At 36.9% G+C, this 60,434-nt stretch overlaps 1 protein-coding gene and 2 long non-coding RNA genes across 3 annotated transcripts; all 3 read right to left on the bottom strand.

Moving 5' to 3' along the window:
• Window positions 1–641: 641 nt before the first annotated feature.
• On the bottom strand, window positions 642–10,658 carry LOC113076121 (uncharacterized). The gene is made up of 3 exons (XR_003281114.1): window positions 10,519–10,658; window positions 1,487–1,522; window positions 642–710 (listed from the first exon to the last, which is right to left on the bottom strand). It is a non-coding gene; the product is annotated as an uncharacterized LOC113076121 (long non-coding RNA).
• A 2,229-nt stretch (window positions 10,659–12,887) lies between these two features.
• LOC113076118 (uncharacterized) lies at window positions 12,888–14,191 on the bottom strand. Its single transcript, XR_003281111.1, has 4 exons — window positions 14,132–14,191; window positions 13,788–13,847; window positions 13,562–13,618; window positions 12,888–13,337 (listed from the first exon to the last, which is right to left on the bottom strand). It is a non-coding gene; the product is annotated as an uncharacterized LOC113076118 (long non-coding RNA).
• A 32,690-nt stretch (window positions 14,192–46,881) lies between these two features.
• LOC113076115 (basement membrane-specific heparan sulfate proteoglycan core protein-like) lies at window positions 46,882–59,736 on the bottom strand. Its single transcript, XM_026248793.1, has 8 exons — window positions 59,454–59,736; window positions 51,323–51,595; window positions 50,943–51,215; window positions 50,590–50,868; window positions 50,178–50,441; window positions 49,509–49,754; window positions 49,305–49,415; window positions 46,882–47,225 (listed from the first exon to the last, which is right to left on the bottom strand). Exons 1-8 carry the CDS (start codon window positions 59,602–59,604, stop codon window positions 47,218–47,220), a joined length of 1,605 nt encoding a protein of 534 aa, XP_026104578.1. The 5' UTR covers window positions 59,605–59,736; the 3' UTR covers window positions 46,882–47,217.
• Between the last annotated feature and the right edge of the window lie 698 nt (window positions 59,737–60,434).

Genomic DNA, 60,434 nt, shown 5'->3' on the forward strand with positions numbered 1-60,434 from the left:
AAGACTTGCTGGACGTTTCTAATCTAACTGACCTGCCTGACTTTGCTCTCACTGATTTCTGTCATGGAATCAACAGCCGTTACAATCCACACTGATCTGTGATGATCAATCATTTAAATTATGACAATATTAAATAGGTTACATTTATTTAGTCAGAATATTTCCTATTACTTTTAGTTAACCCCTAAACGTTGATGCATTAACTACCAAACATGTACTAACATGTAGTTAAGACTGCGTTCTTCATGAATCCATATGACTTCAGTCAAAGATGCTCTTGATTGATTAATAATTTGCTCGTCTGCATTAATCATGAGTTCAAGTTGAAGTAAGTATAAATTCAAGTGTTAGTACATTAATATTCATGTACCTTTACTGTAGTGTTACCTAGAGAGAGTTCAGGAGGACAATGATATTCAACTCACCCTTCACAGAGAGATGAACAGGGTTTGATCGTGATGAGACTGATCCTCCATCTCTCCGTCCTCCACATGAGTAATAATCCTGATCAGACTCAGTAGCTCCTCTGATAGTGAGAGTGTCTCCGTTTACAGTGTAACGATCAGACATTTTTAATTTTACACTGTCTTTATACCACTCATATCTCCGACTCATGTCTCTGTCAGTCTCAATCTCACACTTCAGATTGACTGTCTCTCCAGTGAATACTGTTTCGTCTGGAGTCACAGTCAGTGCAGATCTGGGGGAATCTGGGAACAGAAGAAAACAGACTCTGAACTGAAAATCTGACTTAATGTAGCTGATAGTGATGTCATTGTGATTAAAAATAGATATGTTATAATAAAAGTTGAAATAAATGTAAAATGTTTTATTCATTTCTTTGTTTTGTCAGTTGTATTTTGATATGAGAAAGTTATTAAAACATCATTGATCAGTTCTTGTTCTGGCTGTAGATGAGACTGTTTTCAGTCAGAGGTTTCAATAAAGCATCTGCATTTACATTTAATTATTTAACAGATGTTTTTGTCCAAAGCCAAGTACAAATTATATACAGTTGCATCTCAATAAATTAGAATGTCGTGGAAAAGTTTAATTCAGTAATTGTGAAACTCATTTATTAAATAAATTCAGTTCACACAGACTGAAGTAGTTTAAGTCTTTGATGATTTTGACTCACATTTAACAAAAATGCATCAATTCATTATCTCAACAAATGAGAATATGATGACATGCCAATCAGCTAATCAACTCAAAACAAAGAAAAAAAAAAGTTTTTGAGTTATTGACTAAACTTTCCTGAGTCTCCAAACACCAACCCTGGTCACTACCTTCCTTCCTTCCTTTTTTCTTTTTAGCAGCAGCAGCATGAGGAACATTGGAGAAGGTGAGTGACAAAATATAGACAGAAATCATCAGCAAAGAGACAAATGTAGGATCCTCATATGATCCATGTAGACAAATAAAGTACTACAACACAATTCACATTAGTTTAATAAATCAGATGTAGTGCAGTAAAGCACAGTACCTTGAGTGAGTCCAGCGTGGATGAAGGACATCAGCACTAAAAACAGAAGAAACACAGATATGAAGCATTTCCATTCATTCAACACAATGCAGATCACTGAAACATGTCTAGAGTTTGAACTGAAAGAGTTTTTCTGTGTTTTGAAGCTCATCATGAGAACTGATGCTGGAGATTCTCCATCATTTAACATCAACACACACAATGACATCACAGGACTCATGAACCGATACGAGAGTCGATTCACTGATGATTCACTGCTGCCCAGAGAAGCACTTTCAACCTCTGAGATTCACAACATACAACACATGAGCGTATTCTCATCCACCAGCGTGACGTCACACAGTAAAGCTCTAGAGAAACGGCTGACCAGTAACAATGACTGTAAAGCAGTTTACAGACGTGCTCTTGCCAAGTGTGCAGCTCTCTGGACAAAAACTAGTCGCTCTAAAGTGGCTTCAGACCAGGTTGAGGATGTGTAGGGGATGTGTTAATTTTTTCCAAATTATTTTTTTTTTCCGTTAAAATTTTTCTGGATTCCGTTTTTTTTTTCTGTTTCAATTTTTCTCAACTCCTTTTTAATTGTTACATTTAATTGTATTAATCAAAAAGCATGTCTAATTAATTAAAATCATAACACATGCATTTTAACAACAATCTATTACAAGTTTGACAAAAATGGCATGTTTAGGGCCCTAAGAAATGTTTTATTTTTTTCTTCACCATGTTTTATTGTTACCAAGTTCTTTTTCAGCATGTCTAATTATTAAAATTCATAAAAACAACTTAATTTATTCTTAAAACATTTTAGTAGTAATAGTAGTAGGCTATGTAAATTCTGCTGAACAATATTAATACATTTCTGGCAAATTCTTATCTTTGAATTAAAGACTTTTATTTTGACGGCTTACCGTGAATACCTTTACAGTTCCATGTATTTGATGTGACGCTAGTTTTACTCGAATCAAAATAGTTCTGGAGATGTTGTTCATGTGTTTATGTCCTCATTTAGTGAGACAGCAGACGCTGAAATCGCAGCGAGTGTCACGCGCGCTTCAGTGTGTGTAATAAACGACGACGTGCTTCTGTTTCATTCATTAACAGAGACAGAACATGCAGGATTCATATTTAAATAGACTTTTCCGACTTAATATTTACAAATATTAGTCCATATCGTAATTAGATTTAAGTGCAATGACCCACTTTTGATTAATTCATTAAAACTTGGACAAATTCTGATACATTCTGTGTTAAACTGTAAATTATTTTAAAGAAAGCTCATCATACCCACTTGCTACTCGCTGGAACTCAACTCATGACGCCTTGTCTCTCATCACAGAAATCCCAATCAGAGATTTAAACACTATTTTTCTAGATGGAGTGTAAAGAGCATCACAGAGCGACAGTATCAGTTCCTGAAGGAATATTGTGCAGTGTTAAGTCCTCTTGCTGCTGCATTAGATACAGTATACTACAAGGAGAAGATGATTGCTACTACGGCACCCTCCTGCAATCTTAGAGATTCTCATGTCAAAGTAGCTTGTGTTGAAGGATGCTTGCCTTTCCCAGATGACAGCTGACATGCCTGGTGCTAATGTACAGGTAAACACAGGCCCACATGAAGAAAACATGAAGGAAAAAAAAATAAACTTTACTTAACTAAGTTAAATGAAAGTAACAAAGAAAATAAGTAACTTTATCGTGCTAAGGAAAAGGCTTAATATCTATTTAGTTGAAGTTTTCTTTTCAAACGATTTCACTCAAACAAAATAACATTGAATGAAGAATTTACTACATTTTTTTTTTTTTTTTTTGTATTCTCGCCTGATGAACTTTTTCATGTAAATTACTTTTTTTTTTTTCTGTAGTATTTACTTCCCCACAGAATCATTTTTATCAGTGCCGCCTTAAATAATAGCTTGCAGTGTAGGCTATAAGCCTGGAGTTTAATATATCTGATGTACTGTAACCCAAATTTATGAGGCTGTAAAAGCTGTTAAATGAACTATATATGTTTGCCTAATGTAGCATACTATTTCAAATCACAGGCAATCAAAGACAGTCTTGGACACTAAGGATGCTCTGATGGCTGCTGCCACAATGCCCAAATTAAAGGTCCGGTGGCTCAAAGATGAGAAGAGAAGAGATGCTGTTAAAACCGTCCTTATTTCTGAGTGTCATGCCCTGATTCCTGAAGAGCCACTGATGAGACCAGCAGTTCAGATCCTGCAGAGACTGAAGTCATGGAGGACTTAAAAATGCCTGGATCTGACGGACTAGGATTATGGAAATTGCTAAGCAGTAAAAAACATTCCAACACCATCAAGTGCACCGGTCGAAAGGCTTTTCAGCCTGGACAGTATTGTTCTGATCCCAAGGAGGAATGGGCTGTCAGATAAAAGATTTGAAAGACTTTTGCTTATGTGATACAATCGTTATTGCAAAGAATATAGAGAAAAATGAGTTGAAAATGATAAAGTTTATGAGATATACTTTTTGTTGCACTTTCTGTTTTCTCTGTAGCACTTTTGTTGCACTTTCATTTTGTGCATTGTGATAATTGCAACAAACAATAATTCTGTAATAAGTTGAAGAGTTTGTGACTTGGTATGTTACCGCCTCTGGAAGCCACATCTCCAGGAGGCAGAGGAGAGTGAGCTAAGGGGAAAACAGGGTCAGGGTTTTTGGGATGACGTGAATTTTATGTTTAATTAATTAATTTCATTTTCTATTTCCTTTATATGGGCTTCTTTTTTTGTTGTTGCCATGAATCTAATAAAAAGCTGGTTTGGTTCTCAGGAGAAGAGTTTTGTTCTCATGTTTCCCAAAGCCTGTGTTTTGAGACGTGTGTTGACACCATTTTAAAATGAGCCCACCATAGCCTTCTTTATCCTGTTGTTTCTGGATTTTACAGTGAGGCATATTTCTTTGTGCAGATGAGGATATCGTTCTTTCATATGGTTCAATATTTATACAATAAACTCTATGCAGAAAGGTTAAGTGATGATAGGGCTATGATGTTTGTCCATGTATCTACACAGTAAATCAAGAAAAAGGAAAGTAAAGTAATAAGTAGTGAAGTTACTTTTCAAATTCAGTAACTAGTAAAGTAATCTCATTACAATTAACAGAAGTAACTAGTAACTAATTACATATTTTGAGTAACTACCCCAACACTGCTATTAGTACAGGCCTGTTATTTTTACAGGAAATGCAAGTCAGTCATATGATTGCACTGTGCATAAAAAAAGCACTTTATGAATTACACAGACAGGAGCACGGCACAATAAAAATAACTCATGATGCCATACAAACTCTGTAAGCTCCACTTATGATTATGAGCTCGAATAATACCAACTTTCATATGCAGTTTTAACTCCCACATTACTATTAACGATCATTCTAGGAGCACGTGAAGGCAGCATCATTAAAACAGACAAACAATGGTAGCTTTAGCAACATTAGCCTTACAGAGTCTCAAGAAGCTCTTTCAGAAAGGCAATGGAGAAACTTTTGTGCAAATCCTGCTTCATACTGACCCTCATTGACAAAAGCAGTCTGGTGTAAAATGATTGGCGCAGACATAATCTTATTTTTGTAGAATTGAGGGAGCATTTCCTCTGAAAACAAAACTAATGCACCTTGTCCTCAGCGGCTCAGTTTTTGGAAGTAAGGAGAGAGCTATGAGGATTCATACATCCAGCTACAGAACAACTAAAACTCTTGGGAGACATTCTCGTCAGCGCAGCAATGGCGGACATCTCACTGTATCTCACTGTAAATTTGCTCAGGGCAGCTCTGAGTTAAAACGGCAGTGTCTGTTAAAATCCATGAGCGGAGTCTGTGGCTAATGTGACATCACCCCATGAGTGGGTGGATTTTTAGCAATAAGTCTTCAGTTCTCCTTCAGTTTTGTTGGTTCTTTCTATATGTATGTGTGTTCCTGCCCACCTCTATGTTCCATAAACTTTTGTGAAGATTTTTGTAATTTTTGTAATCTTGTGTTTAGATCTTTTGTAAAATGACAGTTTACCCTTCATCTTCCTGTGTGAACTCTCACCACCGACCTATGACAATATGTATGTATATATGTATATTTATCTATGTATGTATACAGTCATGGTCAAAAGGTTTGGCAGTGACATACATTCTGTTTTTTGCAAAGTTTTCTGCTTAAGATGTTTTGGTGTTCATTCACACTGTTCCTAGATTATTGTGTAGATTGTTCAGATGCAGTTTAAATAATCACTAAAAGTTTCATTGGCCAAAAAAATAACATTTAAAAAAAAAAAAAAAAAAAAAAAAAAAAAGAAAAAAAAAAAAAGAAACCATCACTGAAAATGACTGGGAGCAAGTTCCAGCTCAAACCGCACAACGTTCTGCTAGGTTTTCAGAGTTGAACAACATGTTTCCAGTGTACAATGGGATTTGAGATAGTTTTCTCTTGTTTGGTGGGTGTGTGTTAGAAATCTCAGTCCAATCAGCAGCAACATATAAACAACACGGTATTAAAGAGACCGCTCACACAATGTAATTAACATCAAAATAAATTCACAAAGAGCAGGTATATTGTTTGCACATGATTATTAACATTAAAGGAAAAATAACTGAAATAATAAGAGCACAAGTATAGATCTGGAACTTCTTTTCATCTGTCTAAATATCATTTAGTAATTGCAGTGTCTTCTGGTCCATATCCTTTCCTTAGGAATGTGTGCTAAATACTGATTAATGTAACAAAAATGCTATAAATATTTATATATTTTGCTGTTGTATTGTGGAGTAACACTTTCATAAATGTCCCTATACTCCTCTGATTATATTATGGTGAATAGTACAATATCATGGCACAACAATATTGTTTAGCAGTAATGATAAGCCAATACTCACAATAAAATAATAAGGTCATATAGATCCTAATACAGTCTCGAAGGAAATAAGTGGATTATCCTTCACCAAAAATGTTGGATTACAAAAATGTCCACAATCCGTCTGTGACGAGTGGTGCGGGGCCGAGGGCCGTGGGAACGAGGAGCGAGGCCGGTGTAGTGATTGGAGATGAGCGACACCTGCTCGACCCACCGGTCTCGAGTCCCACGGAGGAGATGGAGGGATATACAACAGGAGCGACGACCGTGAAGGACGAGAGAGGACCAGGCCTGGGCTTTTAGTTGTGTTTGCTTTTTATTTGTACGATCAGTCGTCTGTGAGGGGCTGATGCGCTGTTTTGTGTTTATTTTGAATTATTAAAGTTTAATTTTGATTGTCTGCCGGTTCCTGCCTCCTTTTTCCCAATGATAATGGAGTTTTTATTATTACAACGTAACTTGATTGTTCTCTTTTATTCTGGAGGGCAAGGGCAGTGACCGTAAATTTGAGTGTATTTTGCAGTGTTAAACACGTATTTATTCTGATTTCATCAGGCTCTGAAATTCTTGAGAAAGAACATAAAGAACGGCCTTAGCCTCAGCTGCTCTTGTGTCATTAGAACAGGGTGTTCAACAAACCACTGTTTCCATTTAAAAAACCTTTTGCACCGTTCTGCAGTTTATTACATCTAAGCTATAATATATATATATATATATATATATATATATATATATATATATATAAGTTTAATATATATATAAGAAAAGTTTTTCCCTTTTCGCACCATTCTTTGTAAACCCTAGAAATGGTTGTGTGTGAAAATCCCAGTAACTGAGCAGATTGTGAAATACTCAGACCGGCCCGTCTGGCACCAACAACCATGCCACGCTCAAAATTGCTTAAATCATCTTTCTTTCCCATTCTGACATTCAGATTGGAGTTCAGGAGATTGTCTTGACCAGGACCACATCCTTAAATGCATTGAAGCAACTGCCATGTGATAGGTTGATTAGATAATTGCATTAATGAGAAATTGAACAGGTGTTCCTAATAATCCTTTAGGTGCGTGTGTATATATATATATATATATATATATATATATAAATAATTGAAAATAGTCTTTTATCTCCAACCTTTGGAATCGACTCTCGATTCCCAACACCTTGGACTTGAAGCTCGGCTACAGACGTCGATCAACGAAAGTAGCCGCTTGCAGTTGGGGGCAGAGTTGAAAATGGAGCAGTCAAGTCAGACACTTTCTGCTCCCGTGACACTGCACACGGTGTTTGCATACTTTTATCACAGATGAAGTGAATTAAATGCAATATTTGTCATATGCACAGACATTTCAGAAGTGTTTTCATGAGCAACAGAAACTGCTTAATGCAGCGCCATCTTTTCAAGAATAAAGTTCAACATAATCATATATACTATTTAAATACTAATACAGTGGGGCATACATGCTTTTCTCAGAGTTGTATGATAAACGGGACTCGATACAAAAGTGTGACTACAGTAAAAAGAGCTTTTACCGTTCTAAAAACACAGATTTGTGGCCATTATTGGAACTGAAAAGGTTCGACTAACCCGAAACACACGTGATCGTTGTCATACGGTGAATCTGGCCAATTGTGAAACAGCTGTGATGTTATCAAGCAAACTTTTGCAAGATTAGCCTTAACAGAGGGCGTTCAAAGCAACAGTGCGCAGGTAACAATCCAGCGTCCCGATACCGAAACCAATATAAAAGCCACAGCAAAGCAGCAGCTGGCAACTTCTGTAAAACAACAAATACACATTTTTTTCTTCTCACTTCTCGCTTTTCTCATTTAAATGACAAGACACTTTCATACTCATAAACAATGCCTGGACGCATCCAACTAATCTACAATTTCATAAAACAACAATCACATTAATCCAAATATGAGTTCATCCAAATTAAGTTAATTTCCCCAAAACTCCCACATTCTTAGTTTATAATTTAATTTTAAACTTTAAAAATGACAAATACTTTACTAGAGGAGTGAAGAAGATACATGACCCACACAAACAGGTCAAATCATTGTAATGCTATGAAGAAACTAATCTCTCAATTGTGTCTATAATTACGTGATTAGCTGAAGAAACAAACCACCACAAACTCAGCGCATTGCAAAGATGACATGAAGGACAACAGGATATGATGACAGTAAAGACTTCTTCTGCAACATGAACACAAGCACGTAGTCCGTCATCCGGTGCGTTCGACTTGAAGCATGGCTACATATGACGGTCAATGAGAATGGCTTTGTTCTACATGTTTATAGCTAATTTTACCCTTCATGACAACTGTGAGGGGGGTGATTTTTTTTTTACTCATCCATTTAAATTATATTAAGCCTTAAAGTTCTGCATAATTAAGGGCGTGGTCACTAGAGTGACAGGTGGATTGCCGCTGCTGACACTGTCGTCGCGCTAGGTGGGTGTGGCTTCAGCAACTAGCTGAACTTTTGAAAATAAACAGTGTAACTTTTATGTTTGGTGGACTGCATTTCAGTTTGATGATGGATTGCTGAAATGTCAGGTTACACTTGAACGAATGTTGTTTGTGTGTACATGAGGCGTCTGTGCGATCAGATGGGTTAAATCAAATAAATATAAAGTAAAGAATTAAAATGCATTAAGAGTGTCACAAAAACAAGCGTAGTCTATAATTGTTGCAAAGTGTGTGTTTTTTTTGTGATGTGAGGATTGAATCTTGATGATCTGTGGTTTAAGCTGCTATTCGCCTCCAGTTAAAGCCCTGTCACAACATGAGGGTTAAGTCGATGTTGTGAGCGCCAGACAGGAAGTGAGGCTGTGTGTTTCTCAAACATATATTGTTATTCATAATGTATAGTCTGTTCTCTGTTTGTTTTTATTACCTTAAATTTTATATGTATGTCTGCACTTTCTGTAGTGGAAGCTCCTGACACCAAGACAGATTCCTTGTGTGTGTTAAATACTTGGAAATAAAACTCTTTCTGATTCTCATATTAACATTTGTGATGATTTTTTTTTTCACACCACAGATTCTTCACTTTAACAGAAGTAAAAACCACATTAGGTCAAAGTGTTGAGAAACACACAGCCTCACTTCCTGTCTGACACTGACGACATCCACTTAACCCTCATGTTGTGTTCAGGTCATTTTGAACTGGAAAGAATTGTATTTTTTTCCTAAACATGCAAATTAATGTTATGCAATTGAACTAAAACTTACTGATTTTGCTCAGACAGGGTTTAACAAAAGCAATTCCCTTCACGTCTGCATTTTGATTTCGACAAATCAATTTGAGCGACTGCAAACCACATGATTATTGATCAGGAGCATCCTAGGCAAGAAAATATATGCAGTCTACTTGAGGGAAGAAGTCTTTCACTATTGTAAGTTAATGTTAAATAGAGACAGAAAAAAAAAAAAAAAAAAAAAAAATTATATATATATATATATATATATATATATATATATATATATATATATATATATATATATATATATATATATTTTTTTTTTTTTTTTTTTTTAAATAGTAACTTCTAGCATTTATTGAAGCACAAATTCGTTAGTGCAGGCCATGAACAGAATTTGAACACAAAGAGTATTTTTTACATGAAATATATTTGAAATGAAACAACCCCAGTTCAGTTAAAGTGAGCCAGAAAGTGAATTTAGTGGCAAGTATGTATATTAAATATATTAACAAATAATAAATAGGTTGTTCAAAATGAAAACAGAAAACAGAAGTTTCGGACAATTTATTTTCAAGAATAGGACCAGAAAGAATTTCAAGTTATATAGTAACTTGTGTTTGGTCACTGTTCTCAAACTCTGATGGAAAATCTATTACAAGATACAATATCATACAATATCAAACTCATAATAACACAAATACATCTGACTGAACTGAACCAAACAAAACCAAGAAAAAGCACAATCCACACAGCCTCCATCTTTCACAAGCAGCTCAGATAAATACATGTTCTCTGAAACTCTGTATCTGATCCACACGCAATACATCATCACATTAATCTGAACGATAAAGAATTCATAGAGCCTCCTACACACAATCATTGATTTATCTTCAGCTGAACACTGTTAATAACAGAAAAACTGAAGATAGAGTAGAATATAGTGAAATACTCACAGATCATGAGAGGCAGTGCACTGGAGCCCATACTGACACATTAACAGACTGTTTTAACAGAGATGCGTCTCTAAATCAGACACTTCCTGCATTTCACAGTTCAAGAAGAGATGAGGGAGGAGACACAACTCTACACAGAGACACAAAACAGGAAGAAAAAGTGATCCATTCTAAGATATTTAGCTGCTCTTTCAGTGCAAGCAAGTTGTTAAATCTGTTTTTTACTTGAAAAGACTGTTTCACAGAGAATGTCTCCAGTAATTGTTCTCAAACTTCTTTATTTTGTTGTTCGCACAGTAAGAGCTGCACAAACTACCACACAACCATCAGCTCAACCTTTATTAGGCCTCTATAAACTACTACAAGCAGCTTCCAAAGTTAGCAATGCACAAATAGCATCTTTATTTTACTAACTACGGCCTCGGTAACTATGGTTAACTTTGACTGTCAACACTGAGGAATGTTTCCAGTTTTATTAGAGATGGGATGTTTAATACTGAGGCTCTGAAGCCTGTTTTTCTCTATTACAACAGACAGGTTCGAAAGACAGTATCAAGGATTGTATAAATTTCTGTGATCACGTGACCAATGAGGTTTGAGTCTTCATGCGTCACAATGAAAGTGAAAGCGAAAGTGACATACAGCCAGCTATAGTGACCCATACTCAGAATTCGTGCTCTGCATTTAACCCATCTAAAGTGCACACACACACACACACACACACACACACTGTGAACACACGCACGGCCGGAGCAGTAGGCATCATTTATGCTGCGGTGCCCGGGGAGCAGTAGTAATAATGATCTAGCTGAGTGTACATTGGAGACCATGTCATGACTATACCAAACTATTATCATAGACAGTAATGTTAATTGTTATTGTACGTGCCAGGTTTGGATTGATGTCTTAAACTTCTATAAACAGTGATCAGACAAGATTTCGTACATTCGTTGCCAACCGACTTTCTGTTAACAGAGATTTAACAAATAAAGATCAATGACAGTACGTAAGTTCAGAGAACAATCCGGCTGATAAACCATCGAGAGGCATGCAGGTAGATGCATTCTTGAGATCAAAATTGTGGTTTAATGGTCCAGATTTCCTTTATACAGATAAAAGCCAGTGGCCACACGTTACCAAAGGGTTTCTCTCCAAAAATCTGAATGGCCTGGAAGTCAAAAAGGTTACACAGGCAAATGTTGTAACAATAATGGAGAGTCCCATAAGTAAATTTATTGAACAATTCTCACAGTGGAATTACTTGGAAAAAGAGTAGTGGCATGACTATTAAAACTTAAAGATGTCCTAAAAACAAAGCTGAAGAGAAAAGAGGTCAAAATGGTAGCTAAAAGCATGTGCAAACTAACCATCTTTCTGTAAAAGATTTAGCTAGAGCAGAAAAAGCACTTGTACATTAATACTCAGAATGTAGGTCATTTCAGTTACAGCATCAGAGAAGAACCAGAAAAACACTTTTGACATGCACTGAACTGTCCAAAATATGCTTGTTTATTTATTATTTTTTCATAACAAAAACAACAATCTTAACATTCAAAGCAAAAAGCCTGATGTGTTTAGTTCTGCTACTCTGATCTATGGTTAAAATGACTCTTAAAGTTAAGAAATGTGAAAAAGTCCAGCAAACAAAACATAAAAGTTGGTTTTCATGTGTATATTTATCAAATCTAAATCTCACACTTCATTAACTGCAGCAAAAAAAAAAAAAAAAAAAAAAAAAAAACGCATTATGAAATGTCTTAACAAAATGAATAAATGTAAAAAGCAGTATATAAAATATGAAAGCAAGAAAATTCTCATTGTCTTGACAAAATCACAGGCACAATTTTATAACACACTGTATTTACATCTACTGTATTATTAATCAAACACTTTATTATTCTGTTGGTTCTGTTGGCAGCACAGGGATTATATAATAATGTAATAATAACTTCAGATCAGTTTCTCCCAGAGTTGTGTTGAACATAAGAGCTCATCTGTGAAGAATCTGAGGATCATCAAACTGTGTGTGTTTAGATTCGAGAAAACAATTATACATTTGTGTTGTGTTTTACTTTCTTTCTTTTATAGACATTTATAGTCATTTATCATTTAATCATTCAAATTAATCATCTACTCATTTATAATAATCTTTCTAGTCATTAAATACCCATTCCACTGATATATTAATTGATTAGTCATGTATATTATACTGTTATTTTTATAATATTGTTCTTGTGGTGTTTATTCTCAGAGATCCGAGGGAAAGGAAACTCAAGGTTTGTGGGATGTTGTTGTGGATCAGTTTGGTGTAACAGAACTTGTTGAATTTGCTCTGGTCAGATGAAGTTTGAGAATTAAATAATATTCTCCAATAAACTCTGCTCTTTTATCATCACTTCGTCTGCTGTTCTGCTCTTCTCTGAGTTTTTCCTCAGTCAGCTTCTTCTCTGATAGAAGACTGTTAATACAGTTTTGGGTATTTTGGGCACCAGACAAGACTTCTGTGAACCGGTTTTGTTTTTTAGATTTTGCAAAACCAACTTTACTGAAGAGTTGTTCTGTTACGAGACAAACTGATATTTTCTGATGAGATCTAGCATCTGGGGCTGGATCTTAATAATCTGGGGATCTAACTAATGAATATACTAGAGAGACACTTGTTTTGCTTGTGTAATATGTGTAGAGATAACGAAAGTAACTGAATCAAGCACGTGTGTAAGCAGTTCACTCAGATTCATTTCTGAAGCAATGCAAGCGTCACTGTGTCTGCTGCTGTGAATCTCTTTTAGCCGTCTGTTGTCTTCACTGCACTCAGAGACCTTTAACAGATAAAACAGATACAAGATGATGCATTATGATCTGAATCATGAGCCCATTCTGTTGAAGATTTACAGTTTTAAGATCACAATGAACCTCTGATCATCACAAATAACTGAATCACTTAAAGCAGATTTATAATGTTAAGGAATCAATGCATGCCCTGATCTGACCTCATTTTTCAGTTATTGTAAAAATTATTGTATGATTGTAACAGAATTCTTACGTGTTTTATTCTTCTTCCTCAAAGGTTGAGCACAAGTTTCATCACCAGCATCAGCTCCTGAAGAACACAAATGATCAATAACAATAAAATGATGATAAAACACATGATTGTCCTCCATGAGTCACGTGACTTCAGGAATCAGAGTGATGCGTGACAGAAACGGTTCATATTTCAGGTGTGTGGTTTGACTGTAATAGTGCTGAAGCTTGTCTTGTGTTTCTCTCACCTCTGTCTGTGTTGTGCTTCAGTTCAGAGTACAAAGTGTCTCCAGACTCACTGCTCTTCCCTGAAACACATCAACAGACGTCTGAACAACACTAATGACTGATCAGATGAGCACGCTGATCTAAATTCAAAAGCAGCAAAAAAAAAAAAAAAAAAAAAAAAGGAAAAGCAGAACCAGTAAAAAGAGACAGATGTGAATGTTGTGTGCTTCTGTGTTTCTAAAACAAGTGAATTGTTTCTCTCAGTCTTTATGATTGTAAAGGGTTTATTTTTCTGATAAAATGGTTCTATAAGATTTAAATGTGATCAATCATTGTGTTCAGATGCAGATTGTTGTGTGTCTACCTTTGCCCTTGGTCTTCATTTTGTCCTGTAAATCAATCTGAGCATAAACCAGATCACTGGGTCCGGCAGTATTAATATCTGTATTAATATTAATAATAATGTATTAATCAGTATTAATATTAATGCAGAACAGAGGATCAGTCAAAGTGTTCAGAACATGCTGGAAATATTGTACACTGTAAAAAACTAAAGGTGCCTCAGGTATCCTTTTGAGTACTCCATTAATTATAATAATAATAATAATAATAATAATAATAATAATAATTACTATTAGGAATGTGATGGAACAATGACTTTGACAAATAAAAACAAATAAAAAAACAAATGCGATATGGATAAACAAATGATAAAGCTTGGCTTATTGAATATCAGATCCCTTTCCATGAAAACACTTTTTGTAAATAATATGATCACTGATCATAATATAGATGTGCTCTGTTTGACAGAAACCTGGCTAAAACCTGATTATTACATTATTTTAAATGAGTCCACCCCCAAATAGTACTGTTATAAACATGAGCCGCGTCTAAAAGGCAAAGGGGGAGGTGTTGCTTCAATTTATAACAACGTTTTCAGGATTTCAAAGAGGGTAAGATTCAAGTATAACTCATTTAAAGTAATGGTGCTTCATATAACATTATCCAGAGAAACAAATGTTAATGGAGGTACCCCTGTTATGTTTGTACTGGCTTCTGTATACAGGCCACCAGGCAACCATACAGACTTTATTAAAGAGTTTGGTGATTTTACATCTGAGTTAGTTCTGGCTGCAGATAAAGTTTTAATATTTAGTTATTTTAATATCCATGTTGATAATGAAAAAGATGCATTGGGATCAGCATTTATAGACATTCTGAACTCTATTGGGGTTAGACAACACGTTTCAGGACCTACTCATTGTCGAAATCATACTCTAGATTTAATACTGTCACATGGAATTGATGTTGATGGTGTTGAAATTATTCAGCCAAGTGATGATATCTCAGATAATTATTTTGTTTTGTGCAAACTTCATATAGCCAAAATTGTAAATTCTACTTCTTGTTACAAGTATCGAAGAACCATCACTTCTACCACAAAAGACTGCTTTTTAAGTTATCTTCCTGATGTATCCAAATTCCTTAGCATATCCAAAACCTCAGAACAACTTGATGATGTAACAGAAACTATGGACTCTCTCTTTTCTAGCACTTTAAATACAGTTGCTCCTTTCGCTTAAGGAAGGTTAAGGAAAACAGTTTGACACCATGGTATAATGAGCATACTCGCACCCTAAAGAGAGCAGCCCGAAAAATGGAGCGCAGCTGGAGGAAAACAAAACTAGAGCTATTTCGTATTGCTTGGCGGGAAAGTAACCTATCCTACAGAAAAGCATTAAAAACTGCTAGATCTGATTACTTTTCATCTCTTTTAGAAGAAAACAAACATAAGCCCAGGTATTTATTCAAAACAGTGGCTAAATTAACAAAAAATAAAGCCTCAACAAGTGTTGACATTTCCCAACACCACAGCAGTAATGACTTTATGAAGTACTTTACTTCTAAAATTGATACTACTAGAGATAAAATTGAAACCATTCAGCCATCAGCTACAGTATCACATCAGACAGTGCACTATAGACCCCCTGAGGAACAGTTCCACTCATTCTCTACTATAGGAGAGGAAGAATTGTATAAACTTGTTAAATCATCTAAACCAACAACATGTATGTTAGACCCTATACCATCTAAGCTCCTAAAAGAGGTGCTTCCAGAAGTCATAGATCCTCTTCTGACTATTATTAATTCATCATTGTCATTAGGATATGTCCCCAAAATCTTCAAACTGGCTGTTATTAAGCCTCTCATCAAAAAACCACAACTTGACCCCAAAGAACTAGTTAATTAACATTAACATTCATCACTAACAACCAAGAAACTGAATACCGTGCACAGATCAACCAAGCAGTGACCTGGTGTACAGACCATGATCTCCTACTCAATACATCAAAAACAAAAGAACTCATCGTCGACCTAAGACGCCAGCCATCCCCCAAAACTCCAGTGCTCATTGAAGCTGAACCCATCTCCATCACTGATACATACAAATTCCTTGGGACCCATATCAGCAACAACCTCAAATGGAAAATCAACTCAGATCATATCTACAAAAAAGCCCAGCAAAGACTTTTCCATCTCCGACAGCTCAAGAAGTTCAAAGTAAGGTTTCATCTCCTGCTCCGCTTCTATACGGCCATCGTTGAAAGCATCCTCACCACATCCATCACAGTTTGGTTTGGCAGTCTTGACACACTTTCCCGGAAGAAATTACAGCGCATCATCAACAGAGCATCCAAAGTCATCGGTTCACCCCTACCATCCCTTGAATCACTCTACCACAAACGGACACTTCGCAGAGCCCACAAAATAATTTCTGATATCACCCACCCTGCACACTACGCCTTCCAGCTACTGCCCTCTGGGAGGCGGTACAGGACAATCGCCTCCAGAACAACTCGCTTCAAAAACAGTTTCATCCCAATAGCAATAAACATTTTGAACTCTGAACGCTGAGGACTGTGGATTAGGCATGACTCCTTATACATTATCTGTATGTATGTATATGTACGTTATTTTATTTTATATGTTTATTGTTTGTTTAATGTAATGCTGGAACCTGTACCAAAGAGCTGTACTGAAAACAAATTCCACCAGCTTGGCTGTGTGGTCATTAAACTAAAATCAAAAAATCAAAATCAATTATAGACCAATCTCGAATACTTAAGAATTTGTTAGATTTACAGTTAAAAAGAGACAATGAAGAAACTTATCGCAGTATAGGGGTTGAACTTTCAATAGACATGATTTTGAAAGCGATTTTGTGTTAGTTGTCGGTGGACTACGGCTCTGTGTAGTAACTGCCGCTCCTCGTGAACCAGTGTTGCCAGGTCCGTGGTTGTTTTTCATGTCCGCTGATCGAAGAAAACCCAATCCCAATAACTTGATATTTAGCACCTAAAATGTGAATTTTACCAAGGCAACCCTTCCAATAAACGTATATTTTAACCCCGGGAAGCAATTGTTATCGGGGAACCTCCTGGAAACACGTTTTTGGCTAGTTTTGGACTAGTTTTGAGAAGCGACTGGTCAGGATTTGTTGTGAAAACCTGGCAACCCTGATCTGAACGCATGTGCTGGAAATATATACTAATTACAGGAGTGTTACTGATGAGATGAGCATGAAAATCGCATTCGATTTTTTGCACTGACCTACTGGAATTTCATTCACCCGTGGCAGGCAAAGAAGACATCTCAGCTAATAAGAATCTCCCTTGACTTAAGTTAATTCAAACATATCCTTGAGATATGGCCATGGGTGATCCCTGTCGGGAATCTTGGGATCATTGCGGGCAGCAAGAGCTGCACTATCACCTGTTTTAGCGGTCATCTCCCACCTCGAACTAACTGCTGCGTGAGCGTATGTTGGCAAAGAACTCGAAGTCGCGCGTTCTTTTTTTTTCAAAAGAAAACCAAATTTTTCATTGGTTTGTAAAATCAGTGTAATAAATTCTTGAAGTGGGCATGGGGAAATGTATCAGAGTAAAAAGTAAACTTTGTCTTTAATAAAGTAGTGGAGTAAAAGTGAAAGTAGATGCAAATAAAACCTACTCAAGGAAAGTACAGATCCCCGAAAAAAAATACTTAAGTAAAGTAGCAAAGTATTTTTACTTCGTTACTTACCACCACTGCAAATCCGTTAAAGGATTTTTAGGCTGCATTAATTAGGCTGCTGAGAAACTGGTTTCTTAAGCTAAATACATCTATCTTAGACCTTGATTGAAGCTTATCAATTTCATAAAATGTCCTGTGTGAATTCTCCCAATCAGTTACCACTATTTAGAACAGGAAAGAAAATGTTACTATTAATTGCATTGTGTCAAAAAATGTAATTGTATTTATTAATTTAAATTGTATCATTGTTGTAGGGTACATTAAATGTTTTTTTTTTTTTTTTTAAGTTCTAAGATAATTGAGTCACATTTATTTGTTTATAATTTTACCAAGGTGTAAATGTTTTTTTGTTTTTTTTTTTGTTTTTTTTTGTTGTTGTTGTCTATAGCAATATTAACACGTTTCCATGAATGGGATTGTGATGTGCAGTATTGACTATTTAAGGTGATTATGGATATTGTTGTTTTTTTATCAATAAACTATGTTTTATACGCATTTGTTTAATTTTTTCAGTTTGTTTTTTAAAATCATTAAAAATGTCAATAGCAGGAAAAATAAACCAGTGGGGCAGGGGGTGAATATTAAAGAACTGAAATTAGGGAAATGGTGCCTTGAAGCACACTAGGTGGTTCCTGGCCATCCTAATAAAAGGGTTCCTCCAGGAACCATTGAAAGTTCCTCAGAGAACCACTCCCATTTAGAGCGGTACCTAGAGGCTCTTCAGAGGGTTCCGCCGGTGTGGCGAAGTGAAGAACCTCAAAAGGTACCGCCAGGAACCTTTAGTTTTTACAGTGCACTCTAGGAAAAACAGCATCTCACCTTTACTTTTGGATTTATTTTCTTTGTTTCTGACTTCTGAGTAAGTCACATCATTTGAGCCTAGCCTGGTATCATCTAGAAAAACAATATTAGAAAGAAATTTGCACTTTTATTTAATTAATTAGAAAAGTATTAATGTTTCTGATGATGATCATATTGTTCAGGTGGAGGTAAGAGACTTTATTTTAACCTTTGTCCATCTTTTTCTTGTTTTTCTTGACAGTAATCTCTGAATATGTGACATCTGCCGATGGCTCCACATCATCTTAAAAAAAGTTTATATGATTTAATGAATGATATTTGTTGATTTGGAATGATATGTGTTTAAATAAGGTTTATGAATCAACTTTTACCTCTCTTCTTAACTTCAGTCACAACGTCACAAATCTGATCAGAATCTGCTGGACAGCAAACAAACATTTGAGAATAAAAGATGAAAAGTAAAATAGTCTTGAGAGAAAAAATCAAATCAAATCCAAATTATATATATATATAGTTATATATAGTTAAACATAGTTTAAAAAATGTGAAGAATGCTGGTGGACAAACACATTATGGCCCCACTGACATTAATTGTATGGAAAAATAAAGCAACTGAGACAATGCTGAAAATATCCCCAGAAGACTATGACTTTAAATGATTAGTGAGTGAGGCTGACCAGACTGTAGAGGAGAGTTGTCTGGTTGAGATTCTGCAGATTGATTTGGGACTGATCTCTGGTTAATGTTACGCTGCTGATCTAGAATAGAAAAAAAAAGAGCATTATGGTTACTCAAGAGTATCTGCAGTGATTACACTGACTCTTTCTGCTGATATTTAGATCTTTTCATGAGCCTTTATTCATAAACTGTATCTTTCATGTGTTTCTGTTCACTTGTATTAATCATGTCATGAACACCTTTGTTCTTCTTGTATCTCCACAGCAGCAGCAGAGAGATGAAGATCAACAAGAAAACGCTTGATCCCACAACCACAGCAGTGACCGGAAGAGAAGATGAAGCTGTGAGACAGAAGAACATACACATTCAGATCTGATCGTAAGTCACATACTGTGTGATATTCTTACAAATGTGCATAAAATCACTAATTATTTCCAGACTTCTGAAATTACGCTCATGCCCGCGCTGGATATAACACTAATTTAATTTATGTTAATGTATCTGGCACATTCTACAATAAACGTTGTTTTCCTAAAAGAAGGTATGTTCAGACCAACAAGAGAACAACAACAGTATACAAGTGCCATGACAAATCTCAGTTAGTCTAGCACAGAACACACACATGCCAGGTGTATGAATATGATAGACAAAAAAGAAAAGGTAAATGCTAGTAGTAGCTGGTTAAGTGCTGGCGAAAAAGATGAGTTTTTAGATGTTTTTTTGAAAATGAGTAAAGATTGTTCGAATTGAGATTGGGAGGTCATTCCACCAGCTGGGCACAATCCAGGAAAAGGTCAGTGAGAGTGATTTTGAACTTCTTTGGGATGGCACCACAAGGCGTCATTCACTTGTAGAGCACAAACTTCTGGAGGGCACAGAAGATTGAACCAGTGAGTTTAGGTAAGTTGGTGCCGTGCCAGTGGTCGTCTTGTAGGCAAGCATCAGTACCTTGAATTTGATGCGAGCGGCTACTGGTAGCCAGTGTAACCTGATGAGGAGAGGAGTAACGTGAGCTGAACGTGAGGAACCGGCCCGGGACTCCTTTCGATTGGGAGTCCGACTCTCTAACCATTAGGCCACGACATTCAGCCAAGTATGGTGACCCATACTCAGAATTTGTGCTCTGCATTTAACCCATCCGAAATGCGCACACACACAGAGCAGTGAACACACACACTGTGAGCACACACCCGGAGCAGTGGGCAGCACTACCCCCACCCACAATTCCGTCCGGCCCGAGACTAGAAATCACAACCCTTCGATTGGGAGTCCAACCCTCTAACCATTAGGCCACAGCTTCCCCAAGAACAAGAACAAGAGCTTGGACAAGAAGTTGGGTGGCTTGCTCTGACAGGAAGGGTCTAATCTTTAGTTGAATGTTGTATAAGGCAAATCTGCAGGACCGGGTCTTTGTATCAATATGGTCTGTGAAGCTTAACTGATGATCCATCACAACTCCTAGGTTTCTGGCTGTCCTGGAAGGAGTTATGGTTTGACGAATCCAGCTGTATAGAGAAGTTGTGATGAAATGATGGGTTAGCTGGAACCACCAGCAGTTCTGTCTTAGTAAGGCTGAGCTGAAGGTGATGGTCATTCATCCAGCTAGAAATGTCACTCAGACAGGATGAAATGCGAGCAACTACCATCGGTTCATCTGGTTGGAATGAGAAGTAGAGTTGAGTGTCATCGGCGTAGCAGTGATAAGAAAAGCCATGCGTCTGAATGACAGATCCTAATGACGTCATGTAAATGGAAAAGAGAAGTGGTCCAAGTACTGAGCCTTGAGGAACCCCACTAACAAGTTGTTGTGACTTAGGAACATCACCCCTCCAAGACACCCTGAAGGATCTATCAGAGAGGTAGGACTTAAACCACAGGAGTGCAGTTCCAGTTTTCTAGAAGTGCTGGATTTAGAGAGGGTTTCTTAAGTAGTGGGCTTACCCGAGCCTGCTTAAATGCTGAGAGAAATGTTCCAGAGTGAAGAGAGGAGTTGATAATGTGAGTAAGTGAAGGTATGACTGAAAAAGAAATCACTTGAAGGAGGTGAGTGGGGGTCGGATCAAGTGGACAAGTAGTAAGATGTGTAACCGCACTGGGTTGTACATAATAATTAACTCAAATGATATATAGGGAATTTGAATAATTAATCAGGAATATGATTAATATATATCTCATATGACAGTTACACTAAATTTGATTGATTATGAAAAATAGCTCAATTTCATTTATCAATAACTCATTACAGGGCACTGCAATTTACTCATTAATATGTCAATATTCCATTCTTCATATCAATTATTGTGATATCTCTTACTGTAAATTACTGCAAATCAAACAGTGGTTTGTCCAGCAAACGGCCGTAAGATTAACTTATCAATTTTCAATAAAGTTATCACCTCTTATAATTCAAGGAAAAATATTCTCTGGTCATGAAAACATTATCCTACCATTATGATAAATTTAGTTTCTCAAAATAAAGCTTGTAGCTAAAGATCAGACACTTCAGTGACTCGTAATGTGAGCGGTTCGGAGGCAATCATGAATATATTGGTTTTTAATAATTGAACTAATAATACATCAAACTACAAATCACACAGAGTAAATTTGCGTACGACAATACAGACAGTAAACTTTGTACAAGACATAACAGAATCCAAATAAGGGAGCGAGAGAGAGAAAGAGAAAGAGAAAGAGAAAGAGAAAGAGAAAGAGAAAGAGAAAGAGATCACAGAATGAGCTCAGGTATGAAAATCACAGACAGTAACCCTTAGCAGCCAACACGAATCAAATCACAGACCAACTTTAAAGCAGCATTTAAATCTCCATAGAGAAAGATACTTGCATGGCCCAGCATGTGTGAGCGTGGTCTTTTTGTGACGCTTGGTGCGCTGGTCTTTTAAAACGCTGGAGCAGCGTGTTCCTTTGTCTTCCGGCCTGGGGCTGCTGCGGAATCGTGCGGTATTTGAAAGGTTCAACAAACAATGTTCCAGAATTCGTCTTCCTTGTGTGGAGAGGCGAATAGTTGAATAAACTTAGTAAAGAAAAGAAAACAAAACAACGAAAACGAAAGCTTCCGAAGGAGCCATGAGAATGGCTGTCCTCTCCGCCCCTGTGCTGAAGGGGACGGCGATATGAGCACGGCCCAAGGCCGCGCAGAGGCACGAGCGGGAGCGACGAGGGTCGCAGCCGGTTAGCAGCGTGTCAGAGAAGGAAGAGAGGGCGGACCTTGTTCGGTCAGCTCTTATGGCTTGAGATGGTTCACGCCTCTGTTCGCGTGAACAACCAATGAACGTCCGCGATCTGAAGCGGGAAAAAGTTCCTTTGTCTCTGTGGGAACATCCACCCTAATGATTAGGGCTTATCAGATTTCAGCAGTGATATTCTAGCAAGTTCGTAATTCAAGATTAATACATTTTACACACATTTTACACAGGGGAATAGTTGGGTCACAACATGACAATTCCAAAAACACGAAACAGTACATATATAACTGATAGAAACATGAAGTTACATTCAAATGCAGAATTACACACATTTAACGTTTGATTATCACACGATTAAAACTGCAGATTCTCCAATTTATATGGGGAATCTCTAATGCACCAAAAAGCAATACTTGATACATTGAGACCACATTGAAAAAGTAATATTTTAGGATACATTGAGAAAAAGATGCCAGTGACTTGGCTTCTTTCCTGTCCTGTTGCCCAGTGGGGTTATAAAGTTTTACGACCTGGTCAAGAGTGGGGTTACAGAAACATGACTATTTGAGAACCTTAAAACTAGGAGACACATTTCCAATTTATAAGTCAGCAACTTTAACCATTTACCCAGGATTAACCATTTGTATGCAATACACAAACATTCAAAATACATATTTATAATAAAATGACGAAAGTAAGGAACTTTAAGAAAGGTTTCTTTTTGTGTGTGTGGAATGTTGGGGGTTTCGTGTTTCCTTTGAGGTTCGCACGGGTATCGTAAATAATTTAAATCCAGCCAGGCTGGCGCCAGGCCAGGCATTTAGTGTAAAGAGGTTTCATGTTATATGCTTGAATTTAACCCATGAATCGATGACCTGCATGTGCGTTACAGATGATTGGACAGGATACGTTCAGAAACGTCCATCTCTTAGAGTGGAGAGAAGGAAGAGAGAGAGTGTGCATTAGTCATTGTGAAGTTATCCTCAGATGTTTTAGCAGTGAATACATTTGCAGAAAAGGAAGAGGGGAGAGACTGATACACACTGAGGTCAGTAGAGTTTCTTGATTTATGCCATTTCCTCTCTGCAGCGCTGAGTTTAGAGCAATGTTCACAGAGATCAACGGACAGTCAGGGGGCAGATGGGGTGTTGCGTGCTGGTCTAGAAGACACTGGGCAAAAGTTGTCCAAGCAAGAGATTAGAGTGGAGCAAAGAGTGTCAGTAGCACTGTTCATGTTCAGAGCTTAATACTGAGAGAGTGAAAGAAGTGGGGATGAAACCACAGAGGATAGGCAAGATGGAGAGAGTGAGCGTAGGTTCCGTCGAAAGGTGACCTGCGTTGGAGTGTGTGCCACATCAGGAGTAAGAGCTAGGTTAGCAGTAATGAGGAAGTGGTCTAAAGTGTCTAGTGGAGAAAATAAAGAGTTGTCCACAGAGCAACAGCATATGTAGGTGAGGTCCAGTTGGTTGCCTGATTTGAGAGTCGCTGTAGTAGACACTTGCTTGAGGTCAAATGAGGTGAGCAGCATGTTGAAATCAGCAGCCTGGGGTTTAGGTGGAAGTCACCAAGCGGTACCAGAGGAGTACAATCTTCAGGAAAGTTTGATAGCAGCACATCCAACTCCTCCAAGAAGTTTCCCAATTGACCTGGGTGATGACCACAAAGTGAAAAGTGAAAAAGTGAAAGTGAAAGTGACATTCAGCCAAGTATGGTGACCCATACTCAGAATTTGTGCTCTGCATTTAACCCATCCGAAATGCACACACACAGAGCAGTGAACACACACACACACACACACTGTGAGCACACACCCGGAGAAGTCCAGTACAAATTGACCACAAAGTGGATTTTAACGGGGTCGGTTACAGTAATTGTATGTGATTCAAATGAACCATTACCTGTAGGTGATGGCTGAAGATCTAATTTCCATTCTTTTGATATAAGGAGTCCAGTACCTCCACCCCTCCCAGTCGTACGAGGAGTGTGGGAACAAGTGAAATTAGTGGAGAGGGCTGCGGGAGTCACGTGCCGATTTGGGTTGATCATGGCCGGTCGGCCATGATGGTAGGACACGCTATCAGTTGCCAGGGGCAACGTATTCAGAACTTCACATAAGCGCGACTAAACAGTCCAGACCTCTTCATTTTTGTGCATTTATTATGTCGGCGGAACAGAAACGGATCTACGAATAAGAGAAAGAAATGAAGAAAGTAAAGCAATGCGAAAGATAAGGCGAAAGAAAGGGGACCTTACAGGAACAAGCTCACACCAAGCACAAAACAGTGGTATTTGGAGAAGCTCTCAGGCATCCAAAATATCGACCCATACGAGCTCCCAGCAGCGGCACAGTAAACAAGGACCATTTACCTCCATGCACACATATGGACATTGTGAATTATATTGTTTACGATTTAAGTCACCTTGCATTCAGGCTATTAATGGCTTTAATCTAACCAGGACATTTACATCTTGCAATCACACATTTAACTACCCTAGCTAATCCAGAACTGGTTTGTCCACTTTGCATCCCCCAATACCCAACACAAAAACCTGGTACAATATGCGTCATTGGGCTAAAATCAAATTATAACTAAACATACACAGCTTTAGCCTACATCAAAACATGTTGGAAACCTTTGTGTACATTGAACATCTCATTACAATCTAGTCTTTACAAACAGTGGCAGTTATTTAAGTTCCTTTGTCATTTTGGTCAAGAAGTGTCTGCTAAATGCAGTGTAATTACAACACACTAAAATGCATGTGAATAAACTTACTTTGTCCAGTACAATGCTGTTTTCACCACCTGGAGGCTTGTAGATGGACCCAGCCACAGCAGAAAGCCTCATAACTTTCCAAAGACTTGTGGCTTTTAAATTCCTGAATTGTGTAGTAACTTACACCAAAAACAAGATAATTCACAATGTCCATATATGTGCATGGAGGTAAATAGAGCAGGTCTCTGTGCCATTCCGCTGCAGGGAGCTCGTATGGGTCGATATTTTGGATGACCGAGAGCTTCTCCAAATACCGCTGTTTTGCGCTTGATGTAACCTAAAAAAAAAACCTGTATTCCATTGTTCCCTCTGTTTTCCATATGCATCGTGTGAGGTACTGGAGCAGTTTTTAACGCAGTAATAACTTCCAGGCATGGTAAAAACAGTGCAGAATTGCAAAAACCTCTTCTACTACCGAGTTAACAACACATGTAAGAAATCCTGTTTCGCATCCGGTGTCCTGCCAACATGGCGGTGACTGTGATATCGAGGGGAGGGGCTCTGTGCTATGACGACACCTCCTCACTCTCACTAGAACAGTGATCCTCAAATCTGGCTCGCGAGATCCACTTTCCTGCGAAGTTTAGCTCTAACCCTAATCAAACACGCATGAGTTTGCTAATCAGTGTCTTCAGGATCATTAGAAAATCACATGCAGGTGTGTTTAATTAGAGTCGGAGCTAAACTCTGCAGGAAACTGGATCTCGCGAGCCAGATTTGAGGATCACTGTACTAGAAGAAATGAAGTCTTGCAAAGCAGACTGGCAGTTCCAGAGACCAACTGAAATAGAGAGCGTAGTAGTAGAGGTCAGTGGGATAGGCCGTAGATTTGTCGAATAGGTCTTCCTTCAACGTGCATTTCGTGCTTTCTGAGTGTTAGTTGTGATTGTAGAGATCTGAAAATACATAGTGATCAAGTGCCCTTTCAGCGTCTTTGGCGAGGCATCTGTGGCTTAATTTGATGGGCATTGAAGGGGCATTCATCATTTCCTCCCTCGCCGCACTAAAGGGGAGGGGCCATCGGCACCATATTACACGTTGCCCGTATCTTCTCAGTGCCTTCAGGAAATCGTTCTGCCAACCCTGACGGTTATCATTCTCTAACAATTTGTAATTTAATTTATTAATTTAAATTGTACTATTTTTGAGGTACATGAAATGTGCTTTAAATAGAGGTGGGCATAGATTTTTTTTTTTTTAATCTAAATACTTATATACAAAGAAACCTACATTTATTCAGACACCTTCAACATTTCTGACATTATTACAGTTTTGCTATATATATCAAAAAATATATCTGGTGTCTTTATAATTTTTGGTTTGACTGTTAAAACTACAAAGTAGTCAAGAGCAGTGAGTGATTTTCATTTTCATTTTCTTGGATTAACATTACAGCAGCCGGTAGCTAAATTAGGCGCGGTCACTTTAAGAGATGATGAACGCATCCAATATAATACACATCCCATTTTTTTCCTCAACTGTTTACTTTCACTTAAGAAATAACTGACAGTTTTTTTGAGCATAATTTCCAAGGTGGATATTTTGACAAATTTCGTATGTAGCCTATTTGTCGGCACTAGAGCAAAAATAAGCAAATTCGATGTTCAAGTGTTTTGATCAAAACACTTGAAAACGCTTATTTTTAGCATCTCGAGACGCCTTTCTCTGCGTGAGCCCTGAACACCAGGACACCGCGAGTACTGAATTGGGCTCTTTCACATCTTGTTGTTTGTTTCAAACTGCGATTTGTATTTGTTAGTTCCGGTGCAGGAGGGACTTTGAGGAGAACTTCGCAGAAGAGAGCTCAGTTCAGTGTCGCTGTCCGTTAGGCTGGCCTCAGCAAGTCGGTTATATAAAATATCAAGGTGAAAGTCATCATAGCTTGCTTAGTATAGACCCAGCTCCCAACCCAACTTTGAGAATAGATTAACGGCGATATTTTTTTTATCGCCCAATAAGAGTCTCACGTTAACGCAGCACGTTAACGCCGATAATGGCCCACCACTAGTTTTAAAGTTCGAAGATATGTGAGTCACATTTATTTATTTATATTTTTGTCAAGACATAAATGTTTTATTTTTTGTTATAACAATATTAACACTACAGAGCCTCGCACATGACATCCAGGAAAAAAAAAATAGACCAAATCGTGTACATGATTTATAAATGGAGAGATGGAATTAGGAAACTGTGTTCAATTTTTTCTTTTATTTTCTTGCATGTCATGTGCAGGGCTCTGTATAACACTATTGTTTCTGTGAATGGGATTGTGATGTGATGTATTGACTATTTAAGCTGATTATTCATTTGAAACTATGGCTGTTGTTGGTGTTTATCAATAAAGAATGTTTTATGCATTTGGTTTAGTTTTTCAGTTTGGTTTTTAAATTTATTAAAAATGTCAATAGCAGGAAAAATAAACTAGTGGTTCAGTTTTTACAGTGTATGACAGTATTTATCATGTTTTATGACAAACACATCATGTTGTCTTCCATTATAAATGTATAGAAAGTAAAATAGCGCTGACCTGTTACTGTAATCTTAACTGTATTACTGAACTCGCTGTAGTAGTTTCCTCGTCGTGCTCTGCACCAGTAATGTCCTTCATCAGAGACTCTCACAGACTCGATTGTTTTAGTTGCATCAGTCGTGGATTCAGGGGTTGAGTCTTTTGTCCAGTGAATTGTCCATCCAGTTAACTGTCCCACATCACAGCTCAGAGTAACTGTGTCTCCAGTGAACACTGAACTCTGGGGTTTTACAGTCAGAGTCGGCTTCGGTTTATCTGTGAGTGTACAGTGATGCAGCAAACATTTTACATTTTAGTTCACTAAACAAAGGATATTTCATAATATAAAATTAAACTAAACACTGCTGAAATACTTTGTGTATCTGGATCTGAATGAAATGAAATAATCAATCGTTAGCAATAACACACACACACACACACACACACACACACACACACACACACAAACATCACTGCATCAGAAACAAGGTTCAACAGATTATATTTTGTTCCTGAAATCAAGATTGGATTTTAAATGAATAAATAAAAGGCCCTCAAATATTACTAATAATTATGTAAATGTTTAACCAAACTGTAGTTTATTGTTTTAACTCATATTTCATAAATATTCGATAGTATTTTGACAAAAAATATTCCTATAAAAACAATATTATATTAGAAACATTCTTTCACTCTGACTACATGTTAAATGTTTTTAATATTGTATTGTATTAAATGTTGTATTATATTTAAGTGATTAATAATAAATTAATAAACATAGAAGCTCAGATGTGTGACCTTCTGTCATTACAGTTTATATATCATATTTGGTGCTAAATTAAATCTATTTTAAACATTTGTTAATCTATAAACAATACACACTGTTGTTATTCATGATACTCTCAGATGTTGGAAATTCTGATACATTTTTCTGGATTATGATGATTTCCTTCTGTTTTAATGATTTATCTGTAGTAATCAAGAGTATGTCTAATTACTGAAATACTAAAACTTATATATTTACAATTTATTACAAATATATGGTCATATGACACACACACACACACACACACCAGAAACCTTTCTTCAAATAATATCAATCACTTTATCAAAATTTCTACTTTACAGCTGTGCAGTTTTTTTTTTTTTTTTTATAGCATTTAGGTTTAATTAATGAATTATTACTCTTTTAATGTTAATTTTAACTTTGAATCATGGAGATATCATGGACGATGTGCTGGGTTTAGTGGTAGATTGCTGCCATAAAATAAAAATAACATGATGCTGCAACGTGATCTCATGAGAATACGTGTGTATTTTTACATTAAATGTGGTTCTATCATGCACATAAAAACGTACAACATTGACATAATTATAGCAGTAAAACGTACAAATACTTATGTGATAGCAGCTAAAAAAACATAAATAATCTAACGTAAAGAGTGAATGTATATGAATTCCCATGTATTAATATTAAAATCGTGGCTTTAACTATTTAAATCTGTTGTATTTAATTGTCATATCACGTTTTTAGTTGAATTTATTGAAAGCAGTTTACTCATCTACTTAATAGGAAATAACATTTCTGTACACGTGCAAACTCGTTTCGGGGGATTACATAATGTTAAACCAGACTACACTTTGAAACCTTAAAATGAATACAATTTCTGTAATTGTTTAACCATTTTGTAATATTTTGCTGTGCGATATTTTAACTACAGTCACTAGATGACTGCAATGATCATTCGCTCATGTTGAGACATTACACAAACATTATTATATCATTAATAAAAGAGACTCTTTGTGTACTAAAGATTATATTACAATATTTAGACAAATTATGAATCGGAGTTATTTTGTAATTATTCTGTTATTTGTTCACGTTTATGTCGTCATTACACACATCTGTGTTTTCATGAGTTTCACATTGTGAAAAAAAACACTGTGAATCTGCAGAATAATGATTTATGAATTACTTCACTCCTCTCATAAGAACAGATTCTGCTACAGAAGAGAACATGAGAAGTGTTGAGCCACAAATATTGATGTTAAATGATGATTAAACAGATGTGAATCTGAACACTCACCTGATACAGTCAGTGTAACAGCAGAACTGAAGACTGATGATCTCTGTGAGTCTGATCTCTCTCCTCTACAGCTGTATTCACCACTGTAATATTCATCAGCTCTGAAACTGTACTCTGCTGTTGTTGTTGTAAATAGATTGAGAGGTTTTCCATTTTTAATCCAGCTGTATCTCCACTGATTGTTTCCTGCTCCCTCTATGTCACATGTGAGAGTGACTGTCTCTCCACTGAACACACGCTCATCTGGAGTCACCTTCAATACAGCTTCCACTTATAAACATAGAAATAAATATACATTATTAATTGAAACATTACAGTATTATCACTGTTATGAACTCAAAATGAATCCCCCTGAGAAAAAATTAATAAATACAAATATCTGCATTAAATTAAAATAAGAGTTTGCTTTGTGTTGATGAGATTATTGTTGATATTTGTTAACCAAATTAAACATTGATATTAAAAGTCTATTTTTATTACAGCTCGTACAACATTTATAATATCTGTAGTGTAAAATGTAAGGGTGTAAAAAAGAGTGCTGATATAAAATAACAATGTGTTGTATAACTTAAATACTGCAATTACTAAAAATAGTTTTATTGAAACAGGCTATTATCCATGTATTCTTTTATATTCAGTGATTAATAAAGAAATGTGTTCTGTGTGTGTTTCATGAATATGTCTCTGTAGTGGACACTCAGATGTGAGGCAGTGGACAGATGCTGATGTCTGACAAAAAATAAAAATAAATACATAAATAAATAAATAAGACCTTTCTGGACCTGCCCATCTTTTGAAGGTGTGTGTATAAGTGAACAATTGCAGAGACACATCAGTAACACTTCTAAAACATTCAATTATTTATAGTTTTTTAACAGTTTTGTTTTTCTTTTATTATCTTCTGAGAAATCCTGCATTGCCTGCCTGTTACGTGATGATCCTGCTGTGCTGGACTGGAAATATGATAAATGAGGTAAGTCTGACTTTGTGCACGTGTGTATACATATATAGTGTACACACACACACACATTACATACACTGTGTGTGTTATTGTAATAGACATTGTGCATTTAATAAGTCCACAATCATTAATCAGATCACTAATATGACAAAAACATGGGCTGTGGTGTTCCTCATTTTTAAGATACTTTGAAAAAAGCCTGAGCTAAATGAAAAAATATTTGGTTATTTAATTTTATGTAAATGCCTCTTTTTTTCAATGAACAGCGTACGCAGAGTCTCAGAGCAGCTGTGTTAATAACAGGAGACACATCTGGTGAGACTTTCCTGATGATGAGGAGCTTTCTGATGAAGCTGCTGACATGAGTTCATCTTACTAGGAGTAAACCGAGTTTTTCTTTTGTTATTTGAGCGAATGAGAATGCAAAATATATATTTGTGGTACTCTCCAATTCACTGCTTTCAAAGTTTACCCAACTATGACGACTTCCTGCTGAGAAACACAGAAATGTGAAAAAGATTTATTAAGCTACATACATCTTGAGGTTTATCAATTTCTTCAAATGTCTTGTGTGAATTTTCCAAATCTGTGACCAACATTTAGATCAGGAAACAAAGTGTCACTATTGATTGCACTGTACATACAATTTTAATTCAATTTGTAATTGAGTTTATTCATTTAAATGTGTTTTAAAGTTTGAAGATATTCGAGTCATATTTATTTATTTATATTTTTGTCAAGACGTAATTTTTTTATTTTTTGTTTATAATAATATTAACACTACAGAGCCTCGCACATGACATCCAGGAACAAAAAGTAGGCTAAATCATGTTCATAATTTATTAATCAAGAGATCGAATTAGGAAACTGTGTGCACATTTCTTTTTCTTGCATGTCACGTGCAGGGCTCTGTATAACACTGATGTTTCTGTGAATGGGATTGTGATGTGATGTATTGACTATTTAAGCTGATTATTTATTTGAAACTATGGCTGTTGTTGTTGTTTATCAATAAAGAATGTTTTATGCATTTGGTTTAGGTTTTCAGTTTGGTTTTTAAATTTATTAAAAATGTCTATAGCTGGAAAAAAATAAACTAGTGGTTCAGTTTTTACAGTGTATGACAGTATATATCATGTTTTATAACAAACACATCATGTTGGCTTCCATTATAAATGTATAGAAAGTAAAATAGCGCTGACCTGTTACTGTAATCTTAACTGTATTACTGTACTCGCTGTAGTAGTTTCCTCGTCGTGCTCTGCACCAGTAATGTCCTTCATCAGAGACTCTCACAGACTTGATTGTTTTAGTTGCATCAGCCGTGGATTCAGGCTCTGAGTCTTTTGTCCAGTGAATTGTCCATCCAGTTAACTGTCCCACATCACAGCTCAGAGTAACTGTGTCTCCAGTGAACACTGAACTCTGGGGTTTTACAGTCAGAGTCGGCTTCGGTTTATCTGTGAGTGTACAGTAATGCAGCGAACATTTTTCATTTTAGTTCACTAAACAAAGGATTTTTCATAATATAAAATTAAACTAAACACTGCTGAAATACTTTGTGAATCTGGATCTGAATGAAATGAAATAATCAATTGTTAGCAATAACACACACACACACACACACACACACACACACACACACACACATGAACATCACTGCATCAGAAACAAGGTTCAACAGATTACATTTTATTCCTGAAACCAAGATTGGATTTTAAATGAATAAATAAAAGGCCCTCAAATATTACTAATAATTATGTAAATGTTTTACGAAACTGTAGTTTATTGTTTTAACTCATTTTCATAAATATTCAATAGTATTTTGACAAAAATATTCCTATAAAACAGTATTATATTATAAACATTCTTTCACTCTGACTACATTTTAAATGTTTTTAATATTGTATTGTATTAAATGTTGTATTATATTTAAGTGATTAATAATAAATTAATAAACATAGAAGCTCAGATGTGTGACATTCTGTCATTACAGTTTATGCATCGTTGATTTGCTTCTGTTTTAATGATTTATCTGTAGTAATCAAGTATTGTTGAAATACTAAAACTTACATATTAACAATTTATTACAAATATATGGTCATGTACACACACACACACACACACACACACACACACCAGAAACTTCTCTTCAAATAAGATCAATCACTTTATCAAAATTTCTACTTTACAGCTGTGCAGTTTTTTTTTTATTTTTATATTTTTTTATAGCATTTAGGTTTAATTAATGAATTATTACTCTTTTAATGTTAATTCTAACTTTGAATCATGGAGATATAACGGACGATGTGCTGGGTTTAGTGGTAGATTGCTGCCATAAAATAAAAATAACATGAAATATTAACTACAGTCACTAGATGACTGCACTGATCACTCGCTCATGTTGAGACATTACACAATCATTATTATACCGATAATAAAAGAGACTCTTTGTGTACTAAAGTACTACTTTTGAAATTATATTACACTATTTAGACAAATTATGAATCAGAGTTATTTTGGAATTATTTTGTCATTTGTTCATGTTCATGTCGTCATTACACACATCTGTGTCTTCATGAGTTTCACATTGTGAAAAAAAACACTCAAGATCTGCAGAATAATGATTTATGAATTACTTCAGTCCTCTCATAAGAACAGATTCTGCTGTTACAGAAGAGAATATTAGAAGTGTTGAACCACAAATATTGATGTTAAATGATGATTAAACAGATGTGAATCTGAACACTCACCTGATACAGTCAGTGTAACAGCAGCACTGAAGACTGATGATCTCTGTGAGTCTGATCTCTCTCCTCTACAGCTGTATTCACCACTGTAAGACACATTAGCTCTGAAACTGTATTCTGCTCTTTCTCTTGTAAATAGATTGTGAGGGTTTCCATCTTTAAACCAACTGTATCTCCACTGAATGTGTTCTGCTCCCTGTATGTCACATGTGAGAGTGACTCTCTCTCCACTGAACACACGCTCATCTGGAGTCACCTTCACTACAGCTTTTACTGATGAACATAGAAATAAATATACATTATTAATTGAAACATTATAATAGAATCACTGTTATGAACTCATTATCCCCCTGAGAAAAAATAAATAAATAAAAAAGTCTGTATTAAATTAAAATTAGTTTGCTTTGTGTCGATGAGATTATTGTTGATATTTGTTAACAAAATAAAACATTGATATTAAAAGTCTATTTTTATTACAGCTCGTACAACATTTATAATATCTGTAGTGTAAAATGTAAGAGTGTAAAACAGAGTGCTGATATAAAATAACAATGTGATGTGGTCATGTGACCGTTTGAACTGTTTATTGTTGCAGGATGTGATCTGTTTCACATACTATTAAGAAATAGACAGAATACAACATTGTGCTGAATTCATTCTGAACAAACACAGTCTCTCAACTGAATTCTGTCCTGAAGGATCTCAGGTGGGTATTTCCAACTGGAATGTGTTCATTTAGGTGTCAACTACAATGCACACATACATTTTTAAATATATATTAAAATACATTTTTAATCCTAATATTTGTGGAAGGGGGGCACAACAATACAATCCTTCTTAGGACACCCATTTGGACAGCAGCGGCCCTGTACATAATAATGTGTAATATACTTTATATACTTCATATATTTATATATTTATATATTATGTTAGGTAAAAAAATCTTAGCCTGAATGCACTGTAAGTCGCTTTTTTGGATAAAAGTGTCTGCTAAATGCATACATTTATTGAAATGTATTTATTTATATACAGTATAGAGAGAGAGAAACGTTATTTCCGGGTCCAATACACAGCTGGTTTTCGTGTACTTCAGCAAGTCATTGACATATATATATATACTTATATAATAATCACATTGCACTTGAATCAATTTAAAGGTGTAATCTGCAGGTGTCTGCATAAATCTGTCTTCTTACGATGCACCCAGGGCTTTACGATTACTCCAGAGCACCTAAGATGATTTTCAAGTGCTACTTAAGTTACGATGCTTTTGGGAAACAGACCGTAATATTAAGATCAGTCGTAAGATCGATGTTACGAACTTCTTAGGCTTACAAAGCTTATGGGAAACTCAGCCCTGGTTAGTCTAACAAGACAAGTACAACTAGAAAATGAGACAAAATATTTATATTTATCTTTTGATGTACATTCAAAAATACTTTCATTCATGGAGATAACATGAGACAATGAGTCTGTGTTGGTTTAGTGGTGGATTGCTGCCATTAAATAAAATAACGAGATTTCAACTATAGCCACTAGATGACTGCAATGATCACTCGATGAATCATTTAGCTTTATGTTGAGACAGTATTACAAATCATTTTTTATAATAAGAAAAACAAAATTAATCTTTCAAAGTTTTTATGTATTTATTTTAATTGTACTAAAGTACCCTTTTGCAGTTATGTTACAGTATTACGCTATTGTGGATATGTTATTACGTCACTGCATTTCTTTGTTTGCCATTGTAGGTTTTTTATTTTTTTTGTTTCAGATCACTGGTGCTCTGCATTGAGAATGTTTTGTAGTTTTAACTGGATTGGAGCAAGTTTTCCTCATGGATTTTTATTTGGTTTTGTTTCGTTTGCTGTTGTTTGTGTTAAAGTGTACACTGTTACATAGCCTTAAAACAACAACAACAAAACCTTGTGTTGAAACCTGTGACAGAGAGGAACTTTATTTTTTTATTTATTTTTTATTTATCCACCCATCATTGGCATCTAAAATGACCCTGAACTGAACATTAGCCTTAATTACACACAGTCATTAATTACAGTCTACATTCTTACATCAAACTAACATTTTAACCTACTATTTTAACCTCATTTGATCCATGTAGACAAATAAAGTACTACAACACAATTCACATTAGTTTAATAAATCAGATGTAGTGCAGTACAGCACAGTACCTTGAGTGAGTCCAGTGTGGATGAAGGACATCAGCACTAAAAACAGAAGAAACACAGATATGAAGCATTTCCATTCATTCAACACAATGCAGATCACTGAAACATGTCTAGAGTTTGAAATGAAAGTGTTTTTCTGTGTTTTGAAGCTCATCATGAGAACTGATGCTGGAGATTCTCCATCATTTAACATCAACACACACAATGACGTCACAGGACTCATGAACCGATACGAGAGTCGATTCACTGATGATTCACTGCTGCCCAGAGAAGCACTTTCAACCTCTGAGATTCACAACATACAACACATGAGTGTATTCTCATCAACCAATGAGACGTCTGTTTCTGTAACGCTGTCTGTTTAGCTTTTCATTGTGTGTTGTGTTTTTATAATTGTTTTTGCTCTCTTCGTATTTTTGTTTTTCTGTTTGATTAACTATACATGTCAATGCTATCAATGGTAGTGTAAAAAGAAAACACCCTTTCTACCCTGTCAATATCAGCAGTTTTCAGCACTCTGTTTAAGTCTGTGTTGCTTTAAATGCTAATGAGCTCTGCTGACCCCGCCCCTTTCTTCTGTGGGGTGATGAGCAGACTGTAAACTTCAGCCGTGAAACTTGCTAACTAGCATATATTAGGAAAGGTGATTTGCAAAGATTCATTAAGAAACACTTAATACTTACTTCTACTGTACCGTGGGCATATATAAACACAAGGAAAGTGTATTTGTGTATGTGTGTGTGTGTGTGTGTGTGTGTGTGTGTGTGTGTCTGTCTCTGCGTGTGTGTGTGTGTGTGTGTGTTTGTGTGTGTGTGTGTGTGTGTGTGTGTATACACAAGTAAGTTTCATTTCTAGGTCCTTTGCAGGTCTGAGATCATTTGAAGTGTTACTCATATAAACTTTCAAAATTCAAAACATTTTACAAAATAAAGTTATAAAACAATAAATATGTTTTGATAATAAATGCCAAGAGTGTCACACATTAGTGCACTGAAAAAAAAAAAATTCAAGCAGTAATAATTTGTCTTTTGATTCAATTTACCATTATTTGTTTTATTTTTCATGTAATATTTTTTTCGTTCAAAACATGATACATATAAAGATTTTTCATGAAGAGCTCAACTAAGACATTTGTTTTTATTACTGTAAAATATCAAGGTTAAGTTAAATTAAGTTTATCTCCTAAAACTTAATTCTACACTTCAAATAATAGGAAAACACTGGATTATGTGAAACATGTCAAGTAAAGGAAACAGTTGATCATGTGTTGTTACTCTGTCCTAGGTGTGAACAGGAAAGGAATGAACTACATAGAGAATCACAGAACTTAGGATACATATTAAACACAAAACAAGTCAGACACACTAACAATGAGGCTAAATGACTGCAGCTCCTAGCATCAGTCACTAGTGCGTCTCTTGAGATCAGGGGAGAGAGGTTTACCTGCACATCAACTACTCGCTGTTGAGTAAAGATAAAGATGTTTGAAAAGGTGAATGCTTTGACATTGCTTTAATTCATCCATTTTGCTGGGGATCTTTTGCACTTGTGATAGTATTTTGAGGAAACTAAAGATGCAGAATAAGAATAACTATCTTCCCTGCTCTGGTTAAAACTATAGAGTAGAAATAGAGCAGATGTCAAACCACAATCATCAGCTCAACCTTTATTAGGCCTCTTAACACTTCTGTCATTTTCTCTCTACACACAGTTTCTAAAGTTAGAAATGCACAAATAACAATGTGTCTTCAGCGGTGAGCTGAGAAAAGCCAGTGCGGCATATTGCTGTTTGTTTTGTTTTTTACAGGAAAAAATTCTTCAATGTAAAAGAAACTTTTACAAATGTCAAACATAACTGAACATTAAACATTAATAGATGCTACCCTTCACTCAAAAACATAACATGGCATTTAATTTCAAAATGTACTCTCCATATCCAGCCATATGCAAAGCATGCTGGGAACTAACAATCACCTCTAAAATAAAACTGCAAAATTGAGCTAATTCTCTTAAAATATATATATGCAGCATTCTTTCATTCATTATTTTAGTTTAATCAGTTCCCCAATTCAATCAAAGACCCTTGATTGTTTTACTGTGCGCTTTTATGAAGAAAAATTGGAATGTAATTAAATCTTTTTAAAAGAACATTTCTGAATAAAATTGTGTATTTGTTAGCCAAGGTATTTATTTATGCATGCACACAGACACCAGAATAATCTAAGTGGTTAGACAGTATCTCGAGGATGCTTTTAATAAAGTACACCAACCCGATCTCATGGCAATTCGTACATTTTTCACAAGGTGGCTTATTCGTACGAATTCGTACGACCACACTCGTACAAATTCATACGATTGTTGCCAAATCGTACGTATTTTACGAGTTGCACAATTCGTATGAATTTGTATGAATGACCTACACCTAACCCCGCCCCTAAACCTAACCGTCAGTGGGGTCGCATAAAATCGTACGAGTGAGGTCGTACAAATTCGTATGAATAAGCCACCTCGTACGTACGAATTGGTCGTGAGATAGCGTTGGGTACACACAGTTTTGTACCTTTCTTTCTGAGAGTGTATGGGCGCTCTTTTCTGTTATTTACCTTTTGTCTCTCTTTCTTTTGCTCGAGAGACTGTTTGTGATTGATGAAAATTGTTGTTTGTCTAAACGTCGGGACATTTCTCATCCGTTAGCCAACTTAGCTAGTTTTCTCACACGCCTGCAGCGGACAGACCACACTTGAACCAGCGAGCTCTACTGACATTTCATTCATCTCTTCCTATTTCTTTTTCTCTCGATGTTGTTTGTGAAGAGTGTAAGTTAGTTTTACTGATTCCAGCGGAGGAGAGACGATGGTGGCACTAATATGATGAGTGCAATAATTTAATGACCATGATTAATATACATGGCTGCTTTTTGAAAGAGTAAGTTTAAATTAATTAAAGCGATAGTTCACCCAAAAATGATAATGTGATGTCTATCTGCTTACCCTCGGGGCATCCAAGATGTAGGTGACTTTGTTTCTTCAGTAGAACACAAACAAAGATTTTTAACTCTGTGCAAGAAACTGAACTGTATTTATATAATATTTACCTCTGGTTAATATTCGTAGACTTATAAGTGCATTACTGCCACCTATCTCTCAAATGGACCATTGACACTCTTGATTGAGATTGTAACAGTACTTATATAATTTTTTACCTCTGGTTCAGCACAATGTCCGAACTGTCGCAGACTTATAACTGCATTACTGCCACCTATCTCTCAAATGAACCATTGACACTCCATCTACAATCTCAATCAGGAGTATCAATAGTCCACTTGAGAGATAGGAGGTGGTCATGCACTTATAAGTCTGCGATCTGCCATAAAGCAAAAAGAAGAAGACACCTCACGCGCCAGCTGTTGAGAATGTGCTCAGGAAAGTTCAATTACATAAACAGATGAATATACTTCTCTTCTATAGGTTCAGAGCCCTCTTAATGAGTGTCTTTTTGTGGAAGGAAGAAGAAATGGAAGAGATGCTTTGGAAGTGTAAGTATGGCTCTCATAACAGTGAAAAGAGAGCACGGCAATATAAACATTATCCCTCTGTTTCACAGACAAGGCTTAAGGCTAGTCCCAGACTAAAATGCATGTTCAAGCTGTCTTAGATGAAACTATCTTGTACTGAAACATCTTAAAATATGTCAGTGCCATTGTCTTGTCTAGATGTACACCAGTAAAGTTCTTAAGGCATTTTTATGAAAGTTATTTAAAGTATCCTGATTTAACTAAGGCCTGGTCCTGGCTTAAGATAAGCCCTGTCTGTGAAACCCTGTCTCTTTGTTCAAACATGGAAGTTATATAAGAACAGAACAGTTTTCTTGTTCACGTCAGGCATGTACATTAATTTAAATCACTTTATGGACTAAAAACGCACACTTATGCCACCTTCACACTAGACACGTGCCGGTGTTCGGTAAAGCGATATTTCGCTGTAATGAATATGCACAGTATTGTTATTGAGGGCACTTCTAAATACAGTGAATAATTATATATTACAAACTATTAAGAGTTTGGAATGCATTTTAAGAATACGTTTCCCATCAACTGGTGAAAATGCACAACACTGCTGTATGCTGCTTGAAAGAGCGTGTTATCTGGTGTTAACAAACACACATGAGATGACATCTATCTATCTATCTATCTATGTTTATTCATTTATTTTTTGTTTAGGCCAAGTTATTTATTTTTCAAGTTATGAAATATAGATGTGAATCATTAACCTAGATTTATTTAATTGGATGAATAAAAACATTTTTAAAGTGTGGAACATCTTCTTATGTTAATGATGAACTACAGATGTGGTTTTCTGCTGAGAATTTGAGAAATTACTTCACATATCCGCTAAAAATGACACAGAGACAAACTGGTAAAAAAAAAAAAAAAAAAAAAAGTAGCATGGACATCTTTTTTTTTTTTTTTTTTGGGCAGATGTCACTTGTTTGATATATTGTGTTTAATGCAATAAAATTAATTATTCAGTTAATGTGAACATTGTTTCACACTACTAATGCTTCACTGACCACAAACCACATCAGGTCAAAGTGTTTGAGAAACACACAGACTCACTTCCTGTTCGACGTTGCCATCAAACTTAAATTTAACATAGCAGCCAAAGAAATCTGAACACTTAGGTGTTTTCACACTAAGTATATTTTAAATGAACCAAACCTGTTCAGTTAAAGTGAATCAGAAAGGGAACCAGAGGCAACTGGAATGAAGATGGAAAGTGGACTTATATATAAACTAATATATATATATATATATATATATATATATATATATATATAATGATGTGGTCTGAGTAATTTTAATTTCTATGTTTAGCAGGTCATGTTTTAGCACTGTTTTCACACTAAAAAAAAAAAAATAATAAAAAAAAATAAAAATAAAGTTCTGAAACAATAAATATGTTGTTCATAATGAATGCCAAGAGTGTCAAGCATTAGTTCAAGCTTGAAAATTTTTCAATTAATAATTTGGCTTTTAATTACATTTAGAGGAGGCTAGATGACTGCAGGAAATCATGGCTTTGAGAGTCAAAACAAAAAAAACATACACAAACATTTGTTTCTTCTTTTTTGGCAGCTGTCACTTTTTTGATATATTGTGTTAAATGCAATTCAATTAAATAATTTTTGGACCACTATAGGGATAATTCATTTTCAATAAGAAGGACAGAAAATAATGAAAAGTGATGGAGAAACTGGTGTGTTTCACCGCTCTTCTCAAACTCTCTGAATCTCTAACAGAGAAACTATTTAAAGGGTTTGCTCATTTTCACTCAATATCCTGTTTATCTTGAGTACCTATAGAGTAGTACTGCATCCTTCATAACTCCAAAAAGTCTTTATTTTTATGATATTTATAAGAGAAAGATAGTATGTACCGATTTTTCCCGGAAAAACACGAGCACCTAGAGGCGTGACGTGTGGGCGGAGCTAAAGAATCACGAGCGCGAGTAGGCTTTTGCGTTGAGAGCGTTTGGAAGCTGTGACACAGATCCAGAGGCTGAAATTTAACAAGAGCAGCATCAGCAAAGGCGTCTCTGTGTGGTATGTACTGAAACTGTATATATTTGCTTAGCGGTTTTGGAAAATGACTAAGTTCCACTTTATGTCGTCTTTTTTTTTTTTTTTAAGCTGTACATGTGGAAAGTGCAGTTTGATGACAACATCGCATGTTGTTTACTTGATGTGCTTACACGCCGATAGCTAAGTTAACAACACAGAGATATTTGAAGCAGTTTTACTCACCGCCTGCGGTTCCAACACACGATCGTGACCCTTTTTCGTTGGGACTGCATTATCCTTAAGAAATAAACGATACGCAAATCCGTCGTCAAACTGGGCCTTGTTTGTAAAACAAGCATCTTCGAAATGCAGGGAACAAACAAAAACACTTGCACAACTCCGTTGATGCTCTGTAGAAATAAACTCCATCCACTGGTCCCTTAATGCTGTTTCTCTTTTGGTAATCTGTGCAGGGTTGTCTTGCCCTTGCAACCAAAAACACACTTCTTTTGTGACTTTTCGCGACGCTCTCGCTCTGATCAGTGAAGTCTGTTGTGCTCTCAGTGCTCTGCTATACGGGAGCGCGCGCTCTTCCAGCAGAAGTGTCCTTAGGACCCATATAAGGAAATTCCACTCCATCTAACGTCACACAGAGACATACTCGAAAAAAACTTTCCGAAACTTGTGACAAACCGGAAGAGGTTTTTTTGGAACAAAAATACTCCTTCAAACATACAACTCAATTTTTTAAACTTTGTCCATGTTTAGCATGGGGATCCAACTCTTTAACAGTGTAAAAAACTCAGTATGCATGAAATAGCATTTCACCCCCCCTTTAAAGATACAATACCATACAACACCAAACTCATATTAACACAAATACATCTGATTGAACTGAACTGCTGAAAATAAGAAGAAAGAGTATCACGTCATAAACAGCAAGACATGTCCACATGTCCTCCATCTTTCACAAGCAGCTCAGATAAATACATGTTCTCTGAAACTCTTTATCTAATCCACTATCAATACATCATCACATTAATCTGAACGATAAAGAATTCATAGAGCCTCCTACACACAATCATTCATTTATCTTCAGCTGAACACTGTTAATAACAGAAAAACTGAAGATAGAGTAGAATATAGTGAAATACTCACAGATCATGAGAGGCAGTGCACTGGAGCCCATACTGACACATTAACAGACTGTTTTAACAGAGATGCGTCTCTAAATCAGACACTTCCTGCATTTCACAGTTCAAGAAGAGATGAGGGAGGAGACACAACTCTACACAGAGACACAAAACAGGAAGAAAAAGAGATGCATTCTAAGATATTGAGCTGCTCTTTCAGTGCAAGCAAGTTGTTAAAGCTGTTTTTGTTCTTGAAAAGACTGTTTCACAGAGAATGTCTCCAGGTAATTGTTCTCACACTGCATTATTTTGTTGTTCACAGTCAGAGCTGCACACATTACAGACAGACAGTGAATAAAGTAAAACCATGAGGTGAATAATGTAGGTCTGTTCATGTAAGTCCTGCTCTTATTTGAGTTATCCTCACGTCAACAATAGCAGCGGCCCGGTTAATGACAACTAATCTACTTTTACACAATAATTGAGATAATCAACAATAATCCAATGTATCTGGTATTAAATTCTGGCAATATCTACATATTTCCATTCTATTTTTAGTTTATGAAAACACATTTTCTGTAATACGATCAGACAAAAATCTGCAACCACTTTGTGTTCATGAAAATATTTTTGCATACATCACCATATTTCATATATAGCCTATAAAGACTTTGCAGCAACAATAACCCAGAATCAAAACCCAGTGTGATTGATGCTATAGAAATATATGAAGAAACTAAACCAATAGATTAAGTTTTAAGATATTTCACTTCTCTTTTGGTACGGTAATTGATTTAAACTGTTAAAAGATTGACCGGTTTTATGTTCCCCAATCCAAACAGCATAACTGTACCAGATAAAGTTAAAAAGTCATTCACATCATACAAGTTTAGTAATAAACACTTGCCACAAGTTCACAGACTGGAGCAGGGACACTAAAAGCCATTAAAAGGTGATCGCCTCAGGTAATGTGCTTATTTAACTATCAATATAGAGAACAGGAACTAGCAGAAGCCTCTCACTAGAAGTTTGCCTTCAGTTTTGCTTTACTGACAGATAAATTATAAGAAAACAGAGACTCTTAAATGTGTAAATGAAAATGACATGCAGATGTTGCTGGGGATCTTTTGCTCTTGTGATAGTATTTTGAGGTTTATAAACTATAGATGCAGAATAAGAATAACTATCTTCCCCATTCTGGTTAAAAATATAGAGCAGCCGTACATAAATTTTCAATGGAGGAACAGAAAGCTCTTATTAATGACATAATTTACATTTTTTGGGTGAACTAACCCTTTAACTTACATTGGAAAGATTTTCATGACCTCTCGCGATCTTGGAAAAAAAGTCTTGTGATTTATTTCCACAAGATGATGCATGATGGGACACACTAAGCCTTGAATATCGCTCTGGAGTGTGGATTTAGTGTGTATTAAGAGCACCGCTTATTTATTAATAAGATTCTTTCTAATCAAGTATAGTCAATGTGAACCTAGCCAGTGTAGGAAGAAAGATGCCTATGCGGCAGAGGTGGACAGACCCCAGATGAGAAATCCGTCGACTTAACCAGCCACACCAAAGCTAACAAGAGCATAAAGAGACAGGGCAAGTGGAATTGAGTTCAAAATAAAAAAAAATCTGTCCCAATCCCGTGATTAGTGATTTTTGGGATTGCCAAGTGATCACAGTTAAAGTGAGTTCTACAGATGTTTCTGTCAGTGGAGTGGTTAGTAGACATAAGTTGTAGTGAAAGCCACAGCATTTTGTGGATTGTTTTTGTGTAATGGGCCTCATTTTTCTCATGCCATGGGTAGAAAAAAAAACTGCAATACGTCTCACATTTTTGCACTGGCTTCTTTAGCTCATCACTGAGGACACATTTTTTTTTTAAGAAAATGACAGAAGTGTTAAGAGTCCTAAAGAACTGGTTGTGGTTTGACGTCGGTAATAAAAACATCTTCAAAGTAGTCCATGTGACATCAGAGGGTCAGTTAGAATTTGAAGAAACATCAAAAATACATTTGGGTGCAAAAATAACAAAAATTACTTTATTTTGTTGTGAGCATGTTCACAAAACTGCAGTTTAGTGATGTCTGGTTCGCGAATGAATCATTCGATTTAACCGTTTTTTCTTGAACCAGTTCACCAAATCGAACTGAATCATTTGAAACGATTCATGTCTCCAATAAGCATTCATTCACAAATGACTTAAGCTGTTAACTTTTTAACGTGGCGATGTTTCTCGAGTCGCAAAGAGGTCCACCTGAGCTTTGCCAAAAATTCTCCATATCTGCTTCACCACCTCGGGCTTAAGCTTCCATTCCCCGGGCCTCGACCCCTGCCTCGACAGTTTGCCTGCTCCCACATTTAACTTCTCATGAATATACACTGCTCTGAATGAGAGAAGTTTACCACAAGGATCTGATGCACCAGCTTGTACAAGGGGCCCAAATGCAGACCTCTGTGGTGGTTGATATAAGAGACCACTGATGTGTTGTCGGTGTGCACCCAACCAGTGAGGGACGCATCCGTCGCTAGTGTTACACGGCGACAAGGAGCTCCCAGCACCGGACCCTGATTCAAGAACCAAAGTTTCTTCCACATGTCTAAGGCACGGAGGCATTGCAGCATGACCTTGATAGTTTGAAGTGGATTGCCCTTCGGGGAAAATCCCTTGGTCTTGAGCCACCACTGTAGGGGTCTCATGTACAGCAGGCCAAGAGGTATCATGATGGACTCAGCTGCCATCAGACCCAACAATCTCTGAAATTATTTAAACAGTGAGTGACTGGCCTTCTTTGACTTTCTTGACTGACATGAGGATCGACTCGATACGAGCAGGGGAAAGACGTGCCTGCATCGTGTTCGAATCCCACACTACGCCTAGATAGGTGGTTCTCTGAACTGGAGAAAGTACACTTTTCTGGCGTTCAGTCTCAAACCCCACTCCCCCATGTGAGCGAGAACGACATCTCGATGTCGAACCGCCATGTGCTCTGATTGAGCTAGAATCAACCAATCGTTGATATCATTTCGATTGCGGGGTGAGAGTGCAAGGCCGAATGAAAGAACTCGATATCGGTAGGTTTCGCCCCGAAAGCGAACCTCAGAAACTTCCTGTATTGTGGAAGGATGGAGACATAATTACACTGATTATTCCTAGAATTAATTATTATATATTCCTAATAATTATTATTATATATATTTATATATTGCTTGCATACACTATAAAAGAATCATCTCATTTCTCTTCAAATACTTTTTCAATTATTTTTCTATATTTTTTTTTCTTGTGTTTAAGTTTGAACTCCTCTAAACTTTTACACTTTTTTATGCTTGTATATGCTTGAATAATATCAATAATTAATTTCTGTAGCTTGTGTGATTTTTCTATGTGGTGGATATCATCACTTTAAAACAGACCAGAGCTGATCGTATTCTTCTGGTGTGATTTGGTTTGTTTATCATGCATCTTAATTTAAGAATTTGAATCTCAAAGTCTGTTTTAAAAATAATTTAATAGCTTCTAGCTCTTTTTTTGTAGGAAGATGCTGATCATCTCTACTTCGGGGCGGCAGTGGCTCAGTGGTTCATGTAGGTTGTCTACAAACCGGAAGGTTGGTGGTTCAATCCCCGGCTCCACCTGACCAAGTGTTGAGGTGTCCCTGAGTAAGACACCTAACCCCAGCTGCTCCTGACGAGCTGGATCGAGCCTTGAATTCAGACACCGCAGTCGGTGTGTGTGTGTGTGAATGGGTGAATGTGAGGCAACTTGTAAAGCGCTTTGGATGGCCATGTGGTCTGTTGAAAGCGATATATAAATGCAGTCCATTTACCATTTTGTCATGAAGATATAAGTCAGGTGTCTCTTCAGGAATCATAATGCTGGACTGTGACTGACTCCACGAGGTAACCTCACATAAGTGTTACTTCATGGTTTCCTCATCAGGATCTGATCTGCGTGGCTCATATCTGCTGAAGGATGCTAAAGACACAAACATGTCCTCCAGCTCAGGAAACAGACATTACTCAATGATGAACTGTCCACCATATGGTGGTTCATTTTGTTCATAACAATAACTGCATAATCAACCCGAATCCTCAAAAATAAATATGAATAATAAAATAAAATAAAATAAATGAATAAAATAAATAATTAAAAAAGCAAAGTCAAATCAAATAAGCTGAATTGTTGCTAAACTCATGCAAAGAAAAAATACTGATGTTTTTCATTTTATTTTTATTTATTAAATTTAATACTCACACTTCATAACTGCAAAAAAAATATAAACAAAAATACATGAATGTAAAAAGCAGTATGTGGATATATATATATATATATATATATATATATATATATATATATATATAAACTTCTCCTGTCTTAATGGCAAAACACAAGCATTAATTTGTAACTATCAACAAAGGGCTAGTTACACTTTATCATTTTATACTATTTATTCTTTATTTTGAACAATTTAAATGCTGTGATAACTTTAAGTTATGAATTGTGTTAAACAACAGTGCTCACTGGTAAAAGTGTTTTACTATATATTATTGATAGATTTGTTTGCTCTCATGCGTACAGATAATACAGTGTATATGTATCTCTAAAGTAACTGAATCAAGCACGTGTGTAAGCAGTTCACTCAGATTCATTTCTGAAGCAATGCAAGCGTCACTGTGTCTGCTGCTGTGAATCTCTTTTAGCCGTCTGTTGTCTTCACTGCACTCAGAGACCTTTAACAGATAAAACAGATACAAGATGATGCATTATGATGTGAATACTTCAGATCTTTGATTTGAGCTCTTTCTGACAATGATCTACAGTTTTGAGATCATAATGAACTTCAAAATTAACTTAATCACTTAAAGCAGATTTATAATTTAAAATAACCAATATATTCCACAATCTCCGAATGTTACAGGGCCAACAGAACAGGAAACGTGCGGATCCAAATGCAACGCTTTATTAGACCACATGGTAATACAAGCTAAGATCAGACACTGGAAAACAGGAACAGAGGATACAAGACGAAGAGTAATGCATAGGCAAGCGTGGATCTGCGATCTGTGAACAATATCCAATTGGGTGGTCCATTGGGGTCATCCGTAAACAGGCGATGATCAATCAAGGGGAAGACAATCTCTAATAGGGGCAAGACTAGAGAAGTAAAACTAAGACAGACAGAAGGTTGAGGCACAGGACGAAACTAGAATGATTAAACTAAAGCTCAGACAAGAGATAACTAGAATAGTAGAACTAAGACTAGGAACTAAGAACTAAGTCAGGATCTAGAATGATAGAACTAAAGCTAAGAAACAGAATGAAACTCAGAAAGGTAAACGGCCCTGCAGAGTAGCTAATGCTCTCAAGCGCTAAACGCTAACAACACTCGGCCCAGATGAGCAAGAGAGTGAGCCTTTTGTAGAGCATGTGAATTGGCCTCAGATGTGCATCAGTGAGATGCATTGTGGGAGCTGTATTCCAGGGTGATCTGTGACAGTCTGTGTGGTGCAAGAGTCAATGTAAAGCACAGGCAAATTCAGGTGGTGATCGAACAGAAGACTACAAACCCGGTTCAAGTGCAAATCGTGAGTTTGCTGGCAGTTATTATAAAACTATTGTACCATTGTAACACAATTATTGTTTCATTTAATTTTTTGGTTACCCTTCTTCCTCATAGGTTGAGCATAAATTGCATCACCAACTCCAGCATTAGCATCTGAAGAATACAAATCATCAGTAATAAAATAATGATAAAATATAAGATTTATGTATTTCCTCAATGAGCCACTTGACTTTAGGAGACATTCTGATCTGTAGCAAAAATGGTGCATGATGTTTAATACTAAAATAGACAGTACACCCTCCAAAATTAAAATGTTCATAATTTTGCACACCTTTGTATTTGCATTTCTATTTTTGTTATGACTTCTGAGTATGTCCCATCATTTGACTCTGCCATGGAATCATCTGCAAAAAACACAAAATAAAAACATTGATTTTGACTGAAGACTCTATTGTCCAGTTGTAGGGAAGAGTTGGAATAATTTTTTTTTTTTTTTTTTTTTTACCTTTATCCACATATGACCATGAGACCTCTGTATATGTGACCTCCGAATATGACTCTGGATCATCTAAAATGAACATGTCAACATTAATGAATGATATTTACTGATAGTGAATGGTATGTGTTAAGAAGGTTTAAAACTCAACCTTTGTGCCTCTTTTTTACTTCAGTCATGTAGTCATAATCATGATCAGCATCTGCTGGACAACAAACATACATTTGAAGATGAAAGATGAAAAGTAAAACAGTCCTGAAGGTAAAAAAAATAAAAATATATGAAGCTTAAAGGGATGGTTCAAAAATATATTTTGAAAAATATTGGAGTCCAAACTGAACCCAACTGAATTTCATTTGTTATATGATGTAATATAATATATATATATATATATATATATATATATATATATATATATATATATATATATATATATATATATATTGCCCCCAATTTTTATTTTATTTATTTATTTTTTTTGTTCCATAGATGTCAAAGTCAAATACATTTGAAACGACATAAGTAATTATGGGTAAGTTGAGATTCTGCAGATTGATTTGGGACTGATCTCTGGTTAATGTTACGTTGCTGATCTAGAATAGAAACAAAGAGCATTATGGTCACTCAATAGTATCTGCAGTGATTACACTGACTCTTTCTGCTGATATTTAGATCTTCTCATGAGCCTTTATTCATAAACGGTATCTTTCATGTGTTTCTGTTCAGTTGTATTAATCATGTCATGAACACCTTTGTTCTTCTTGTATCTCCACAGCAGCAGCAGAGAGATGAAGATCAACAAGAAAACACTCGATCCCACAACCACAGCAGTGACCAGAAGAGAAGATGAAGAGTCTGAGACTGGAGAACATGACAAACATGCAGAACTGTTCGTGAGTGCCATACTGTATGATATTATTATAGAGGTACATAAATCACTGATTATTCCCAGACCTCTGACTGAGATCCAGCTGTGGAGTGACTCTCCTCTCTCTGTTTTACAGTAGTAGAAACCCTCATCTGACTCTGAGACATTCATGATGCTCATCTCTCCTGTCGTCTGACTCTGGACGAGGGATCCGTCTTTATAGAAATCAGCTCTGAGGATCGAGGAGTTTGTAGATCGATGTAAACAGTGTAGAGTCAGAGTATCTCCCTCAATCACAGGATCAACAGAACTCTCCAGAATCACATCACCGTCTACACAACACACACAATAATGTGAGCTTACTGCAAATAGTAAGAATATATCAAAATACAGAGCTACACATGTTATGAACTGAATTGTACTTAATGCTTCCTGTGCTTTATGCACTAGTCCAACCCAAGCACAAAGATCCATCCCAAACCCTAACCACCGGTGTAAAAACACTTTATTAAAATATACTAATCAGATTGTACAAATTCATCCAGCCAAAAACTGTCCATTTAACTGTCAAGAGACTGTCAGATGAATGTGGACAGGTTTAAACCCACTATAATAGATGAAACTCATCACATAGTTGTATAGCAGTGTCCGTCTGTGATTGGCTCTACAGAAAACATTTAGAGGAAAATGTATGTAGACTTTGTAATTATGAGATGAGAAAGTGTTTAACTGCTGCGATTAGAAACAGAACTCACCGTGTACAGTGATGTTGAGAGGATGACGTTTCTCTCCAGATTCAGACTGACACCAGTAAACTCCAGAGTCAGATGTGCTGAGAGAGACGAGTCGACATGTAGATCCTGTTTGTTTTGAACAATCTTCTATGTTTCTGTCTGTGTATCTTCTCACTGTCCATCCAGCAGAGTTCATCTGATCCTCACAGCTCAGAGAGAGAGAGTCAGACGAGAAGTGTTGACTTCTGCTGGGACGGACCACCAGAGAGACCTGCGACCCCTGACCTGAGAAGAAGAAAACCACTCAGAATCAACAGCATGTTGTGTATTTGATAGTGCTTTAGATCTGATCTAGACTGAGAAATAGAGGGAAGTGTTTGGTGAAGCACAAATACAGATGAACACAATCATAAATGCTGTGCCACAGACTCACCAGTGATCCACAGTATCTGTGTGTTACTGTAGTTTGTGTAATAGGCTGGTCGTCCTCTCTCTGCTCTGCATGTATAAACTCCTGTGTGCTGTAGAGCAGCAGGACTGAGAGTGTAAGAGCCTCCAGCTCCTCTGCTGCTGTCTGACAGACGATCATCATCTCTGAACCAGCTGAACGTCCAGCCTGTAGAGGAGCCTGTAACCTCACAGATCAGAGTCACTGAGTCTCCTTCAGTCAGCCACGGCTGTGGAGACACTCGCACTGCTGCCTGAGCTTCAGCTGAACAAAACATGAGATGAGTTATATAGAGAGAAGCTGTTCACACTGATGATAATGAACACACACAAACTCACCTGATACAGTCAGTGTAACAGCATCACTGCGCTGAGAGTGTTGTGTTCCCATCTCTCCTCTACAGATGTATTTACCGCTGTGAGAGTCTTTAACACTGCTGATGTTCAGCTCTTGTGTTGAGATTGAGTTATTTTGGTAGTTTGTTCCCTCTGTTTCCCATCTGTACGTCCACTCAGTGTCTCCTCCCCACTTTATATCACATCTGAGAGCGACTGTTTCTCCTCTGAACACTTGTTCATCAGGTCGAACCGTCACCACAGCTTTAGGACTCACTTCACAAACACAAATTATTGCATTAGTTTTAGACTCAAAGTTTAAGGCGTTCTGTAGATATTGTCTGTGATCTGTGTGTTGTGTCAGATGCTATGTTCTCTCTCACCTGTAACATTTACCCACAGTGCATCACTGTATTGTGTGTAGTAGACTGGTTTCCCTCTTCCAGCTCTACACCAGTACTGGCCTCCAGCAGACACTGAATCAATCTTCACTCTGTAGGAGTTTGTTTGTGTCTTCGTCTCTGAGTGCAGTGTGTGTTTGTACCAGTAAAAGTCCCATCCAGTGGCTGGATTCATGTGACAGATCAAAGTCACTGTGTTTCCTGTCAGTGCAGCTCCTTCAGGATCTGATGTGAGTTCAGGCTTTGGCTTCAGATCTGCAGGAGAACAAGAACACATTCAGATCCTGAAGAGTCAGAGTTCAGCTGTGTGAGACTAATCATTGAGTATGAGTCCCATGTAAGAGCTGAAGAACCTCAGACACTTTGATCTCCTGAGAGACAGACAATGCAAACACAGTGTATTAACATAGACATCTGTTTCAACATCTCACTGAGAGAAGATGCAGAAAAAACACCTTTCTCACCTATACATCTGTTCCTTTTCACCCATCCTTCACTTCACTCAGCTCTCTCAGGATGGTCATTAGCAATATATAATATTCTAGATGACTGCAAGTGAGATTCAGAGTCATTCTTTATATCATTTAAAATGTCTCAATGTGACTGATACGATGGTCTCAGTCTTACAAGAAGTAGACTCCCAGTTTCTATCATGCAAATCACTATCTGCCCCTAAAAGGTGTAAAGTCTACATGTATAGGTCTTGATCAATGCACATTCCCGTTGTTAGTTCCTGTCTCTTTTGGAGGATGTTTGTCTTGGTCTAAGTTTTTAAGGACATGTTGAAAGAAGGTGAGGGTGATTCTGTAGACAGATGAGTGTGGAGTTTGACTATACTCTCCAAGGTTATTATATAGCTTTGAATCTAAATGATAAGCCATGGTTTACAGTAAAACTCAGACATCTTCGTCAGGCCAAAGAGGATGCCTACAGAAATGGGGACAGGGTCTAGTACAATCAGGCCAGGAACACACTGAACAAAGAGATAGAGCGGCTAAAAATACCTACACTAAAAAATTGGAAGACCTGTTTACTTCCAACGACTCAACTTCAGTTTGGAAAGGACTGACAGCCATCACTAACTACAAGACACGATCCCCTTGCACTGAGGTTAATCTATGACTTGCTAACGACCTGAATGAGTTTTATGGTAGATTTGAAACCACCAACACCCATTCTGACCATCTCCCTACACATCCATTAATTGCAATCCCCCTCTCCATATCTCCTGCTCTTCAAATCTTCAAAGATGATGTGCTCCAGGTCTTCAAGAAGAAAAAAAGAAGAAAAGCATCAGGCCCAGATGGCGTTACACCAGCCTGTCTGAAAACCTGTGCTGACCAGCTGGCCCCCATCTTTTCACAGATCTTCAACAGATCCCTGGAGTTGTGTGAAGTGCCTTCCTGCTTCAAACGCTCCACCATAATCCCCATTCCAAAGAAACCCAAGATAACAGGACTTAACGACTACAGACCTGTGGCTCTAACGTCTGTCGTCATGAAGTCGTTTGAAAAACTGGTTCTGGGTTATCTGAAGGACATCACTGGACCCTTACTGGACCCCCTGCAGTTTGCTTACTGAGCAAACAGGTCCGTGGATGATGCAATCAACATGGGATTGCACTTCATCCTGCAACATCTGGACAAAACAAGTGTCAGTGGATCACCAGCTTTTTGACAGATAGGCAACAGTTAGTGAGACTGGGGAAATTCATGTCAAACAGCCGCTCCACCAACACTGGTGACCCTCAAGGATGTGTTCTCTCCCCTCTGCTCTTCTTCCTGTACACCAACGACTGCACCTCAAAAGACCCCTCTGTCAAGCTCCTGTTCTTGAAAAGATTATTGGTGCTCCCCTGCCCACCCTTCAAGAACTCTATACATCCAGAGTGAGGAAAAGAGCTCAGAAAATCACTCTGGATTCTTCACATCCAAGTTACCCCATCTTTGAACTTTTGCCATCTGGCCGGCGCCTCAGAGCCGCAAATACCAGAACAGCCAGGCACACTAACAGTTTCTTCCCCCAGGCAATCTACCTCATGAACAGTTAAATGTTCCCCACTTATGCTTATGCAATAAAAATGTGCAATATCCTTATATTTATTTGTTACCCCTCCATCCTTTTACATCCCTGCATCTTACTCAATCCTATTCCATTATCATTTATAGCACAATTGTTATACACTTATTTATTTGCCAAATGTTTTTTTTTTTTTTTTTTTTTTTTTTTTGTTGTCTATGTGTACTGAAAGCTTATGTCACTAAAACAAATTCCTTTTATGCACAATCATACTTGGCAATAAAGCTCTGTCTGATTCTGATCTTAAAATGTGTTTTATTTTCATGTAGTTTTCTAATTTGATATAAAATTCAGATTAGTTTGTATTAGTTTATTTAATAATGTTGTTAGTTTTAGTTTAGTTTTTATTTTGTTAACACATTTTTACAAAATAATATATTCTAGATCAATATATTCTAGGTGCGGCCTTCTAGAATATGAGTCTGTCTAGACTGATGAGTTTGTGAGTATGAGAGCCATATATCCAGCTACTAAAAATCGTCTACTCAAGCATGCATTAAACATAATGAACAAAAAGAGTTTGCAAGTACGACGTGAATTTTAGGAATACAATATTGTGTGGAGCAGTTACTTATATGACCTTATCTATGTTGCATGTAAAAATAAATATGTAATGAAATAATTATGGTTGTGCACGAGGCCGAATACCTTATTTGGAATGTCTCAGATAAAGGCTTCAAAAATGGATAACGGACAAGGAATAATTCTGCCTGAATACTCGGCTGAAGCTGGCACAGTCCGTTTTAGCTAGACAACAGTTGAGTCAGGGGATCAATGCAATGTTATACACAACCTCTAAAATGTTAGAGGTTTGTGTACAATTTACATATATAATTGTTGCATAATTAAGGCTATGAATTAAGAGTTTATTGATAAAAAAATATAATTATGTGTTTGTATTCACAATAGTCTTGCAACCCCTATAATGTACAACATTAATTAGTATGTCATTGTTGTAAAGGGTAAGTTTAAGGCTATCTAGGTGTAGACGCAAATAAAATGCAACCAAACAGGTAGAAAATTAAATTAGAAACATCAAAACGTTTCAGCATAGAGCGCAGGCTACAGAGTGCTTTGGATAAAAGGAAAAAGTGGTGTGCCCAACGTTTTCTACACTTTTTCAGTCACGACATGCAAATGTGGTTCCCTTTCGAGGGAACTTCGAACTGCGTCCTCAAGGGGGCGCTTTGGGGAACACCTCGTCGTGACCCGTGTCTGAAGCATACGTTGAAAAACTTGTTACTACAGACGCGACTATAAATCAGCACCGGGAGAGCACGTCATTATCTTCTTCATCTCCAACTGACTGTTTTGTTTGAAGCGTGCATCTGAAAGAACCGATAAGGGCGATCTTTCTCTGTTTATCATGGCGACAACTAGCAAGCATTTAGACGATGTGTGCATCCGTGTCTGCGTTATTTTGACACCAGATGACACACGCAATCTTTGCGTCATTTGTTTGGGTGAAGAGAACGCACGCGATGTCTTTGAGGAGGCAATCTGTGTGCATTGTGAGTGTTTTTTCAATGGAAAAAGCTCCGCTCTTCGTTCGTTCGTCTCTCTTCTGATAAAAAATAAAAAGGCAAGCTATCTGCTTCCTGCGGTTCAGGATCTGTCCACGCTGAGGCGGGGAAGAAAGTGAGCTCGTGAGAATACAGGTGGATCTGTCTGAATAGTTTAAAGAGGGACTTTCCCTTTCGCGATGTAAAAAAAAAAAAAAAAAAAAAAAAAAGAGGAGCGGCGGACAAGAGAGCCCTGGGAGGATGATGTTATATCTTTAACACTTTCTCATACTGAGGTTAGTGCTCTGCTGGGTTTTACCCAGGAAAAGCAGGAGATATTTGAGGATGGAGAAGAAGCTGAGGCTGAGCCTTCTCAATTCTCCTGCCCTGTGTATGTAGAGCTGTTGGAGGTTATTGAGTGAAAATTACCTTTTGACCATAGCCCTCCAGCTCTGGTGAGCCTTTAATTTGTGCATGATCTCCATACAGAGATTAAAAAGAAATGAAAGATGCCGTTTTCTTCTCGCATCCATCGGTTTTGGCATTAAAGTAATCTGCCGACATCGAGGTGATGCGCGAAAGCGGCTAGGAGGGAATGCCCCCTGTAGAAAGAGCTAAAAAAAATTATAAATAATTTATACATTTTTATCTGTGAATTTTTTTTCTTTCTGCAGGGGAAACCTCCTCTCTTAATCTCCTTCCTTGCCATCTAAGCCCCTTCAGAAAATCATCTCGCTTAAATGGCAAGGCATACGCAGTAGCAGGTCTGGCTGTGGCTTTATTACACACAATGCTGGTGCTTCAAGCATATCAGACTGATCTGCTAAGAGACCTGGATAGAGGCAGGGGCCTTTTTCTGATCAGGTAGCTGAGCTGCGCCACACCACGGATCTCTCTCCATGCTACCAAGCAGGCCGCCTCCGCCATGGGCAGGATTATGGCGGCCATGGTGGCAGCAGAGAGACATCTGTGGATGAACAGACATCGGGAGGAAAGAAAATGCTTTCTGCTCGATGCTCAGGTTTCGCCTTCTGAACTTTTCTGTATTTCCGTTGAGACAGAGATTTGAGAAGTTCAGGGAGACGAAAGCGCGCTCTGCTGCTTTCAGATCCTTCGTTCCACGAAGATCCAGGTCTGAGCCCAAACAACATAGGGGTCCTGGTCTGTCTCGATCTGAGGATCAAAGATGGGCACAGAAGGCTAGTGTCGCAACTTGCGCTCCTCCCCCACCTGCGGGCAAGGGTTATAGGAATCGTGGGTCACGAGGAGGTAAGCAGAACCTAAGGGGTATGATCTAGATGAGGCAGCGTTCTCGTCCGAATCGGAGTGATACCGAGGTATCTACTCGTTCCCTTTGGGGATTTTTAACCCTTAACCCAGGTTAACTTCTGCTTTTATCCTCCCCTTCCTAATTCCCCTGTAACCACCAGCTCTCCACCTGATCGAGGTTAGGTGGAAACCTCTCGCATAACAGTCTCCTATGCTGGACCTATAATGTTTTTATGGTTCTATGTCCATAGCAACCACCTGACTGATGGTCCAGACTAATAGGAGGCACCCCTTGAGCGGGGCTCTGGCGTAGGAGGGTGGGTGAGTAAATGTAACCCTCTCTGTATATACTTATGTGTATTTAATTGTTGGTGGTTACGTGTCTACTATTAGACTCTGTGAGTTTTCTTTGCACTGCTCAGTTACAGTGTTTACTAAACATTCGCCAGCAGCAGCCATCCAGCTTCATGTTCCGGTATTAGGCGGCTGAGATCACAGGTTTCTGAGGGAGCCTCCTTGATCATCAGGCCTGGCACAGCACTGCAGGGAATTTCATGGATGTCTACCCAGGTCACCCCGAGGGGTCTCCTGGCCGCTTAGGGGTGCTGTCGCATCTACCGGGAAGTGGAGGTGGCAGTTACAGAAGTATTCTTGTATATGCTGCCTCAGGTGATGCTCCCTTGCCCGAGGTTTGTAAAATTGAGCTTGCCTCTCCTGTGAGATTCAGCACCTCTGCGATGCTTAGGAACCTTTAAGTACACACGCTAAGCTCTGTGTACTTTCTCAAGACCACATGGTGGTCAGTGTGCACGTGAACACTTTGCGCACTTTCTAAAAATCCACAAGTGGAAAGTTTGCACGCAAGACTCTGCAAACTTTCTGAAATCTTGTACGATAAGGGTTACGCGCTCTGCTTCGTTCCCTTTCTTGAGATGATTAGACCTTGTTTCCTTGTTTCCTTCCTCCTTAGAACAGTATTTGAAAATCCATGCTATGGTAAGTGTGCACGTGTTGTCTTTGCACACTTTCTGAAATCCACATTGTGGTAAGTTCGCACGCTAGTATTCCACGTTCTTTCTAAAATCCTATATGGTGAGGGCTTCGCACAGTTGCTTCCTGCCCTTTCTAGAGTTGTTAAAAGCCCCGTTCATCTTGGGCACTACTCCACCTATGTATCCTCGGATACCTATCTAAACAGGGTGTTGCTACTAGAGAACTGTTGAGACAGCTCTTTCAGCAAGCTTATGCGTAAGCTAGCGGTAGCCCCTGTGTGACAGGCAAGACTTGGTACAAATGCTAGGTTCTCGTGGGTATTCTGTTCCCCAAAGCGCCCCCTAGAGGACGCAGTTCAAAGTTCCCTCGAAAGGGAACGGTATCAGGTTACGTATGTAACCATAGTTCCCTGAGTAGAGACACTGCGTCCTCTAGCTCTCTGCCATGCTTTGGACACAAGCTTAAGACGAAGAAGATAATGACGTGCTCTCCCGGTGCTGATTTATAGTCGCGCCGGTAGTGACGTCGGAGGCTGTCGCCGGCTAACAAGTTGGTGTTTTTCCAATGTATGCTTCAGACACGGGTCACGACGAGGTGTTCCACAAAGAGCCCCCTAGAGGACGCAGTGTCTCATTCCCTACTCAGGGAACTATGGTTACATACGTAACCTGGGACCGTTTTGTTTTGAAAAAAAAACCCAGAAAAAACAATTTTGCTGGACTTGGCCGAGACCAACAAGAACATTTGGCGAGTCCAATGACCAAGTCTGAGACAAGTCCAAGTACAAACAACAACGAGTCCGAGACAAGTACGAGATGATAGAAAAATGTCTCGAGACCGGAGTCGAGTACGACAGCCCTACTTCAGCCACCATTGGATACATTCATGGTGGCTTGCTCACTTCAACTGCCTGATTTCAAATTTGTATGACAACATTTATGTGGCCACACAGAATACATACTTTTTAAATACATACATACCTTTACACTTGATATTTTGGTTTATGTCATTCCTTGGATAATTTGTGAGTACACTGTGTAAATGAAATCCCCCGTATAGTTCAGCAATAAAAAGACAAACAACGTGATTTTGTTTTTATTTATATGGGAAAATGACATGGACACAAGTCATTTTTTATATGAAATATTTTTCACTACATGGCAAGTTTCACATCCATAAAGGCAAATTGTTTGAAAAGAAACTAATTATCCAGTTCAGGAATAAAATGGCTTAATATTGAAACGATACAAAACACACAGCTGCATAGTTCTATACAACTTGGACTTCTTCAATTACTTAAATTCCTCAATTCAGTTTCGCTTTAACTATTTATACCGTGTTTTTTCTTTGTGAATTATTATTGATTATTATGATTGATCTTATTTTTTTTATATTTGTTATAGGCTATATGCAATGATCTTTAATAAAAAAAAGACCTGAGTTTTATATTTATTCACACAAATGCTGGCATCTGCTTTTAACTAACAGATTTGTATATAAACTTAATATATTTAATATTTATTTCTGAATTACATTAAATAACAAAATGAAAAATTTTAGACCCCATTTTATTTGTACCTTCACTACAGCTTTTGGTCTCGCTGTACTAATAAATATGAGTATTGATATTGTTTCGGCCTTTGTTTTTGGCCGCGGAAGCATGGTAGCGGGCCTCGTTATGAACGCACTTCATTTAGAGATCGTTTGCCTTTTCTTCATTTTATTTATTTAGACAAGTAAACGACCAACAAAAAACGCATTAAAATTAAGATACAAATTATATCAAACTAAATTTGTTCCAAAGAAAAGAATTCTACAAACAAAACATATGAAGTGGTCAAAAAAAATAATGTCTGACCCACTTCCCTTCTTCCTGTGTTCAGCCATTCCGTTTTCCGCCCCTTATGACGTTTACAATTTCTTAATTAGCAAATTTAACTAAACAAACCACAAACCAATAATATTTAAACAAATAATATAAAGAAAATACACTTCCTTAAATGGCTACAACAGATATATATCACAAGCACTTTTCCTTTTGTGAAAAGAAGAGTGCTGAATTTAATTTGTAATGTGATGGTCATGTGACTGATACTAAAGTTTGAATTATTTATTGTTTCATAATGTGACTTGTTGCACATTCTGTTAAAATGTATTAGGCAAAAGAAGTTATAAGTTATGTTAAATGAACAAGAACAAAACTAAAGTCTCTCAACTAGACATGTGATCATACTAGAGTGAGTTTATGAGGACAGTGATATTCAACTCACCCTTCGTAGAGAGATAAACAGCAGAGCTTGATTGAGATGAGACTGATCTTATCTGTCCTCTACACCAGTACTGACCCTGATCAGATGGAATCATTCCTCTGATAGTGAGAGTGTCTCTGTTTACAGTGTGACGATCAAACGTCTGTAACATTACACTGTCTGTGTCTTTATACCACTCATATCTCCAGTTACTGTGATCAGACTCAATCTCACACTTTAGATTGACTGTCTCTCCAGTGAATACAGGACTGTCTGGAGTCACAGTCAGTGTAGATCTGGGGAAATCTGTTAAGACAAAGACAAAGTGACTCAAACAGCTATATATATATATATATATATATATATATATATATATATATATATATATATATATATATGTATGTATGTATGTATGTATGTATATATATATATATATATATATATATATATATATATATATATATATATATATATATATATATATATATTGTTTTACAGTACTATAGACTTATGTTAATATATATTATATTATTATTATTATTAACATTATTATTTCACCCCATTCTCTGACTTTAGTAAAACAAAAAACAAAAATCCTCTGCACTTTAAAAAATCAAAAGCTGAGAAAACTTAAAAGTTAAAGGGAACCAGGAGAATGCTGTTTTTTTTTTTTTTTTTTTTTTTACTTTTTGTTTAATAAACTGAATACAATCCAAGAAAACTCAGAAATCCCCTGAAGCTGGTTACCTTAAACTTTTTACATCACAGTTCATTGAACTCATTGCTCAAGTCCTTTCTTATTCTGATTATAGTGCATATCATCTGTAAACACAGTGACAGTGGCTAAAGTAAATATCAAAGATGTCGATGGAAAGCCTTGTCAAAATGTACATGCCATTATAATAAACATAAACCTCCACAAAAACACTCTCAAGATGTGTAGGACTGTATCTAAACAGAATAAAGACAGAATAATGATTTATGAATTGCTTCAGTCCTCCT

Source organism: Carassius auratus, unplaced genomic scaffold (assembly GCF_003368295.1).
Source record: "Carassius auratus strain Wakin unplaced genomic scaffold, ASM336829v1 scaf_tig00018938, whole genome shotgun sequence".
NCBI lineage: Eukaryota > Metazoa > Chordata > Actinopteri > Cypriniformes > Cyprinidae > Carassius > Carassius auratus.

Bases quoted from the DNA above. Each gene is read 5' to 3' on its own strand.
- LOC113076115 (XM_026248793.1), bottom strand. From the start codon at position 59,604: ATGTTACAGACGTTTGATCGTCACACTGTAAACAGAGACACTCTCACT. The intron at 51,216-51,322 runs GTGAGAGAGAAC...GTGTTTGTGAAG, and splicing joins ACTGTGGGTAAATGTTACAG to TGAGTCCTAAAGCTGTGGTG. The intron at 49,755-50,177 runs GTGAGTTCTGTT...TGTGTTGTGTAG, and splicing joins TCTCAACATCACTGTACACG to ACGGTGATGTGATTCTGGAG.